This window comes from Guyanagaster necrorhizus (assembly GCF_019112545.1).
Source record: "Guyanagaster necrorhizus MCA 3950 unplaced genomic scaffold BT62scaffold_13, whole genome shotgun sequence".
Lineage (NCBI taxonomy): Eukaryota > Fungi > Basidiomycota > Agaricomycetes > Agaricales > Physalacriaceae > Guyanagaster > Guyanagaster necrorhizus.
The window spans coordinates 578,374-645,419 of record NW_025064892.1 but is presented as its reverse complement, the minus strand read 5'-3'; the positions used below and the strand labels follow the sequence as shown (position 1 = coordinate 645,419).

The 67,046-nt window shown below is 44.2% G+C and overlaps 18 protein-coding genes across 18 annotated transcripts; 12 read left to right on the top strand and 6 right to left on the bottom strand.

Annotated features, from left to right (window-relative positions):
• Positions 1-13,217: 13,217 nt before the first annotated feature.
• BT62DRAFT_1006252 (uncharacterized protein) lies at positions 13,218-21,185 on the top strand (the record flags this gene model as incomplete). Its single annotated transcript, XM_043177234.1, has 2 exons — positions 13,218-13,401; positions 20,944-21,185. The coding sequence occupies 2 exons, from the start codon at positions 13,218-13,220 to the stop codon at positions 21,183-21,185; spliced, it is 426 nt and encodes a 141-aa protein (XP_043039571.1).
• Positions 21,186-21,270: 85 nt separating this feature from the next.
• On the bottom strand, positions 21,271-22,362 carry BT62DRAFT_1023723 (uncharacterized protein; the record flags this gene model as incomplete). The annotated part of the gene is made up of 3 exons (XM_043178281.1): positions 21,568-22,362; positions 21,346-21,521; positions 21,271-21,297 (listed from the first exon to the last, which is right to left on the bottom strand). The coding sequence occupies exons 1-3, from the start codon at positions 22,355-22,357 to the stop codon at positions 21,271-21,273; spliced, it is 993 nt and encodes a 330-aa protein (XP_043039570.1). The 5' UTR covers positions 22,358-22,362.
• Positions 22,363-22,626: 264 nt separating this feature from the next.
• BT62DRAFT_1006250 (uncharacterized protein) lies at positions 22,627-23,239 on the top strand (the record flags this gene model as incomplete). The annotated part of the gene is made up of 5 exons (XM_043177233.1): positions 22,627-22,665; positions 22,706-22,769; positions 22,839-22,876; positions 22,927-23,030; positions 23,098-23,239. 5 exons carry the CDS (start codon positions 22,627-22,629, stop codon positions 23,237-23,239), a joined length of 387 nt encoding a protein of 128 aa, XP_043039569.1.
• Positions 23,240-23,741: 502 nt separating this feature from the next.
• On the bottom strand, positions 23,742-28,973 carry BT62DRAFT_1006249 (beta and beta-prime subunits of DNA dependent RNA-polymerase; the record flags this gene model as incomplete). The annotated part of the gene is made up of 21 exons (XM_043177232.1): positions 23,742-23,811; positions 23,859-24,046; positions 24,100-24,272; positions 24,327-24,450; positions 24,501-24,611; positions 24,667-24,735; positions 24,787-24,873; positions 24,931-25,178; positions 25,239-25,346; positions 25,398-25,644; positions 25,697-26,124; positions 26,174-26,458; positions 26,511-27,086; positions 27,137-27,227; positions 27,276-27,296; positions 27,347-27,826; positions 27,878-28,093; positions 28,140-28,505; positions 28,553-28,702; positions 28,752-28,884; positions 28,936-28,973. 21 exons carry the CDS (start codon positions 28,971-28,973, stop codon positions 23,742-23,744), a joined length of 4,209 nt encoding a protein of 1,402 aa, XP_043039568.1.
• A 205-nt stretch (positions 28,974-29,178) lies between these two features.
• BT62DRAFT_932415 (N-terminal nucleophile aminohydrolase) lies at positions 29,179-30,395 on the top strand. Its single transcript, XM_043186351.1, has 7 exons — positions 29,179-29,256; positions 29,305-29,348; positions 29,400-29,494; positions 29,544-29,625; positions 29,677-29,832; positions 29,885-30,102; positions 30,152-30,395. Exons 1-7 carry the CDS (start codon positions 29,234-29,236, stop codon positions 30,323-30,325), a joined length of 792 nt encoding a protein of 263 aa, XP_043039567.1. The 5' UTR covers positions 29,179-29,233; the 3' UTR covers positions 30,326-30,395.
• On the bottom strand, positions 30,150-30,766 carry BT62DRAFT_950059 (uncharacterized protein; the record flags this gene model as incomplete). The annotated part of the gene is made up of 3 exons (XM_043188134.1): positions 30,150-30,393; positions 30,441-30,637; positions 30,688-30,766. The coding sequence occupies 3 exons, from the start codon at positions 30,764-30,766 to the stop codon at positions 30,370-30,372; spliced, it is 300 nt and encodes a 99-aa protein (XP_043039566.1). The 3' UTR covers positions 30,150-30,369.
• Positions 30,767-30,839: 73 nt separating this feature from the next.
• BT62DRAFT_968959 (eukaryotic translation initiation factor 3 subunit 6) lies at positions 30,840-32,597 on the top strand. Its single transcript, XM_043188926.1, has 5 exons — positions 30,840-31,079; positions 31,129-31,283; positions 31,336-32,102; positions 32,156-32,264; positions 32,318-32,597. The coding sequence occupies exons 1-5, from the start codon at positions 30,872-30,874 to the stop codon at positions 32,453-32,455; spliced, it is 1,377 nt and encodes a 458-aa protein (XP_043039565.1). The 5' UTR covers positions 30,840-30,871; the 3' UTR covers positions 32,456-32,597.
• A 769-nt stretch (positions 32,598-33,366) lies between these two features.
• On the bottom strand, positions 33,367-35,044 carry BT62DRAFT_1076461 (uncharacterized protein). The gene is made up of 4 exons (XM_043179222.1): positions 34,843-35,044; positions 34,371-34,780; positions 34,194-34,314; positions 33,367-34,142 (listed from the first exon to the last, which is right to left on the bottom strand). Exons 2-4 carry the CDS (start codon positions 34,557-34,559, stop codon positions 33,712-33,714), a joined length of 741 nt encoding a protein of 246 aa, XP_043039564.1. The 5' UTR covers positions 34,560-34,780; positions 34,843-35,044; the 3' UTR covers positions 33,367-33,711.
• A 159-nt stretch (positions 35,045-35,203) lies between these two features.
• On the top strand, positions 35,204-36,699 carry BT62DRAFT_968957 (mitochondrial carrier). Its single transcript, XM_043188925.1, has 7 exons — positions 35,204-35,327; positions 35,378-35,613; positions 35,661-35,749; positions 35,798-35,896; positions 35,956-36,149; positions 36,202-36,294; positions 36,351-36,699. Exons 1-7 carry the CDS (start codon positions 35,286-35,288, stop codon positions 36,567-36,569), a joined length of 972 nt encoding a protein of 323 aa, XP_043039563.1. The 5' UTR covers positions 35,204-35,285; the 3' UTR covers positions 36,570-36,699.
• Positions 36,687-37,613, top strand: BT62DRAFT_994418 (uncharacterized protein). The gene is made up of 3 exons (XM_043190465.1): positions 36,687-36,715; positions 36,782-36,827; positions 36,877-37,613. The coding sequence occupies exon 3, from the start codon at positions 36,881-36,883 to the stop codon at positions 37,505-37,507; it is 627 nt and encodes a 208-aa protein (XP_043039562.1). The 5' UTR covers positions 36,687-36,715; positions 36,782-36,827; positions 36,877-36,880; the 3' UTR covers positions 37,508-37,613.
• On the bottom strand, positions 37,504-40,412 carry BT62DRAFT_950049 (uncharacterized protein). Its single transcript, XM_043188133.1, has 2 exons — positions 40,350-40,412; positions 37,504-40,299 (listed from the first exon to the last, which is right to left on the bottom strand). Exon 2 carries the CDS (start codon positions 40,284-40,286, stop codon positions 37,575-37,577), a length of 2,712 nt encoding a protein of 903 aa, XP_043039561.1. The 5' UTR covers positions 40,287-40,299; positions 40,350-40,412; the 3' UTR covers positions 37,504-37,574.
• A 191-nt stretch (positions 40,413-40,603) lies between these two features.
• BT62DRAFT_830865 (uncharacterized protein) lies at positions 40,604-40,909 on the top strand (the record flags this gene model as incomplete). The annotated part of the gene is made up of 1 exon (XM_043182405.1): positions 40,604-40,909. A coding segment is annotated over one exon (306 nt), but the record flags the coding sequence as incomplete, so codon positions are not given.
• A 1,644-nt stretch (positions 40,910-42,553) lies between these two features.
• BT62DRAFT_1006241 (uncharacterized protein) lies at positions 42,554-45,140 on the top strand (the record flags this gene model as incomplete). The annotated part of the gene is made up of 12 exons (XM_043177231.1): positions 42,554-42,667; positions 42,716-42,790; positions 42,851-43,177; positions 43,231-43,572; positions 43,629-43,783; positions 43,835-43,903; positions 43,954-44,104; positions 44,152-44,269; positions 44,316-44,551; positions 44,604-44,731; positions 44,786-44,809; positions 44,864-45,140. The coding sequence occupies 12 exons, from the start codon at positions 42,554-42,556 to the stop codon at positions 45,138-45,140; spliced, it is 2,016 nt and encodes a 671-aa protein (XP_043039559.1).
• Positions 45,141-45,551: 411 nt separating this feature from the next.
• BT62DRAFT_1006240 (uncharacterized protein) lies at positions 45,552-47,269 on the top strand (the record flags this gene model as incomplete). Its single annotated transcript, XM_043177230.1, has 4 exons — positions 45,552-45,640; positions 45,701-45,765; positions 45,817-46,437; positions 46,488-47,269. 4 exons carry the CDS (start codon positions 45,552-45,554, stop codon positions 47,267-47,269), a joined length of 1,557 nt encoding a protein of 518 aa, XP_043039558.1.
• Positions 47,270-47,453: 184 nt separating this feature from the next.
• Positions 47,454-48,008, top strand: BT62DRAFT_1006239 (uncharacterized protein; the record flags this gene model as incomplete). The annotated part of the gene is made up of 3 exons (XM_043177229.1): positions 47,454-47,711; positions 47,757-47,839; positions 47,888-48,008. The coding sequence occupies 3 exons, from the start codon at positions 47,454-47,456 to the stop codon at positions 48,006-48,008; spliced, it is 462 nt and encodes a 153-aa protein (XP_043039557.1).
• A 10,499-nt stretch (positions 48,009-58,507) lies between these two features.
• On the bottom strand, positions 58,508-60,483 carry BT62DRAFT_895872 (putative efflux transporter; the record flags this gene model as incomplete). Its single annotated transcript, XM_043183236.1, has 11 exons — positions 58,508-58,711; positions 58,767-58,975; positions 59,024-59,159; positions 59,211-59,437; positions 59,488-59,665; positions 59,716-59,749; positions 59,801-59,931; positions 59,983-60,050; positions 60,103-60,217; positions 60,264-60,371; positions 60,424-60,483. 11 exons carry the CDS (start codon positions 60,481-60,483, stop codon positions 58,508-58,510), a joined length of 1,470 nt encoding a protein of 489 aa, XP_043039556.1.
• A 2,334-nt stretch (positions 60,484-62,817) lies between these two features.
• BT62DRAFT_1006232 (uncharacterized protein) lies at positions 62,818-63,697 on the top strand (the record flags this gene model as incomplete). The annotated part of the gene is made up of 5 exons (XM_043177228.1): positions 62,818-62,938; positions 62,978-63,078; positions 63,127-63,164; positions 63,192-63,403; positions 63,462-63,697. 5 exons carry the CDS (start codon positions 62,818-62,820, stop codon positions 63,695-63,697), a joined length of 708 nt encoding a protein of 235 aa, XP_043039555.1.
• A 59-nt stretch (positions 63,698-63,756) lies between these two features.
• On the top strand, positions 63,757-65,661 carry BT62DRAFT_920105 (MFS general substrate transporter; the record flags this gene model as incomplete). Its single annotated transcript, XM_043184195.1, has 12 exons — positions 63,757-63,942; positions 63,999-64,021; positions 64,080-64,104; positions 64,155-64,210; positions 64,262-64,283; positions 64,328-64,495; positions 64,545-64,699; positions 64,750-64,940; positions 65,000-65,131; positions 65,185-65,293; positions 65,341-65,528; positions 65,582-65,661. The coding sequence occupies 12 exons, from the start codon at positions 63,757-63,759 to the stop codon at positions 65,659-65,661; spliced, it is 1,335 nt and encodes a 444-aa protein (XP_043039554.1).
• Positions 65,662-67,046: the final 1,385 nt, after the last annotated feature.

Here is a 67,046-nt window from a genome sequence, read left to right as displayed (position 1 = left end):
CTCCTAATGTGACCATGTCTGCTAAGCCTGATGGTTTAACCCTAACTTCTTCATACAGTGAGAAGAAAACTGGTATAAGCATGATATTTACTGGAATGGATAAGCTGATAGACATGGATTGCCTCAAGAAAGAGAGTAAATGCTTCAATTGTGGCTAAAAAGGCCACATAGCATGGGACTGTCTGCAGAAGAAGAGCAAGTGCATCTGAGAAGACATTTGGACACAGATCATCAAGTTGCAGAAGGAAGAAGCTCTCAGATCAGATATAAAGATTGAGAAGATAAAAGGTGAGGCCAAGCAGTGAGTAATTCTGCTGACTCAGCCAGAATAATGAGTGGTGTATCACAAATAGATGCTGGATGGACTAATATTATCTCTGTAATACTACCTATGTCTAAATTATGCATGCATTTAAATATACCTGACATCACCACTTCACTGCATGAATCACCTAAAGAAAAGACTCAATTGCCTACAGGCCAAACAAGGGCAGAGAGCTCCACTGGCTGGCTTAAACCATTCAACACCAAATGGACTTAGTAGGCCATCAAGAATGTGAAGGACAAGATGGCTATCAAGGCTGTACTCAAGAACTGGATTCATAAGACTCAAGCCAAAGAGGTGATCAATGAAATGGTAGAAGGGATGAGGGCAGCTGAATGCTGCCAAGCCCTGGAATGGCTTGATGAACCTTGGGGACTATGAAGGTTCATTCAATGATCCAAGATCTATTAGCCAAGGCCCAAATCGAGATACTTATATCTCAAACTATTCACACTGTCACTGTCTTAATTGACAGTGGCTGCACTGGCAGCTTGATTAATCATGCTTTCATCACCAAGCACAATCTTCCTACATGGGCTACTATGGCTCCAATCCCAGTTTACAATGCAGACAGCACCAAGAACCAAGCTAGTTCAATTACTGAGTTCATCAAGCTTAGACTCACAATCAGTGATTATTCTGAAAGGGTCAACTTGGCTGTCATCAACCTAAGAATCAAGGAAATCTTTCTTAGCTATGACTGGTTGATTTTCCATAATCTACTTATCAACTAGAAGACCAGCTACATCATATTTGCAAGATGCCACTGCTGAAAGATCCCATTCAAATTATTTGATGAGGACTCTAAAGATTAGTGGAATGAGGAGATAGAGGATGGCAAAATGATTCTCACTATAGACCTGCAAAACACTATGAATATTCATGCCATACACTATGCCAATGATTTGACAGCAAAGGCCAATGCAGAGAAGGAGAAAAAGACATTCAAAGAAATGGTGCCTAAATGAGCATAGGATTACTGAGACCTATTTGACAAGAACAGTTTCAATAATCTACTGGCTCCAAAACTATGAGATCATGCCATCAAACTGATTCTTAATGCCAATGCCAATCTGGACTGCAAGACATATTCACTTAACAATAATGAGCAACAAGAGCTTGATAAGTTTCTGGATGAGAACCTCTCCAGTGGACAAATTCAGCCATTGAAGTTCCCAATAGCCTCACCCTTCTTCTTCATCAAAAAGAAGGATGGCAAACTCTGACCAGTACAAGACTATTGAAAGCTTAACAAGATGATGATCAAGAATTGTTATCCACTTTCTCTGATTTTGAAACTTATGGATAAACTCTATAGAGTCTGATATTACACTAAACTGAACATCTAATGGGATTACAACAATGTGTGAATCAAAGAAGGCAATGAATGAAAGGCTGCCTTCTGCACCAATCAGAGATTATTTGAGCTGACTATCATGTTCTTCGAGCTCACCAACTTGCCAGCAACTTTTCAATGGATGATAAATGATATATTCAAAGATCTTATCACCACTAGAAAGGTCATGATCTATCTAGATGACATTCTTATCATGTCCAAGACCAAAGAGGAATATCGACAGCTGGTTTGATAAGTACTTGCTCTGATAAGAAAGCACCACCTCTTTCTCAAGGCCAAAAAATATGAATTCAAGGTGCTCGAGATAGAGTATCTCAGAGGCATTATTAGCAAAGAAAGTATCCAGATAAACTCTGTCAAAATAGCCAGGGTAACAGAATGGCTGGAACCAACCAAAAAGAAGAAGTTACAGTTGTTCTTTGGCTTCATCAACTTCTACCAGTGGTTCATTTATGACTACAGCAAAGTAGTCTGACCCATGACATAATTAACCAGCAATGCTCTGTAGACCTAAGATCCTTCTCAACAAACAGCTTTCAATGATCTCAGACAGCAACTGACAGAAGATATAGTGCTCACTATTCCAATCCAAGATGGAAGGTTTCATATTGAGGCTGACTTGAGCAAAAACACCATTGAAGCTGTCCTCTCTCAGAAACAGGAGGGTTGATAGAGGCCTGTCACATTTCTGTTAAAGATACTCATAGTGATAGAATACAATTATGAGATATATGACAAAAAACTATTCACTATAATGCTCATCTTATCCAAGTGGCAGCATTATCTCATTGGTGTGGTTCAGACCTTCAAAGTCTGAACTGACCATAAAAATCTCCAGTACTTCTGTCTTCTCCAAAAACTGAACTGCTGGTAAGCATGATGAATGATAGAGTTATTCAAATATGAATATATATTGCACTACAAGGCTGGAGCAGCTACAAAGAAGGCAGACCTGCTTAGCAGGAGAGCAGATCATAATCAAGGAGGAGACAACAATGAGGAGGTCATTTTACTAAAGCCCAAACACTTTCAGATGATGATCATGCTTATGCAAGAGGAGATTCATGAGCATATCAAGAGTGCCACATGAGACACCCACAAATAGAATCAGTGGGTAGCCCCATCACTAAATCACAAGTGTGGAATGATAAAGAAAGAAGGATTAATTTGCTATGACAGGCAAATCTATATTTCCAGAGACTAAAATCTTCATAATGAAATTATCACCACCTGTCATGATCATACAACTGCCAGACATTCAGGCATTGCTAAGACAAAGGAGCTTGTTCTATGAGAATACTGGTGGCCTAAGATAGACAATGACATTATACAATATGTTAAGATATGTGAGGTTTGTTAGCAGGGCAAATCCTTGACACAACTACATGTGGTATCACTCCATCCAAATAAGATTCCTTTATCACCATGGACCCATATCTCAATGGATATGATTACTGGATTACTGAAATGCAATGGCTATGACACCATTCTTATTATAGTTGATCAATTCTCTAAAGTGATCATTCCAATCATATGCTCAACAGAGTTAACATCAGAAGGGTGGGTGAAGATCCTATATGATAAAGTCTATGCTAAATATAGAATGTCTCAAGTAGTTATTTCTGACAGAGGACTGCAATTTGTCTTCAAATTCCTAAATGACTTGTACCGGCTCCTCAACATCAAATAGAATGTATTGACCATCTATCATCCCCAAATAGACAGTCAAATAGAGAGAGCAAATTAAGAAGTGGAGAAATATCTCTATCTCTTTATCAATTATCAACAGAATGACTGGGTAGAATAATTAGCACTTGCTGCCTTTCAGCACAACATCCAAGTCCACTTGGCCACTGGCAAATCACTGTTCTTTATTAATTATAGATAACATCCTAATATAGCTCAAACCAAATGATGACAAATAACCATACCTGCCTCCAGCAACTTCACAACAATAATGACAAAAATCTATTTCAAAACTCAAGCAGCCCTCTAAAAGGCTGCAGCAACTATAAAGAAGCAATATGATAAACACCACAGACCAGCATATGAGTATTCAGTCAATGATAAAATTTGGCTGGATACTATGAACCTACACCTCTCACACCTGAAATGAAAACTCACTGACAAACAGACAGAACTCTTTTCCATCTTTGCCAAAGTTAGTAACTCCATCTACAAACTTCAACTTTCAAACACTTAGAAGATATATGACATCTTTAATGAGACACTATTGATGCCATACATCACACCAGCATTTTCAAACCAAGAACAGCCACCTTCTTCACTATCCAACCTAATTGATGATGAAGAACACTACAAAGTCAACAAGATACTACACTACAAACTCTGCAAAGTTAAGGCTTGCAGTGGAAGAACTTGAACCATAGTTGATTACTTGGTTAGTTGAAAGGGCTATAGTCTTGAATCTAACCAGTGGATTAATGAATAGCATATGAATACAGCAGATGCCATACATGAGTATGAATTATCTCTTGAATAAGCTATTGGGACAATGATCTTAATGAGGGAGTAATATTATGATTTTTTCCTATTTTTATCTATTTTCTACCTTTTATTTAAGAGATTGATTCCTATCTTCACTTAGTCAGAGCATCTAACCAGTGCTTAGAACCATGCAATCAGGGCTTAGTCAGCACAACACACCCAGTTAATCATTATCCTTCAATGCAATGGTAACTGCTCAACAACAGACAATACTCTTTTGTAGATAGCTTCATGACACTGGACAAAACACTCTATAGTGCCAAGATGCACAATAAGGTAGTTATATCTTTAGCATGGACAACAACTGGTATATAAGTAGTATAGCTCTCACTGTAGTAACCTCAGCTTCAAGCTAAAGTTTATTCTTCACTATTTTATCTCAAGCCAGTCAAAAGACCTTAAGACACAAAGCCAAATATATACATATAGTGGACTCTGACATGACTGCTCAAACATAAAGCAGCATCAGCTTATCATGTGTATCAGTCACATATCATTTAGACTTAATAATCTGAGCCTAACAGAGACAGATCTTGAAATACCCTCTCTCACTGATGTCAATGACTCTAATGATAAAGACATTGCTGAAGACAATGAGATACCTCCTATCAAGAGTATAGACTCTAGTGAGGCTAACATCAAAAATGTAGAACACTTTATATGCAAGACTGACCCTGCTACAACAGCCTTCATCACAACTACATTTAAGAGTCATACTTCAGCTATCACTTTAACCTTCATAGATTCTGGCATGAGTGACTACTTCTTCAGGAATTGTAATGACTTCACAGAGTACATGCTAGTAGCCTTCTATACTGGCTCATCCATAGTTAAGAAAGAAGAAATATTTGAGATTCTGGGCTAAAGTATAGCAACAAAGGTCTTCAGACTGAATAGAAGAGATATTAAGCCCACCTTCAAAAATATCTTGCATTCACCTTCACTCACTATGAATCTCATCTCTATAAGCATCTTAGACAAGGCTGGATTGTCAACTGTATTCTCTAATAGCTGTGCAGTTGTTCAGAATAAGACTGATAAAGAGATCTTTGCTGAGTGAGGCTCAGATAGTATGTATGTGTTGGATGCTGCATTTAGCCTCTAAGCTATAGCATTCTGCTTATCTTCCACTTCACTGAATACCTGGCATTATTGTTTTGTCTATATGAGCTCTGCAAAAATCAAGAAGATAGCATCAAAAAAGCTGGTGGATAGCTTAGAAATTACTTCAGAGCTTATCTAGGAATACTACAAAGACTGTATTCTAGCAAGACATGCTCACCATCTCTTTGATAAGCCCACCAATCCTAACATCAATTTACTGGAGCTTGTTGCAACAGATTTGTAGGGACTATCTCAAATAGTATCACTGAGTGAAAAGACTTATATAATGATATTCATCAATAGTGGTATATCATTTAAGGCAAGGAAATTTCTGGCAGATAAAGCAGACAACACTATCATGGCTGCTTTTGACAGATACAGATACATAGCTGAGACTCAGACTGGCTAAAAGCTTAAACATATACATGCTAATTATGTTTTCACAGAAGTAAAGTGGAAACAATACTGCAAGAAGCATAAAATTATCCTGAAATTAACTGCACTCCACTTATCAGCCCAGAGTGAATTAACTGAACATGTTTTATACACCACTATGGAGGATATAAGAGCTCTACTAAGTGACTCTGGCCTTGCTGACTGCTACTAAGCTGAGGCTGTCTCTATATCAATCTTTATGCAAAATCTTGTTTCTTTGAGTCACCATCCTGGAGTGGTACCAATAGAGGGTTTTTAGAAGCAACAACAGAATGTAGGATTTTTATAAGTGTTTGGATCCACTTGCTAGATGAAGAAACCTATAGCTGGTGGGGTTTTAGTAGATGATAGAAGCGAATTTGATAATCAATCAAAGAAATACATCTTTCTAGAGTACTCAGGGTTTAATTACCATATACTCAATCAATCAGAATATGTGTTTATGTTTTGTGATATTATCTTTGATGAAAGACCAGCACACCAAAGCATGAGTGTGTGGGAGATAGAAAACAAATCTGCACTCACTATTTCTACTCATACTAAGATATTTACACTAACTAAGCCAACCAAGCTAATGCCAGATACTTCTATAGAACTAACTTTTCACCAATCAATATGCTTAATGTGTTCTAGTGCTGATGCTGTCAAATCTCTAATGTCAAAGCAATGAGAGGCTGAAGCCTATATAAGTGAAAATGACTGAGCAACTAACAGCAAATAGCCACATGCTTTAATAGCTTTTGGTAACTCATCTGATCTATATATCTCATAAAATCATCAAGATGCACTGCATGTTGATGAAGAGCAATAGAAGACAGCTATAAATGTGGAATACTAAATGCATATGACAAAGCATATATAGAATCTAGTCAACAGACCAATGAGTGTAAATGTGATAGATTGTAAATGGGTCTATAGTATGAAATGAAAGGGCAATGATAACTGAATCAGAAACAAGGCAAGGCTCATTGGAAAGAGCTACACTCAACAGTATAGACTCAACTATAACAATATTTGAGCTACAGTGATCCATCTCAAATCTGTACAGATGTTGGCTGCTGTTGCAGCAAAGCTCAATCTTATTCTATAGCAAGCAGACTTCATTTCAGCATACTTGAATAGCAAGACAAAAGAAGACATCTATATGCATCAGCCTCCAGAGTACATAGTTGAAGGACAAGGGGATAAGATGTGCAAACTCATCTATACTATTTATAGGACTATGCAGAGTGGCTATAATTAGTTCAAGACATTTGGAAAAATCTATGAAGACTTTGAATACTGTGCATCAAAGGCAGACTCATGTGTATGCACTATTGGCAAGTCTAGAGATGAGTATACCATCACAGATACTTACACTGATGATATATGAGGAGCATTGTCAACTACAAAGAAGGTAAGCTAATAGAAAAAGAAATTAAAGGAGAAATGAAAGCTCACCAATATGAAGGAGAACTATTACTTTCTGGAGATGAAGATTAAACAAAACTTTGAAGCTGACACTATCACCTTCTGTTATGATTTTCTAACTCTTTTCCTTTTTCAATCATGTGATAACCCCTATTTATGCTTAGTCAGAGCATTTAGACCAGTGTTTAAGACCATGGAACAAGGCTTAGTCATCACAACTGGCCAAGTCTATCATTGTCTTTCAATGCAATAATAGTGTCTGACTATGCACAGTCACTCTTTTATATATGATAATGATGCCCAAAGACAAAGAGTACAATGAATGAAGCAATGCACAATAGGTAGCAGTATTTTTAGTTACAAACTTGTACAGTATTTAAGGATGCTAGCTCTCACTGGATAACCCTAGCTTCAAGCTAAAGTTTATTCACACCATTCTACTCTCAAGCCAATCTTAAAGGCCTTATGACACACTATTCTGATTATGCATTAGTGGATTCAGTCAATCACCTGAAGTGCGAGGTGATATCTGTCTATCATATGTAATTAGTCCACATGATGCTTAGATCTAACACTTTCTCACAGTATCCATATTGAGAGAATGTATTCTTGGACTTTAATCTTAGATACATACAGTCATGGATCACCCTTCTATCTGTCAGAATCATACTTGACAAGTCACAGTCTCTAAATACTCAAGCAGAGAAGGACACTATGAAAAAATTCTCATACTGATGACTGCTAGGCTACATTATGTGAGGACAGCTTATAACTCATTCCAACTTGTGCTTCTCTGTGAGCCTGCTTGCTCACTTCCAGTCTAATCTAGAGATAGAGCACTGAAAAGCATGAATATATATCCTTAGGTATATAAAGAGGACAATAAATCTTAGTATCTCCTTCTCACATAAACAGCCATTAACACCTGTTAGATTTGTAGATGTAGACTATGGAGATTGTAGAGATACAATTTATTTGATGTCTGACTATATCTTCACTATGGTGAGTGATCTGATTTGCTGGAGCTCAAAGCATTAGGCTACCATCACCCTATCCACTGTCAAAGCTGAATACATTTCTCTTACTCATATAGTGCAACAGATAATGTGGATATTGTCTTAGATAAATGAGGTCTAACTACCTCAACCTTGCTCCAGTGTATTATATGGTGACAACCAGAGTGCTGTGGCATTGACAATAAATATATAGACCTATCAGAAAGTCAAGCATATCCACATTTGAGAACATTTCATTAGGGAGCTTATGAAGGATGGTGAATTGTATGTCACGTTTGTTTAAAGGAATGCAAAATCTGCAGATATGTTTATCAAGCTCTTGTCTCTTACCTTGAGATGCTCAACATCATCCCAGTAGATTGAATGGATATGAGAGAGTGTTGGAGAATATCCATATATTTCATCTTATCTTACTTTTCAATTACTTATTCTATTTACCTTATATATACTTACATCTCCTATTATTTTCCAATCACCTATATAGTCTAACTGTTTCTATCTGTATGCCTCAGTTGCTTCACTCACATTTTGCCCAACTGAGGTGTATATATCTCTACTGTGCTTATGACTATAATACTTACATTCATTCATAGATACTCATATATATTCTTCTGTCAATAGATACAATAGACTTAATACAGTCACTTCACTCATGTTGTGCCTGACTGAGATACTCACATATATTCTTCTGTCAATATTTGGAACCAGAATACTGAGAACAATGATCTCAGTCTTACACTTTTTTCCTTGCCAGATGAAGAATTCATGCTGGCAATACTTTATTTAGATAATCATTGTTAACTTCATCTCTTGGCATGAGATCTGACTGACTGAGGCAGTATACCTAATTTATCTCAAAGCCCATCTATCATGTTGTATCAGACTATCATATCATCAGAGATGTTTTTTTATCCAGAAGACAATATTTCACAGCTAATTCCAGTTTCAACTCCTAAAGGCACTTATATAAATAACAGCATTCTCATTGTTGGTGGAAGAAAGATTATCTTCTATGTGTTGAATAATATACAAGCTCAGAAGAAAATTGAACAAAAGAGGCAAAAATCAACTGCTATGAGGCAGAGTGAGAGTGAAGACTAAATAAAGAACATCATTGCTAAGGATAAAAAAAGAAACAATAGGATCAGATAAGTGAAAAGGATAGTTTTATAGCTGTTTGGCACTATCACTGCATAGGGGTTCTTTCACTTGGACTTGGGATATTCATATAATAACATGTGCTTTAGAATCTCATCAATTAGAGATGATGCATTCAAATTCTTAATCAGTGACTCTTTTGGATATTTATATTTACTATTCTTGGTAATATTTGATAAGCACAGCTTTGTTCTCATTCTCTTTAGAGAGATTAGTCCTGATGATGTTACCTAGTAATCCCTCCACCCTAAGCTGCTTTTTAGACATCATCTCTAAGGACACTTATATATATCACCAACTAGATTGTCTACTTGAGATCTTTCAAAGGTGACTCTCAGCTTAAAATTCATAATTCACTAGTGTCTTCATCTTCTATAAATATCACATGCAACATCCTAATGATATCTACATTTGTGCTTGTCACCTCCAGTAAAGAGAAATAAAAGGCCACTGGTGATGAGCTACCTAAAGAGAAAAGAAAGATGATCAAGAGTGAAGAGTCTTACTTTGAATTGCTTTTATTCTTCAAAAACATTGCACCTATCATAGATGTAGTCCTAGTGGATCTGTAGGATAGTAGTCATGTTAGTGCTTGCTTATAGCTCACTCCTGTTCTCTCACCCTCTTTGTAGTGTCAAGTTATGATATATTCTGATGGCCAAAATACAGATTCAGTCAATATTATCAGAGCAGATGTAGATTTTCAGGAACTTGCTTCAATCATTGGTCTCATGAATGTGGTCAAGATATGGCCTGTCAGAGATGAATACAAAGAAATCTTACACACTGGAATAGTTGTTTCAATCTTAGAAGAGACTCATTTCTTGAGGTTCAATTCTTTTCTGATGCTTGTTGATAGGCTTGGTAACAGCTAAGTGACTAAGAGAAGTGAATGAGGAATGAACTCTCAAACACCAACACCTAACCACTCAATACACAATCACCAAATACAGTTGAGGTTGGTTGTTTCGAGTATGATAGAAGCACTCTTGCAGTCTTAAGTAAAATCAAAGAAACAGTCAATAAAGACAGTTATTTAACTCTATCTTGCTTTCAAAGATGCAATACTCATGAGAGTAGTTTATAGCAATGTTTAAGTATAATTAGGACTTAAAATAAATGCACGATTGCACTCCAAATCAACTTAGAATATTCTGAAACCCAAATACTAAGTCTATCAAGCACTTAGGCTTGACTAGCTGCACTCTTGACTGGCTAGCAGTTCTCAAAACCAAAGAACTTATATTCTGATGCTGAAACCCTTATAGTTTGAAACCCAAATTAATCCAAAATCCAAAATACAGTTATTATTCCAATCCAATCCTCTCTAAGTGATAAAGCACCTTAAATAAATCACTAAGTCAAAGCAGAACTCAAAATCTGTTGTTTCAGAGACTAGCTACAATGGGCTAGAAGGCCTGAACACAGGGATGGGTCGCTTGCTTGCTATTTCCCCCCCATTCCCTTCTTTTATACATCAACAACAGATACAGAATCTATAAATAAAGCATTTAAAATAGTATTTCTTCTGTTTAAAGCAGAATCACACCATTATTCCAGAATGGCGGCACTCCTGAACTCCCCTAGGCTTTCCCAGACCCACCTGGCCACCACACAGCTTTATTTTAAGCCTACAGTGCCTGTGGGTACCTAACTCCTTTCTGTCTACTCAGAGTTTTAATCCTCTGAGTTATTCTTAGTAGCTCAATCAATCAGGCCTGGTCAACTGGTCCTATCCACTCTATTCTTCTCAATTCTAAGTCTCTTAGATCATCTGATACCTAGAAAATTTAGACTTAGGCATTTGAGTTAAAACTCAGAGTATTAGCTACAGATCATTGGGTCTCTCTTCTTACTACTCTTAGATGATACTGTCTTTACTCAATACTCCACAACTGGCTATGGTATTATCTCTAGCTGTCTTGGAATATACTTGTCCTAGTAGCATGTAGAATTGGCCCTAGTTGAGATATCATTTTTAAGTCCAACTTGGACTTACAGTTGACTATCTCACAATGCATGATGTCGAAATGCATAATTCTGACTTTGCATATGGATTGGGCTGGAATGTAGTTGGAGAGCAGGGAAATGGGCTAGAAATGCATAATGCATAATGCATATGGTTCTAGTTAGGAATATGCATTGTCAGATCAAAAATTATAGTAAGCTGATATGATATTATATATATATTAGAACAATAAAGAATATAATTTGTTTGTATAGACTATGACAAATACAAAAAAAATTATTGTAAAGCGATGCAGCCTATATCTCTATAAACATGCCTCCTAAACCAACACAAAAACCATATGCTAAATCTGGAAATCCATATGAGCATACAAAACAGAAGGAGAAAGTCCCAATATACACATCATCAGCTCAGCCTCCAAAGCAGATCTCCCACTCACACCTCACAACAGGAGACTGGCTCATAGTATTCAAACACATTGATAACCATCCTTCCCATTGATATGCTGATATTGTGGCACATTTCACAAACCAAAAAGAAGGTGCACTGCTCTTTATCCAATCAACTCTTTCACAGAAACTGGCATCTCATACAAAAATCGAACAGTATGCAAATAAGAACCCTAATACACTATCATCCAAAAAGTCTTGTATTGTCACCTGACCTGATGTGGAGCATGCTGTTGCATCCTGGTATCAGAACATGCAGCTCCAAGATGAGACTGTGACTGATGCAATGCTGATAGAGAAGTGAAATCAGATTGAAAATCTGATGAATATTCCAGAGGATCAGTGTTTGAAAGGAGAGGGATGATTGAGGTTATTCTGCAAGGCATGGAAGATTCAGGAGATTTGGCAGCATGGAGAAGCAGGCTCAGTGGATATGATAGCAGTGAAAAAAAAATGTGTGCATCTTCACAGCATTATGGTAAAATATGCAATGCAGGACAGATGGAATATTGATGAATCTGGTCTTGTCATCTTTGCCATCCCAGATTATACCTTGGCATCTGGTCCTATGAGTGGATGAAAACAGGACAAGTTCCATATCACTATGTGTTTTGCTGTGAATGCAGATGGAAGTGAGTGAATACCAGTTGTTTTCATTGGCAAGTCAAAGCAACTATGGTGTTTTAAGAAAAAGAGTCCAACAGCAATGGGATTCTATTATTGGAATAACAAGAAGGCCTGGATGACAAGCAAAATATTTATGGAGTGGATGAAGATGTTTGATTTAAAGATGAAGAGGGAGATGCAGCAGGTTCTGCTGACCTTGGACAACTTTTGAGGGCATTCCATTGCTTATACACTCTATAACACAAAGCTAGAGTTCTTCGAGCCTAATATAACTCTATATGTTCAGCCACTAGATACTGATATTATCTGCTGCTTTAAAGCACATTATTGGAATGCCATGTATATCTGTGCACTTGATCTTGATGATCTTGAAGAGTCTGAGATCTTCAAGCTTGATCTCCTTGAAGCTATGACTATTGCTCATGATGCTTGGACAAATGTCAGCAGTGAAATGATAGCAAACTGCTGGAAACACACTGGTATAATGCCTGACAATGCACCCAAGTCATGGTCTACCACACTATCCAATGATTTCCAAGATGCCTCACTCCTTAAGTCTGTATGGAACCTTGTTTGTGACTTTGCCTCAATAGACAAATACACACTTCCAGAGATCGAACAAGTATTGCAGGATCTGCTTGGAAACCAATATGCTGATGCTGACTGGCATCCTACTCTTATGGCTGTTATGAATGCAGAGAATGATGTTGGTAAAGCACTGGAGACAGTCAATCAGTTGGCTTCTTCATCACAGTCAAAAATGAATACACCTCTCACCCAAATTGCCCCCATTCAACAGCTTCAGACAGCAGAGATAATGTTGAAGGACCATCTTGTCAAATTGAAACAATGAAATTGCATGTTTGGTCCTATTCCAACCATTGAAGAGATGGTTAACTCTATTGCAGAAGAGTATACTGAAGATCTTGAGGTGATGCCAACAGATGAGGAGATTGTTGCTGCTGTCAAGCATGATATTGCAGTAGAAAATGGGGAAATAACTGTCATTGATGATGATGAGGAGGAAGAAGAGGAAGAGGAGGGTGAGGAAGAACAGACTTTGATAACTACAAGGGAAGGATTTGAGCTTATTCAAAAGCTGGAGGCATTTTGTGTTTCACAAGGTGACCAGGATGGATTAGTACCACAGCTGAGGAAGTTGAGAGGGGCATTATTCAAGGAGATGCATGGAAAGCTGACCCAAAAGCCACTGACAGCATTTTGGGGAAATGACAACATTGTCATATAAAGTCACATGTCACATTATATGCTATTTTGATTCTGCATAAATCTATAAATGCATATGGTTTTGGTGTCTCCCAACCATATGCATTGTGAGATAGTCAACTGTAGTATTTTCCAAGGTGTAGTGCAGAACTTTTCTAAGTTCAAACCTGACTTAGGATTTTTATTCTTAGGCCATGTTATTTTACAAAGTCTCTTTTAGACTTAGTATTGGTGACTAGCATGACTATCAGCTCGGAGCCTCAGCCATAGTCCTCTACTGGCTAATGATCCTCAGTTACTAGCATATTCTAGTGTGTTATGCAGAATTTGCAAATTATAGAGCTGGACATATACTCTGCATATTATTGTCCTGAAGAATTCAGCTCTAAATAGTTTTATCACTAATACACCCACACTTTGTATCTATAATATAACAGCAAGAGAGTTTGGCACTTCATCTTATAATAGTTTCTTGATGATTGTGCAAGTTATACTGTGCAGTGTTTTTCTACTAAATAAATTTATACAAATAAACCACTGAAAGCTGATAGATGGTGTTGAGATCATTGCTGCTAGTGTAAACACCAGCCATATTCTCTTGGCACTTGCAGGAGACTAGTTGCTTATGCTCAAGATTGATAACAAAAAGCTGATACAGATTATGTAAGTGTCCACATTGAGTTTATTGCTCTTGGTTGACTACTGTTTTGACACATAAGACAGAGCAAGCTGTATTTTGCTCAGAATATTATATTTCCACAACTGAAGTCAGTCTCAATAGTTAATTATAGTCACTTACAAACTGACAATGCAAAATTAGGTATGGCCCTGACACCTATCCACTCTGATTACCAATAGAGACATCTTGTGTTTTTTGTATTCCTATAAATGAGTCCAAGTACTTCTCTATTCAGATGGCCACCATGTTTTGACACACTAACCAGATCAAAATATACAACATTGCATCATCAGGATTCACTTTCCAGTATGAAACTTTCCAGCTTTCTGCCACTATCTGATCCATTCTCTTTTACAACTTTGGTACTACAAAGAAAAACAGAGATGATTAGGTCATACCTCCTAGCTAGCTAGCCTGGCTAATGGGACTGTGATATCATTCATGTGGTCAGGGAACCAATTTAGTAAGATAAAGCTTATCATATTGAAAAGCAGCCTAGTGGAGCTATCTCCTAATAAAATCAGAGACAGGACATGTAGACTACTGGTGGTTGCAGACAAAATGATAGTCATTTCATATTCAAGAGGATGACTACAATATTTGCATATCATCCTCTGAGTCTATTTCTCTCAGCTCACTGAGATTATAGGAGAAGACTGATACTGTTCTATAGGATGTGTTCATGGCTACTTTGCTAAATTCAAATGATTATTCATCAATGCTCATTCTTGCCAATGCCAATAGATTGGCTATAGGAGGAGTCAAAGACCTTGATAAACTACATATGCAATCAGTCAGTGCTTGTTTTTGTGTCTTCTCTGAATTAATATTGATCCAGGCTGTGACAGATACCTCTCAGCCTTAACAACCCTATAAAAATTGTGTATGTCCAGTTGGTGTTATCTGTACTCATACAGAATCTTTTTGAATTGGCAATACAGAATTGATGTGAAGTCTCTTCAAATTGCTGGATGAGATGACTTCTAAAGGTGAGTGTTAAGCTCCTTGACCTATTTCACTGCTTAAATCTATGTTGGTTTTGTGTGAATTCTCTGCCAAAGTTAATGAGACAGTGGTCTCAATAACTACACAAAGCATGAACATAAATAATGAGTTGAGAACATTTTTCTGTTTCAGGGCATATAACTATGAATCTGAGGAAAGGGAGCTGACTTGAGAAAGATTGATTGTCCTCATGGCAGATAAATCTGGTCTAGAAGCAACACTTTCTTTTGTTACATCTGTTGAGATAAGCAGATGCCTGTATTCACTAGTGAGAGGCTTACAACAAAGCTCACAATGCAATAGAAATCTTATAGCTTGTCATAACAATGTATAGTAATACATAAGTTCTTGTCAAATAATTAAACTACTCTAGGGAAAACACAAGCATGTATATTCTGCATCATAGGCAGATACTCTAGATCCATGCTATTGACTGCATCAAAAATATGCTCTGTTGGTGCTTCATGAGCAGCTGCATTGCCAGCCTGTCTAATTGGAACACTCTTCAACAACAACTCCAATGACTGGGGCATGAGCTCTGTACCAAAAGTTTGTTTTGCCAAATTCAAGATTTAGTCTTTTGAAAGAGTGCTTGTCAATGTACCCCAGTCTTTAAAGCTGCTCATAGTGATGATCTTCATCCATGCTTTGTCAAGCAAGATATGTTGACAGATCTTGTAGTATGCATCTTTGTACTGGATACAACTACTACCAAGCTAGTAGGCAGAGCAATAATTGAATGAATGTACATATTCCAGCTGTTGCTTTTTCAATATCTTAAAGTTGTGACTTTACAATATCATACTCCCTTCTAAGAGCAGTAAGCTCTGTGACTCTCCTCTGTAATTGATGTGATCTGTTGTTGAAACACTCTATTCTCCTCTGTAATCATTGTGATCTGTTGTTAAAACACCCTGTTCCTCTGTTCAGTCTTGTGATATTTTTCAAGAAGCATTTCTAGCTGGCATTGTATTTTGTGCATGCTCAGAGACACTGTAACATCAATTTCATGTTTCATCAGCTGGTTAGCAATGCTCAAGTCATTTGGGTGAGCAATATTTGATGGAGTGAAAGAAGCAGAAACAGATAAGCTAGGTTCATCAACACTAGCAACTTGGTGGAGGTTATTTGCAGAGTCCATTGGCAATATGTGAATTAAATCATTCATCAGCCATATAATAATAATATGCAGCCAGATAGATATTCTGCACTGACCTGAACTCATATAGGTATAGGCAATCTTGAAATTTAGGCAATAATTCAGAAGGACTTGAGAGGAACACTATACAGAATAGGGACAGTGTTCAAATCAAGATAAGCAGTAAATAGGAGCCACCAAATCTCAACAGGCAAATTTTCTCTGATCTACAGAAGTTGGGTACAATATTGATATTTTTGTATATTCTCTTGCTACATATGTATAACAAACACAAATAACACTCAACTGTAGAGCCTGGGCAATTAAGCATCTCCTTCTTTCTTCATTACCCTCATCTTCTTTCCTGAATACCACTCTTCTCTCATAATAATGCCAAGGCTCTTTCCTTCTCCACTGTCTCCACCCTAAGTGTAGACATGCCAAGGACATTCTTGCTTGTGACAGGGCTCACATGCAGAAGCTCATATCTGGCATACACTCTTACAGACCTCTTGTTATCCAGGAGATATGCAAGAGAGACTGTCTGAGTTGCACACTGGCTATTCTCAGTCTGGCCAGACCAACAATAGTAATTCCATTGACATGACAGATGCAGGTGCATGCTAGTATTCAGTCATTACTTATACTGCTGTAGTAAAGATCAGAGAGCCTGATCAATCTTTCACACTTCTCATTGATACATGTGTGTATTCTATTAATATTATTGAATCCTGCCTCTTTAGCTTCCATATTTCACAGAAAGCTCTAACATCTGAGTGGGCACTGACAAGAAATACAAACCATTGCTTTTGTCCAAAAAGTGTCTCATATTACTTGTTCTTTCTTTATAAGGTACCAACTAATTTTGTTTCCTTTAGCACTTGGAAAACTGTTGTATGTGTTCTACATACAATGACAGAGTAACTGCTTTATGCACATCTTCATCTATAAAATGTTAGCTATAGCTCTGGCTTCTTCACTGGAATAGAAGGTAAATTTTTTTCAGGAGTTTCATCTGATTCCATCAGTGCCAGCATCTTGTTGACTCAGTCATTCAGTGATCAATCAATGCAAGCTCTCCTCTGACCTTGTTATTGACCAACAGTCCATCAGTTGAGTTCATTGATTCATAATGGTTTGTATATTTCAATATGGGTGCTAATTGTAGTTTTAAATATACAGATTGCTTCTGCTTTCCTCCAGAGGTTCTGTAGTGTTTGTAACATGATGAACAGTTATGTTAGACTGGCTAATACCTCTCACACTCAGAATAATATTAATAACTTATCTCTTATTCTACTATTCATTTCACCCAGTACAATTGTTATTCATATATAATGAGTAATGAATGATGATTGCTTGTTCAATGACTCTATTTCAAGTATATACTAGCTATAGATGGTGTTTAAACTTGCTGAGAATATGAGTGACTATATGAAACTAGGGGTTAAGACTGAATTCAGAGAGGAGCACATCAACTATCAACTCTGAACCTCCAGTAGAGAGAAGGCACAGCAGGTGATACATTATTGCTCAGGATATTCTATCATTTGAAAGGGCCAAAACTATCTCCTATGAAATCAAAGCAAAATGCATCTGGCAACTAGAATTGTAGCAAATGATGGAACTTCTTGTTCCTCAACTATAAGCCACTGAAGGCCAATTTCCAAGTGTTGGGCATGCTGCATTGTCAGTATTTGCCACTAAGTAATACTGCTATAGAGATGACACAAATATCAAAACCTCTTCCAATATCAGTGGATTTATTGCTGTAGGAATGCTATTGAGCATAGTCAGCAGTCAACATAAGTGAAGGGAGAGCTCATACAGAGGATATTTTATCATAAATGCTACAGTGAAAATATAAAGCAACAGTGAATGAAGTCACTGGTACCAAGTGTGAGGTATTTCAACTTACCTACTTACCTCTACCAAGTTGAAATAATGCCATCTACCCTTCTGAGAAGCATGGGCAACATGCACACTTACTCTGAATGGAAAGTAGTGCTGTTATGTTCTTGAGGATAGAGACCCAGCAAATTATAAGTACCATTGATATCTTTTCTAATTGATTGATCCAGATAAGAATCTGGAGTAGACAGTATATTACCCTGGCATACATACAAGAATAGAACATCTTGTATTCTTGGTCTCCAGAGACAACAAAGCTGATATGCTATTTTGATAGATGCTGAAAATGATACTAAGAACTCAAGGGAATACTAGGCTCTCTCATCAAGAAAGGCTGTTTGTAGCATAATATACATCTCCATGTAATGAGCAAAAGAGCTCTGCAGCTAAAAAAACAACAATAGAGTAAGAGAACAAATAGAATAGACCATGAGGTGATAAGCTGATAGTAGTTACCCAATCTGATTGATACTTGTCAGATTCTTAGATACATGATCACAGTTTTGCAGAATCATTACTCTCTTGCTTGAGGTTGACCTCTGTGGAGAGGCTCAACAATATTTGATTAGCAACAGCCAAGCAAATTTGATTGTTCCACTAACTGTCAACCTTGAAACCTTCTCTAATGTCTGACAGTGCACTCTATAACTCCACATATGTTTCATGTCTTCCTTGAGGGTCATTCACAAAATTTTGGCACTAAAACATCTCAATTGTCTGAGAAGCATGATCTTTGGATGAAGGAGAGATCAGAAACTTAAACTCAAGCATTATGACTATTGTGGAGAACCAGCTACAAGTGTCATATGTAAAATCACTGCAATGTAAGAATGACACAAAGATGCTTACCCCCATCTGAGCACTTGTGATTCACTCTTTGATATTAACATGAGAATATTCAAGAACACATCAGTAAATAGAGTAAGTGGAGGTGTCATTATCTGTTCATTTCTGTCCATCAGACAGAACCACATTCCACTCTTCATGCTACCACCACTGATGGTTGTTTCATTGGTATGCATAAGGGCTATCCAAGGCAGCCTTGGCTCAGATCTCAGGCTCCTGTGTATATTGAAAGTATTGTCTAAATTTATATACATCTTGAATCTTCTCTAGTTCTAATGAGATGGTAGATGGATGTCAATATAAAGGAACACATCATGCATAAGGTGAAAGAGGAGGCAAGAGACTTGTTTAGAGAATCTGGTGGTGGGGAGAGGATTCCAAAGATGAGGTGTGATATGATAGCAGTTTTGCTCTGAAATGCAAGTGAGAGGCTTTCTCAGAAAATAAGGAAGTACAAACATTCTGTATGAGCTCTGCCACAAGGTTTGTGAATCCTTCCCCTTGTTTCTGAAATTGCATATGTACATAAAAGGCAGCAGCTGCTGTGCTATATAGGAAGTGGGTAGTGACATGTATGGAATCTGGATGGGACTTTGCTGATGCTTGGAACTGTATGCATGCATCAATGGTGTTCACTAGGAGATAGCCTGGACAGCAGCAATTAACAATGACTATCAATCACTCCACAAAAAGCACTCACTACCATTGGATACCCTACAAAGCATCTATTAGTACTCTTGCCAACACTATTGACATTACTGTAAATATATACAGCTACTGTCCATTCTGGGTCAGTGACTGCATGGTAGATGGCATATGACCCTAGCACATCCTCTTGAAATTGGATATTGATAGCTTGATATAATAGTACCATTCAAGCCACAATGAGCCCAGGACCTAAGGTTTGACTGTAAACTAAGCTGCTAGGAGAATTTGGCCTGATGTGATGGTGAGTCATAAGAGATGTATTGATGCTATGATGGATGATGGCAATTGAAGAGTGGTCCAAGTCAGATTTAGACTTCATTTTTACTCTGTGAAGATGCTATGGTCTCAGCTGTTACTCACCCTGGCTAGGCTGGCCTGCTCTCTTATTGTTAACATCCTGCCTTCATTGTACTTGGTTCATGACCTGTGACTACAGTCTAAATATCCTGACAACTCAATAAAATTGCCTCATTCCAAAACTGGCTATTGAGACAGGTGGCAATACATTTTTTGTGGGCTATCAGCATATGAGCATTGTTATATCTGTCATTGGTTTTCTTTGCCTGAATTTTATCTAGTTTTTCTACAGAAAATTGTAACTGATACTATAGTCTTCAACCAAAGGTGCACTGTTAAATAATTGCTGTTTTCACCAGATGCTCTACTGGATTTATATCCACGCCGCTGTGAGCGCATTAATCCTTAATATCCATTTCTGGGTAGTGTCACCACAGACCGTAAGATGTAGCTCCTACTGGTATTTTATACTATTACTAGGGGAACAAACTGAGTTAAAACAAACCTTCAGGTTTTGCCGGAGTCCGGACCGGTATCCGCTAGTGCGCCTTTTCATGCAGAACAACCGGTGTCGTTTTGAGCAGTACTACCTTCATGGAAAACGACCTAGCAAAGTATTTTGTTTAGTGTGGATGTTTTTATTATAACTGGGTTTCACAAAAATATTCAAGTACATACTCCTTTTGTTTCGGTCTTTCAAGTTCGGCCAGTTTCAAGCCAGTTCTTCTTTCGCAAAACTTAACCAGCTTTTGATCCTCCTTTCACGAATCCTAGATCTTGTCGGTCAGGAATCAGAAATCAGATATGTCCGAAGAGGGCGTTTTGAAATGCCCGAACGACTGAACAAGAAATTCGAATGGTGGCAGTTTAGTTGTGCGACACGTCAAACCACTATTTCGGTCTCCGTCGTCGATCTCGCTTATCTGATGTGTATACCAGAATTTCAAGGCAAGAAATGGAGGGATTGTCCGCCGTCTCGACAATTGATAATGATCAAGCGTCCAGATATCTCATAAACCCCACAAACAAGGATAAGGTTTACATACGACAGTGCATTACATTGTCGAAAGGGAACGCTAAATATTGTTGCACTTATACCTACTACTCGGAGCCGCCATTATTCTGTGCCTAGGAGAAAATGTAGATGTAAACCATGAGTTGAATGAATGCACGTACGATTTTCTTTTCCGGGAGCGGATGTGCCAAGACCAGGGTTTGTTGATTGGTGGTAAGGGTTCGCTGTTGGTAATAGATGTTATCTTCAAGTTGCAACACACTTCTCCACATATGACTCTCAATCGTGACGGCACCTTTGAGAACCCAATACAGGTCTGAAAAGAAATTCTTGAGGTCTAAGAGAGATTAAGCAAGTGAAAACACTGGAGAAAGGTCTCTTACTTATAGGCGTTCTGGCTGCTTTCCGGAAGCGATAATTCAGGTCCCATAAGTCACCCTCTCGTTCTATGCAGCGACTGCGATTGTTAAAATAACGCACGCCTTCAGAGTACGTTGAGCCTTTCGCTGCGGGGGTGATGGATGAAGAGCTCCATATGCTCATGAACTGCGAGCAGCATTGGACCATATCACAAGTGAACTCAACGAGGAAGACACTCCAGGTCGCGAGAAGGCAGAATGGATCGTATTCCAGTGAATCGGGTGGATCATCCACAGCAACGTGCCAGTCCACAGGAAGTACACTGAGTTGCGTCGTGGATTCATTGAGCACTATGGAAACGCGTGTGTGGACGAGCTGGTGACGAGGCAAGAAGGGGCGACCCGTTCTGATGCGAAACCTGATTTGTAGGTGGATGTACTGGATATTTGGGAAACATTTTCGAAATCCGGTGTAATTGGGCAAGCTGCAAAGGACCGAGTATGGGTGCATGGCCGCGTCGTTGTTGGATTCGATGAGGTCGACATGGCAGGTGATAGTACGGGCAGATTCTGGCAGAGAAGAGCGATATATGACAGACTTTGTGGATTTAACGATAGAACAAAGATGGAAGAGATAGGCGAGGGTTGGCACGTAGATATCCCGCGAAGTAATATGTTCATACGTATTCCGCCAGACGGTGCTGATGAGGGGGCATGCAGTCATAAAAACGATACGGTCGTCCGATGCATGCTCGTCGTACCAAAACTCAGAGATGATGGCCTCGACGAGCTCAGGACGTAGCTGGTCGGCCATGGTGGTTGCATTCAAGCCTATCACGGTTCCGATTCCCAGTTCGTACGGTCGTCACGGGTACCAGACGGGTGACGTCCATCCCTGACGCGCCCTTGTCTATCGGCGGAGGGGGTACTAGTAAGACTAAGTACTATTCCACTATGTCGTTTAATATCTAAAATTCTATCTTTTCGCTCGGGTTCGGTTTGTCATTTGGCGCGAGTTCGTTAGGTATTCAAACAAAGGTATACCTCGCCAATGCTCAATTCTCCGATACAGGGTTTTCCGTCATGAACAAAATGCTTTCTTCGATCCTGAGTCTCTTCGCGGTAAGTCTTAGTTCAGGTAGTAAATTTACAGCACCAACAGACCACAGTCAACTGGGCTGTCATGGTCGTCATTTCGGCGTCCTCTATCGTGTCCGAGTCTAGATGTTGACGTGATCTAGACGACGTAGTTGGGGATCTGATTCTCGACGCCTTTGTCACATTTTTCACCATAGTGGGCCTTCACAAGGCATTGAAGGAAATGCTTGTAGCGGTATGTTTCTCATTTTTCCCCTTCCGAATATTATGCTTCAACGTCCAAAGATGCTCAAGTTTGACGTCTGGATGATGAGAATCAGCGAGATAACATCAGGGCCAGATGTACGCGCTTCAGGCTATGGAATTTGTAGTTCCGCGATCCTTAAGGTGTACGGAAGGCTATCAATCGCAAGTCTTTCGCGTTCAAATTATTAGAAAAGCCTAACAATTTTGCAGGTCCCAAGCGGATATGCTCAACTCGCTTGTGATCCTGGAATCGTTCATCATCACGCCGTCGACCCGTGTGAGGGATCTGATAGAGGTCATTGAGGTGCTGCAGGCGTACAAAGAAAGATTGTCACATCTACAAAGCAGCTAAAAGGCGATGGGTCAGGGTCTCAGTTTCACTGAAGAGGAGCATACGCGAAAGCAGATGGCAGAGAAGTGGGCGAGGAGCTATACGAAGTTAGCACCCACCTGTATTACCAGCCGCACTCGTGGAGAAGGGGGGAGAAAAATACTGTCTAGCAGCTACATTCAGCTGCTAGAAGTGATGCCATTTTTTAGACAGATGTGGCGAAGATAGTACAGGGACCTCGCATTTCCAAAGAAATGTGTACTTTATTGAACATCTTTAGCGAGCGGGAATAAAAACCTATTCAAGACCTACCAACATTCACAGCGATGGCGCGTTCGTGGTTGCTACAAGTTAAGAGCGAGTTGAAGCCGCACGATCATCAGAAATAAGAGTTTGCTCACGGCCACACTGATAACTCTGGACTATTTAAGTGAATCAAGATCGTGATAACCGGAAAGATACATCTAAGATTAAGCATGCAATCGGAATACAAATAACAATACTTCTAATACCTAACTTCACCTTACAACGCCCCTTCAAACAACAATTTCCTCGGTTTACTGATGGTCGGAGCGCTAGAGAACAATGCTGGCCTGAAAAAAAATGAGCCCCGTCGTAAAGAAAGAAGAGAAACACTGACATTGAAGTTCCACAGTGAGCAGCGGGATTACCCATGATGATGCTCTCTGAAACACCAGAAATGCTATCGTTTTTTCCAAGCGCAGCCGCGTCAAACAGATGGTCCGTTGTCTTCTCAAAGGACGCCAACATCAGGACACTATCCTTCATCTTAGCGACTCCGAACCGGGTGATGCCCAGGACCTCGCCCTAGACAAGTGATCAGTCGGAACTTCAGCAGGGGAGGACGGAGAGAGACATACCTTGTAAGTCATAACATCACCTAGCAGCATGACATGCCGAGGGTCGATGATCATGTCGTGTGCTTTCATAGTTGTCTGGATTTCGTTGATGATCGTTCGTCGGGCTGCCTCGATACCCAATACCTGAGCAACTTCAATAACCGAGTTGGAGGTCGTGAACTCTCCGACGATTCCTGGAAGAAAAAGGTTCCAGTAAGTATGACGCTGTAAAAGCCAGCTGGAGTTACCTTCGGTAACCATACACTTCTTCAGACCATAACCTTCCACAAGGAGCTCCTTGTTCCCCTTCTTTCCTCGAGCGTCGTCCTTTTCCTTGATGTTTATGATGGCTCGTTGAATTTCAGGTACACCCTAGAGACAATAATCAGGGGGGTGTAGATGCACAAAGCGAATGGCCTTACTTTTACAACGACGTCAGCTAGCCCTCGCTTCAATTCCCGCAATCGGTAATATTTATCCTCCGTGTCAACATATATCCTAAGCCGGTTTTTGCGAGGTAGGACAATCACAGACTTGAGAGTAAAAACGGTTTAGTGCTGTTCCCGTCTTTTGGTCTGGCAGACATACCTCTTGTTTAATCTTCAGCTTCTTTGCGCGAACTATAGCCCACTTGATATCATCCAAAGTAAGCTCCAGCTGAACCGCGTAGTTAGCGACATATATACTATGTGACAACAAGAAACACACCTGAAGCTTCTGAATGGCATCCATATCGACAATCACACCAAGGTACGTATACTCAGGAGCCCATGCTTCCTCTAAGACGCTAGCGATCTGGTGGAATACGTATGATAAGCCCACTTCAATCTACCAGAATACAAGATGACGAACTTCTCCAAGCAGGGTCTTCTCCAGGCGTCCTTTCACGATACGAGCCGACGCCTCACTGTCGCACGTAACCAACTTGCAACTAATAATGGGCGTACTGATATTCTTAGCAGCGTTGATGATTTCCTTGATACGAGGAACTCCAAGGGTAACGTTCATAGAAGCGACACCGGCAAAATGGAAAGTTTTCAAAGTCATCTGCGTTCCGGGTTCACCAATAGATTGAGCTCCGACAGCACCCACAGTAGAGCCTAAAGAAAAATAAAATGGTGTATTAGGTTAGCAAGTATGACAACAACACATAAACTCACCGGGTTCTATGCGAGCTTTTGCGTACTTGGACCAACAGAGTTGCAAAAATGTCCGTAGTTGTAGTTCAGTGACCTTGGACTTGTTTTGCACGATCGCCTTGTCAGCATCTACTCGGATCGATTGGTATCCCGCGATGGCTGTAAGATATAGTCACTCACCAGAAGCTCCGAAAGACAGATCGGTGTGTTCGTCCCACTCTTCATGACGTTCCAAAGCCTCGAACATACCACGGCTTTTCCTGACTTCGGCTTGTCTAAGAACAACGTGGTCAAGAATAAATGCGCGGATAGTTGCAAGATACGCCATCGTGCACTCGCTCGTAAATTTTGTCGAGTTGAGTTCAGTGTTGACGATTTCCGTGACTTCGTATGGCAGGAGAGCTCTGCCGCCAGACAACCCAATTGCCTAGATGGCCGCTTCAGTGCTAGATTTCACGAGTCAACTGAGTACGACGTACACATGCGTGGCTCCAGGCGCGTTCAAAGTCAATAGGCTGAGCGTCACTCTCCAAGCAGGCTGGGTCAAGTCCGTCGTCACCATATTTGAATTGAACAACGCCTCCCGTTGAATTCCTCACTGACAGATCATACTGCGTGGTGAGATCCTCCAACGCCTTCATAAGCCGCCGTTGCATGTACCCAGTTTCTGCAGTCTTGACAGCAGTATCGACGAGACCTTCACGACCGGAAATGGCATGGAATAGGAACTCAGTCGCAACCAAACCTGAGTAGAAACTATTCCGCACGAATCCTTTGGATGGCGGCTCCTTAGATTTCTTGGGAAAGTGAGGTAAAGAACGATCTTGAAAGCCATCGGGAACACGATGGCCCGCTATGATTTGTTGTCCGACACAGGCAACCATTTGAGAGACATTGATGACGGAACCTGGGGGGAATGTTAGTGTGTTTACGATGCCTTCTCTCCGTTTGCTCACCCTTTGACCCACAAGTAGCCATGATGAGCGGGGCATTGTGGCGACTGAGCTCCTTCATGCAAATTTGTCCCACCTCCTCTCGAACCTTTGACAACACTGATGATATGAGCGCTTCAAGAGTCTGCTCTTGGTTACACCCAGGCTTGTTTTCTAGTTGCCCTTTCTTTGCTCGAGCGATATGCTCCAGGCATTGCGCATAAGCAAGCTCTACTAGTCTGTCTTTCTCCCTCGTTAGCTCTGGGCCGGGGATAACATCATTGATTCCCAAAGAGAAACCAAAATTCGCTGTCCAGAAAGTCAGCGATCATTGACAATAAGATGGACAAATATTGAATACCTAGCCATCGAGCGCATAGCTTCGCCAATCGGTTCATTGCAGCGGCGGCTTCATGAGGGCCATAATCTCGCATAATGACGCCAAAGATGGATTTCTTCTTTCCACTACCAACAATAGCCTTGTCCATGACTCCGCACATGATCTCGCTGTTGACGATAACTAGCCAACCATCGTTCGGCGAAAGATCGTTAACGACGTGCATCCGCTTTGGATAATTGGCGGCTTTGGCTTCCTCCCATTTATTGCACTTCGATTCTACATTTACGAAGACCTTCGACTGCTTATTCGGACGCATCAAGACATTGAATATCTGCTTCCCAGTCCATAGCCTGACCGGCTTCCAGATGGTTGGAGGGGGAATATCAATTTGTATGTTGGCATCGGCAAAGTAGCAACATATCTGAGTGAATTGACGTCGGTCGAAGAATCGGTCTTTCTGAGAGATCAGATAAGATGCTGTGATAAAATCCTGGATGGCGGCGATGACGGGATCACCATTACGAGGTGTAACAAGATTGTTTTTGACGCTCATAAGTTCCAAAGCCTCAGTTCTCGCCTCTTCCGTTTGGGGCACGTCTGTAGAACATGTCAAAACTCGTGGAGCTTCAGATGAATATGTCACCGACGTAGGTTCATTTCATCTCCATCAAAATCAGCGTTGTATGGTCCACACACACATTCGTTCAGACGGAAGGACCGCCATGGACGTACTTTGACCTATGCAGATATGAGAGGTACTTTGGAGGGTATATCACGCGAACATACCCTATGACACATGATGGATAGCTAGAAAGACGTTGGCATAAGGAGCACGAACATAAATAGTACTGGCACACCTTGTGCAAGCTTGGCTGCCGATTGAATAGAACAATATCTCCGTCAATGATATGCCGTTCTACAACATCACCAATTGCCAACCCATCCGCCACGGCATCTCTATTCCCAAACTTCAAAAACTTCTTTACCGTGTCTCTCGCGACGAAATTGGCACCAGGATGGACGTCTGGGCCATTTCTCACCGCTCGCCGGAGCATTGCGACATTATGAGAAGTAACGCGCTCCGGATATGTGAGAATCTTGGCCACTCTCTCAGGCACAGCAACTTCATCGATTCTCAAATTCGGATCAGGAGAGATGACAGTACGACCAGAGAAATCGACACGCTTTCCCGATAGATTTCCACGAAAGCGGCCTTGCTTTCCCTTGAGACGCTGTACGAAACCGCGGATAGGCTTCTGCCCAGGTTGAGTATTGACACCTGGAGTTTCAGAGTTGACATAAACAGCGACGGAGAGCTGAAGAAATTCCCATTGTTCCTAAAAATGCGGTGAGATAACAACAGTTGCACGGTTGGGGACGAATCAAACCATAAATTGAAACGTAGGTGTTCCTTTCGCCAGGCCTTGCTTTATTAGAGCATTTGTGAAAACGATTTCGGTTAGTTTGACGGTAAGATCATCCTCGTTTGACGCGCCATCTTGGGCAACGGATGGGCGAATACAGACAGGTGGTACCGAGATATACTGCCAGATGAACTCTTCCGGTCTCCCGAACGACGGCCGTAGTCCCATGATCTCGCAGTCCTGAAATAGTGTTAGATGAATGGATATTCTAGTGTGATATAATCACCTCATCCGATATTCTTTTGAACAAATCCAAAACCTTCAATGGGTTCAAATCCTCGTGCACGGCCTTTTTTAGAAATATTCCGAGCTCCTTTTGTGCTTCGACAGCTGAAGTAAATGTTTTCTTCCAACGTTCCATTTCATCCGCCGTTTTCTTGGCGCGAAATTTATCATGAATGATCTTCAGTACACCGGTTTTCTTCACGATGCCGTTTGTCGCAGAACAGTGGGGACAGTAGATTGCTTTTCTTGTCTTGGCTTTCAGTGTCTTCAGGAGCTTCGTCCGTTGATAATTCTCCATGTCTAGTCGTCGGAAGCTTTTGAGGAAAGGACGCCTTTCCTCTTCCTCCAGAAGAACACGAGCACAAGTCTTGACAACCGTCAGATAGTACAAAGCAATAATGCAGAGATTCATACTTTACAGATGCATTGCAGAATATCGATGGTATGTTTGAAGAAACCAACATGGAACACAGGCACGACAAGTTTGACATATGCGTAATGACCGACGCAATTCACAGATGATTCGCCACAAGTTTCACAGAACGCGCTTTTATCCGACGTGCCCTATCCTTTGATGAGAAGAAAAGAAGTCAGGAGAGAGCCACACACGCACAAGACGTCGGTCAAGGACACCATCCTTTACTGGCAGCCGTTCCGTGGCCGTATACAGGTCCCGATGAGTAACTTCGAATTCAGATACTTTGACAGTATCCTGGGCATTGAGTAAACTGAATTGGAGTTTCTTTCTGTGTGCTGTGAGCATGACCATCGGGCACATCTTGATGGAATATACATACATGACTTTAGGAGCCTGAGAGGGCACGACTTCCTTCATTTTATCGCGGCGGCGTTATGATTGGGTATATCTAAAGAATATTTTCACTTGGCGTCTCACTATGACATTCGATTGTGCGACGAGTGAGAAGTGAGTTTGACGATGGAAAGGGTGGAAAGGCCCAAAGTGAAAGTGAAATCGAGAGTGACGTGACCGTAACGCGACTTGGCTACTTCGAAGTTTCCGGGACTGCCGTGACCGTCACGTCACAGATCCACGACGCGCGTACTCAAGCTTTGTGGGCTTTCTCATCTACCACCATGTCTCGAACGTCCTACGACAGGTATGCATATCTACTCAATACCTTTGCAGAGTTGCTGACATGTGTTAGATATCTCACCATATTCTCTCCGGAAGGGCGCCTATATCAAGTTGGTTCGTGTCAATCTCATTGACCCGTCGACAAGCTCATCCACCGATGCATAGAATATGCTTTCAAGGCCATTTCTGGATCTGCTCACACGGCAATTGCTGTTCGCGGAAAGGACACCTCTGTCGTGATCACTCAGCGAAAAGTTCCCGTATGCTTCTGCAAGGTGGTATGTACGCCAATAATGACGTTTGCTCTAGGACAAGCTCTTGGACGCGTCAAGCGTCACACATCTCTTCAGTATAACACCAACAATCGGATGCGTGATGACGGGACTCATTGGTACTTGCCAAGGATCGTTTTGTAGCATCAGACTACTCACCCATTGGACAGCCGATGCTAGAGCCCAAGTCACTCGAGCACGCTCGGAAGCTGCTGACTTTCGATACAAGTACGGGTACGAAATTACGCCGGACGCTCTCGCAAGACGATTGGCCAATATCAATCAGGTTTACACCCAGAGAGCAGCCATGCGACCGTTGGGCATATGTTTGTCGTTGATCTTAATACACGGCCAAATTCACTGATCGTTATATTATAGCCATGATACTCATTGGTATAGATCCTGAATATGGGGCTCAATGTTTCAAGCTGGACCCCGCTGGATATTTTGTCGGCTTCCACGCGACAGCCGCTGGGCAAAAGCAGCAAGAAGCCATGAATCACCTAGAGAAGAAATGGAAAAAGCTAGACTCTGGGCGAGGCGCCGATGATGCTGCGAAAGCCGGCAAGAGCTTGAGCCGAGCAGCAGTAATTGAGGTGTGTCTGCAATATCATCCATCCTGCTTTGATTGCTGAGAGACTTTAGATGGCCATTGAGGTTATGTCTACCGTTCACGCGACAGATTACAAGCCAGGGGAAATTGAGATTGGTATTGTGTCGGATGCACCGGAGGAGGATGTGAAGACAAGAGGCCAATGGCGCGTAATGGGGGAGACAGAGATAGAACAACATCTACTTGCGTATGCAGAGAAGGATTAAATGTCTACGGAAGACTTGACGACGATGATTGTAATTATTTTGCATCACCACAACGATGCACCTCCACTCTGTCCTGATATCAGCCAGCAAACTAAATATACGGCGTAATGCATACCTCAATGGCAGCCATTTCAGCGTCGTTCAAGTCATGCTTCCAAAATCTTTCGGGTGCCTCCCAAAAGTTGGTAAAAGCGCCGCCAGTCGTCAGGGTCTTTGTCGAAGATGTCTGTGCTACTGCTGACTGGGACGGTTTCCGGAAACTCGCCGGGAGCTCGGGTGGACCGTAAGGGTGCGCATGAGGGGCTTCAGGTCCTGTACCTTCATTCAGTTATCAGCTGGAGCAATACGGTGAGCATACGTACTAGAAGGCCATACACGCTTTCCGAGGAACCTGATTAGCGGAGTACGTGCGGTCGAGAGTAGACGAACAGATGGATGCATGGAGGAAACAGGAACAACGCTCTCTTCCCGAAACGGAAGCATCATGCCGGTGGCTGTGCTCCAAAAATTTGGACGTCCTCCGAGTCGACGACCACGACGACTCCGATGGCAGAATACGACCTGTCCAAGAAAATCATTTCCTACCTTGACCGCCATCTGGCCTTTCCTCTGCTAGCCCACCTCGCCGAAACCAATATCTTCGCAGTACACGATGTTCAGGTCGCTGAGTATGAGCTAGCTAAGGGCACCAACATGTTCGACTACGCACAGTCACTTTTCGTGCAGTTACACCCTGACGCTGAGGTTCCTGCAGGTGGGCATGTCCCTCTATATTTTATCCAATTGCTAAGCTATGATGGCAGAGTTTGACGAGAAACGGCAGAACGCTGTATCGATGCATGAAAGACTGCAACAAGAAGCCCAGGCCGTGTTCGATGTCATTGAAAATCCTGATGTCGTACAGGCTTTGCGGCAAGACAAAAATCAGAATTTGCAGTATCTGAAGGAGCATTACAACGTGCGCAATTCAAGCCCTTTTTTCTTGGATACAGCTCACTTTTTTTTGACAGGTAACGCTGGAGCAAATAACTGCCCTGTACAACTTTGGAAAATTCCAGTATTCGTACGGAAACTACAGCGGTGCCGCTGACTACCTATACCATTTCCGTGTTCTGTCGACCGACAACGACTTGAACATGTCTGCTCACTGGGGTAAACTCGCCTCAGATATCCTCGTTGCTCGATGGGAAATTGCTCTTGAGGAGCTCAATGGTCTCCGGGAACTTATCGACTCACGATCACCTGCACCTCTTCTGCCCACCGCAACAGCCACAAATGCCTCTGCACCCGAACCAGCCCTTGCCCAGTTGCACTCTCGGACGTGGCTAGTTCATTGGTCTCTCTTTGTCTACTTCAGACATCCACAAGGTCGCACCCTGCTTCTTGAAACCTTCCTGTCACCGACATACCTCAACACTATCCAAACTGCTTGTCCGTGGGTTCTTCGGTACCTCACAGCAGCCGCGATACTCTCCCGGAAATCTTCCGCCGGAGGAGGAAATACAAATGCTAGCTCATCACGGGTGAGAAACGCCATTCGCGAAGTCGTCAAGGTCATCCAGATGGAGGAGTACCAGTATTCGGACCCTGTCACCAATTTCTTGAAAGAACTCTACGTCGAGTTTGACTTTGAGAGTGCCCAAAAAGAGCTCGGAAAAGCTGAGAAAGTGGTCGAGAATGACTACTTCCTACTGGAGTTTAGGGAGGAGTTTTTGGATAATGCGAGGTATCTGATCAGCGAGGCTTACTGCCGAATTCACCAGAAGATTGATATTGGGTGAGTCCGGGTCCGAGTCGCGTTGAAGGCAGTTCTAAACGTGATGAATACAGAGATCTTTCTGATCGGCTGAACCTTACACGCGCTGAGGGCGAAAAATGGATCGTCAACCTTATCCGTGAGACTCGAATGGGCGCGGATGCCAAGATTGATTTGGAGAAGGTTTGTTGTGCTTGGTCTAGATTAGATGTGGTGGACTAATCCGTCTGTCACAGAACGTCATCCAAATAAGTCGTCCGCCTCTCCCGATATACCAGAGCGTGATTGAGAAGACGAGAGGACTTGCAATTCGGACGCAGGCGCTTGGCGCGGCGGTCGCAAGGACAGGTCAGCAACCAGTTGCAGCTCAGTGAATGTTGGCTAGACCGTAGGATACGAGTTGTTGCTTTGGATCTTCAAGGTGCATACGCTACTATCTTTCTTATTCAAGTCAGATGCAATGTACCATATGTCATCCTCTATTCTATTGAACAAGGGCCCATACCGCCTCCAGACAAGTGCCAGGTAACAAATTGAGGTTCATTATCGTGTTTATGAATGCGATTGCGAGAGAACAGCCCGGAAAACAAGAAGAAGAAATGGTCTCTTGCATTCTCAGTCTCTCTTAAAAGAGCGAAATATACATCTATCACATCCATTGCATCATGATTGCTTAAATTTGCTGTACAACTGCTTAGAAATTGTGCATATTTTACAAGCCAAAATTTAGAACTGGCAGAACATGAGACAGGCTGTAAAAGGGAATGCATGTCTCGCAGCGGACATAATTAACCCGAAGCATGGCTCCTCGAAGGGTCTCGGGCGGCTTCTATTCTTCTAAAGTCGTTGTATTAGAGGCATAAAGTGCCAGCATTCAAAAGACGCAGACCTGGTATTATCTACGTCAGTTGTTGAATGAGTACTAAGTAGAACGTCGTTCCAAGTTGCAGTACGAGTTAAAAAGCCAGCTAGATGACTTACCGGTGGATATCACAAGGACTTTCCTGTGTTTTTCATCAAAATATAAATATCCTAACAGGGAAAACCTCAGTATTGCCTAGATGCGGTAGGATAAATGTTTGAAGCGACTCGAAGGAAAACTAACTTAGTTTTTAAAAAGGGCTTCGACGATACCGCCGCAGTGATATTTAAGCGGTGTCAAGTCCCCGTGTTTGTCAGAAAGCTAGCCGGGTGTTCGAGACATGGGATTGCTCTGAAGATAAAGTGACAGACTCAGAGACAAGATGTGTTTCCGGCGCTGCCAACTAACTTGAAGCAAATATAAGTTTGTACAAACGAGCCGCATCAATGTCTGCTTCACATCTACAGTCTGTTCGGTAAGCTTTCGCGTGTGGGTGCTCAATTTATGGTAGACTTTGCAGAGAAATGATTGCACGACGGAGTCAACGGGAATTACGGTAGGAAGTAGCTCGACGACTCGGCATCCCCGCCCGCAGCTGATACCAGTGGTTTCATTCTGCGTGGTAACCATGGTTGAACTTGGAAGCCATGCTAATACCTAAGAGCGTGCATAGGAAGAATAGCACATTAGATGATAATCATTGTCTTCGGCGATAATCAACACGTAGGCCTGCCCCATTCCACGCCAGATTCTCTGATCAGCAAAGCTTTACGTCAAGGAATATAGAAAGGAAACCAAGGCAGGCATCATCCACAACATCTCGCTCTCCATTGCCACGGCCGAGTTAGCAGTTCCTGAAGCCATAGAAGTAGTTCCTGAAGCCGCGGAAGCAGTTCCTGAAGCTGCAGATGCGGCGCTTGTCGATGCAGGTGCAGTCGAACGCTCGGTAACAGACGCCGACGATGCTCCCACACTGGAGGTTATTGTGCTTCGTGAAATGCTGGATGTAGCTGTGATAACCGACGTCTCTGATATCGTTGAATGTGAAATTGGCGTGCTGCCGCCGCTGCTGGTACCGGATACTGTGTTTGAAGTGGATGAGGCTATGGCCGAAGTAGACAATGGCCTGTTCGCATTTTGACCGGGAAAAGTAACTTCGGGTATTACTATACCCTGAATGGAGCATTCGACTACCAACTCTGTGGAGCAGTCAGATTTGAATGCACAAAGCAAGAATACAATGAACGTACGATCCACAACCGTTTGATACTGGGAATAGTCCGTAATGTTCGCCGCAGTTCCAACACATTCAATGCAAGCCACATAGTTGTTTTCAAAGGAGGACGTGCAGCATTCGGATGGAGAACAATTCTTTGTATATAATAAATGATTACAGAAAGCAGACTGAGAGCAAAGAACCTGCTTACCGCACTGACCAAGGCCATAGCAGCAGAGCACGGCGTCTGGCATTGCGGTGGGATGTCAGAATCTTGTCGACTGACGAAATGGAGCGCTCTACTCCACGACAGAGCGCGGGGATCCAGAGCTATTACGCAGGTTTGCAACTGTACGCCGAGAAGAAGGAAGAGAAACGTTGACAAGGTCATGACTGACATTCACCAAGTCGTGAGCGAAGACTCGTGCTGAGGTGCTGGGGGAAGGGATTCCCAGCAGCATGTCAATTAATATATGATCAGAACCGCCCGGGGTGCTTCGGGAAAGGGAACAGAGATCTAAAACGGGGAATTGCCCATGCGATTTCCTCAACATCTTGGTTCTGTTGGCCCTGAGACATGAGAAATGGTCGACCGAGAGTGTCTTCTATTCTAAGTGCCTTCTGGTGCCGTTAAATGAAAGATTGATCAAATGGCTGTTTGAATGATGTTGACTCGGAACTACCTGGAGCTGACGTACTATTACTAGCTGATGTGTATTCGGATGAACTTCAGTCCATTGCGGCCCGATAAAAAGAGACCTTTCGGGGATGCAATCACTGCGAAATGCGAGCCGAATGTTGGCCAATTTTTCGAACTTCAGGAACTTGTTGGGTCGGTTAGGGCCTAGAAGTGATGGAGAATAAGAGGGGAAATTTTGCGTCGATAGCTAGTAGTCTAAGTCCACATAGGCTCACTTTGTTGTATGGAGAATACCATTTTGTAGAATATTCGAACTTCGAAGTAAAGCCGTTGAAGAAAAGCAGGATGATCCGGCTTTCCGGCCCGACGTCAGAGTCATTCCTCGATTACCTAACCCCTGTTTCCTACTTTTCGCTTTCACGTCGTTCTACGTAGCGTTCGGAGGATTTGCTGCAGACGCGTTGAAATTGCCCAGCGGCCGCTGGAATGGTGAAGCAACCACCCAGCTTCTTTCCTACGACTGCCTTGGTGCGACATTCTGATGTTTTCTCACCGCTGAGTTTACCTCTTCCACTTAGGATCATGCAGCTGCAGGAATCGGTGCTGGTGTCGTCGCCACGCTTTGTATGAACCCTCTCGACCGTCTCAAGGTCAAATTTCAAGTATCCGAGACGAACCCAAAGGGAGCCTTCGGGAAACACATATGGTACGCTCTGAAGGATATCAAGCAGCAAGAGGGATGGAGGGGGCTGTATCGCGGTGTAGGTCCTAATATTGCTGGCAATGCTACAAGCTGGGGGTTTTACTTTCTATTGTAAGAACAATTTCATAGCTCTCTTAGTGGTTCTCATCGGATGTCAGCTATAACATGCTCAAAAAACGCGCGTCTGGAGATGACATTACTCGACCGCTCTCCTCTGCAGAGTATCTGATTTGTTCCGCCGAAGCAAGTAGGTGCTAGTTGATAATCAAAGAATGTTTGCACTCACATCGTACAGGTGCTGTGACGGCCGTAATGACCAACCCTCTGTGGGTAGTCCGAGTGCGTATGTTCACCACTGATGCAGGCTCTCCCCATGCCTATCGTGGCCTATGGCGTACGCTCATTTGATTCGTCACTCATTGACATCGTGATTCCAATTCATTTTCCGTTCAGACGGTCTCCGAACTATTGTTCAGTCTGAAGGCTGGCAAGGACTTTTTCGCGGCACATGGCTGGGGCTTTTTGGCGTCAGCAATGGGGCGATTCAGTTCATGGCATACGAACAAATGAAGCGCTGGGGATTTGAGAGGAAGAAGAGACAATTTGAGAAGTCGGGTCAGCCTTGGACACCTGACGTAGACAAATTGGTACGTGAAGCAATTTCGGTCGGGTTTTGCGATTGACGCATAAATGGGACAGTCGAACACCGCTTACACAATTATGTCTGGTGCCAGCAAAATGGAAGCTTTGGCCATAACATATCCGTACCAGGTCGTACGATCCCGCATGCAGGTATCATATCTACTAGCTTGTTTCTTATGATCCAGCTTCGCTAATTCCGCTGTCAGAATACCAATGCAACGGCTAATCTCTATCCCAATATTCGGACTACCATATTGAAAACTTTGCAGCAGGAGGGTATACGCGGATTTTATCGCGGCCTTGGAACCAATTTTGTGAGAGTCTTGCCAGGTACCTGCGTCACATTCGTTGTATACGAGAATCTGGCATGGTTACTCAGATCAACGGCCGCAAACAGAGCAAAGAGGTTGGGGATCCTAGAGTAGAATATATCTTTGTACTATTTAATACCTATTATCCAATACTTATATGGATACCTGTGGTAGAAGGTCTTGTGGCGGTGTTCATTGTTGCTCACCGGGTTTTGATAGCAATATGACTGTCCTGCTTTTGACCACCACGATCTCAAAAGGTGAGGATCTAAAAATGAGTGAAGACGGCTGGTATCTAACCAACACCTGTATCCGTGTTCATCCAGCACGATAATTATTTCTGAAGCCTTGTAAGAAAGACAAGCAAGCAAGGTCAGTACATGTCACGATTGGCGCGAACTTGTCAGTAATTCAGAGCTAGGCCAATGGCTTCATTTGTGGCATTTCGCAGCGCCGTCGTGAGGTTACCTGGCCGCCAAGTCCGCCACTTGCACTCTACGCCCGTTTCTTTTTCAAAATACCGGCTGGAAAATAAACGAATTCCCTACGAAACCCTCCACCTCATTGACCCCGAGACTGGTCAACTGCGAGAGATCGTCCTCAAGGACTACCTCGATACCATCGATACAAAAAAATACAAACTCGAACTGGTGTCTACAAGCCCTAAACCGGTTGCCAGGCTCCTAGAACGGTGGAAAGAGCACGAGAAGTTGAAGGCAGCCAAGACGAAGCGGTTGGAAAGTCTTCGCAAGGCGGAGCATAAGGAGTTCCAGTTCACATGGAATATGGCTCCCTCGGATTTGACACACAAGTTCAATAGCGTCAGAAAGGAGCTGGAAAAGGGCGGGAAAGCCGATTTGGTTTTTGTTACGAAGAAAGGACATAGGGCTCCCAAGGATATACCTGAGAGGCTACAGGCAGTGGTGGATGAGCTGGCCGATGTTGCGAAGGAGTACAAGGGTAGAGAAATTGTCGGTCCAATGGGCGCCATTTTCCTTCGGGGTACAGGGGAAAAACCTGCAGATCAGCCCTCAAAAGAACCACCATCATGACACCAGATAATAATACAACATAAATATTAATCCAAATTAGTGGGCTATTCACTGAGAAAAACTCCTGCTACATGTCTACATATCTGCTCAAACGAAGCTTCCGTTGCAATTCGCTCTCAGTGCAGATTTCTGGCTCCGTAAATGATGAGAACGTCTCCCTCACGATCTGGAACCCTCCCTGATGTCTATCGAACTTCTGCCGCAAGAAATACTGGACACCAGGAGCCACTTGGTGTCCAGCAGTATGCATGTCAGTCACGACTCGATGAAGACTGTCCTTGTGTACAGAGTCGTAGGCTTCGTAGCGAGGACGAAGACCAAGTTCAAGTTCTTTATCTAGCAAGCGAAGCCATGGGCGCCTCACCCCGCTCGTAGGGAGCAACGGGAAAGGAACCAGTGCCTCCAGCACAGCATAAAAGAACCTCGCATCAGCCTTTGGCTCCCTGATCCGCTTCGGATCCACCTCCATCCCCAGAGCTATTGCTTTCTGCGTGAGCTCCATGAAATCACGGTTCACCGACTCATCGCAAAACCAGAGGTAAAACGCAAACGCGGAGCGTCTCCCCACGTCACGCCGAGAGCCAAAGCGTCTTAGACGTATGTTTTTCCACTCCCAGGATTCGTTGTCATAACCCCATCCGTTCACTTGGGGACGGGATCCGACATAGTTGGCCTCCCGGGAGTAGCACGACACCATCACGGTGTACGCGTGGATGTGCAACCTCCAGGGTCGATTCGTAGAGTTCATTTCTGGGATGAAGCTCGCTCGCTCACACCATCTTGCAAGATTCCACACACGCTCGGCAAGACCAGTGTGCCCACCGTGCCGGAGCCCTTCGATCATCGCTGCAAAGAACACCGGCCCATACTCTACCCCGCGCCGGACGTATGACAGTGTTAGTTCCTTGGCTACCTTGCTGAGCAAGACGGGGCGGAACTCCCAGGGGGAGCAGAGGTCGATCACAGACAGCTTGGGAAAGATTACGGAAAGCAGTTGGATGATGCCATCGTAATTTTGGGTCTTGGAGAGATGTACTAAGTGTGATGTAAGAGTGACAATGTCGGGCACTTGAGGAGTGGAGGATGCGGGAGCACGGAGTGTCATGCTTTCCGTCTTGGCACGATAACGCGCCTTCATGACGCGACTGAAACCTGGTGCTACCGGATGCGACCGTGTGGGTCCAAGAAAGACACTAACAGCGTCTGATGATAGACCAAGACTGACCAAATGCTCCACATTCTGCAGCATGTTCATGGCAGCCTCTGTAATATCAGAGCGCTTCAAGCGGGTTCCCGACCGTATAAGAGTATTATACGTCACAAGATCCGGCCATAATGGCTTTTCACGCTCGGTCATGTAGTTGAGAATATGATCCGCTTTCTTAGGAGAAGAACGGTGATGGAGGGTGTAGTGAAGGAGGGAATTACAACTGTGAAGGTCCAGCATGGGTAACTGCTGACGGGTCACTATACGGCATGGGAGGGGGGGATTATTTCGAAGCGCCCTTCGGATGGATCGATTTTTACGAGTAGGCCGCCGTTGTCGTGGAAGATCATCAAGGAGCCGTCTGAGAACTCCGTGAAAGTAATCATAGGCCTTAACCTGCGTCGGTCTGTTGTCCTTGTCCAGTACCCATACTTTACTCTCGCTGTAAGGACAACGATAGAGAGCACGGATGAGAGCTGCGACATCGGGGAAAGGATATTCACGAAAATCGAGAAGGACTGCGAGGTTGGCTAAAGCCTGCAGCGACGCATCAAACTCTGCCTTCGAAGCATCGTCAACGGGTTTTTGAGATAACTTTTCATTAATGGAGGATATGATGGTCTGCAAGGAGAGAGAACGTGGCATGCTACAGACTTGCCGAAGATGCTGATAGCTGGTTAGCAATTGTCGTGACTTCTCCGTTTCCTCGTTTGGTGCCGAAAACCCCAGCTCTTCTGCAAGGGCATCCTTGACTTCCCAGTCATGAACAAGACCAACAAATATCAAGGACGCGAGAATGATCTCCCCGTGCAGGATACAGCTGCCAATCAATGCCCGGAACATACGGTCTGTGCGTTTCTGTTTGTATTTCCGAGCGGATTGCAAGATCTGAAGAGTAGAAATGATGAATTCATCCTTGGTCGCGGCAGGTTCCGGATTGAATACAGCAGGCGTTCTGAGGGCGGATTGTAGCATGATGTACTGCTCTTGCACCCATGTTTTGGGTGTTGAGGACGCCGCGTAGCCCTTGATGACAGCTTCCAGGGTTTTGACATGGATAGGTATTCCATTCACTATCATCCAATCGCATACATTGTACGCTTTCCTGAAGAACCCCTGCCGAATGAGTGCGTGAAGAAGAGTATGCGCGGATAATCGCGGTGAGATGGGACGAGGGAGTTGAATAGTGATGTTTCTGAATGGTTCATATTTTTCAACCATCTCCGGATCCTTGAGGACGGAGGGATTCGCCATCAAGGAGGAGAACCGGACAGAATTAAAGATATGATATGCACTGCTGACGTCGGCGCGTTGCACGGAGATCCTGATGGCATGAGAGGCTGCGCGAGACAGCTGGGCTGAAGAAAGAGATGGATCCAGGGATGGCGGAAAATATGTAGAAGGCAAGGATGGTTGGAGTTCAACATTTGATAGAATGGTCGCAGACCGAAAAAAATTTCTTGAGGAAAGCGAACGTGACAGACTTATAGCATATATTGAGAGCGACCTCTGCTCAGCGGCGCGGTACACAGCGTTGAGCACATTAGCACCTGTAAGCCAATTGCATCGCATATAGCTCGCATAACTGTAGGAAAAAGTTGGTAAATAGAGAAGGAAATACAGTGCGCGACTCACCCAATCTCTGTCTCTAGCTAGCCGTCAGTGGGCCACGATGAGGACGATATTGTCGGAGAGCTGTTGGCTTATGTAACGCAAGGACCAGAGCTTCGGGCCGCCAGCCGATCTCTGACTCGAACCACATGGATTTTGACGAAAACTCCTCCATTCTCTGTGATGGCTGCACTAAAGAGTTGCACAAGCCGTACTTTGACGTTCTCTCCTCAGTCCTGCGCTCTCTACGCTCTGCGAAGCAGGTCGTTCCTTCTGCAGAAATGGTCAAAACAAAGACCAAACTTCAATCTGAAATATTTCGCCTTGAAAAACTCATAAAGGCTCTTCAGTACAGTCTCGGGAGGCTCAAATGTGTGGTTCCTACATATGAATCTCTATTTGCACCCGTTCGGCGTCTACCATTCGAGGTTCTTCAGGAAATATTCGAACAGACTCTCTATTCCAGTCTTAATGACATGTTCCCGTCGTCAGACATAAACAAGACTGTAACACTTACTCCCATCCGACTAGCATCTGTGTGCTTGTACTGGCGGGGGATATGCCTCGCATCCCCCAGTTTATGGAGGTACACGTACATCTCCATAGGTGTCCGGGACATACACAGTCGCGAGATCAACCTCATCAGGACTTTCCAGCAGCGTGCACAGTCCCAGGATATCCTAACGCTGCGAATCCGTTCTCTTGTGAGGAACGGGAGCGACAGTGCTCCAGAGGATGGAGAGCATCCGCATATGCTTGCGTCCCTTCTGCTTCCGCCTCTCGAGTCTCAGGGTCGATCAGAAATGGTGCCGTATCTGAGCGTAGATGCATGTCAGGAAGTCATTTTTGAACCATCCTATCGAGAAAGTCCCGACCTTTCCATCTTTCGTCGTGATAATGGAAACGTAGTTCAATTCTGCTGGCCCTCCCTCAAATGTCTCGGTGTGTTCCCCATTGGGCCCGGGGTACATTTAGACACTTCCAATCCATGTACTCTCTTCCAAGATGCTCCTCTCCTACATGAACTCAACATCTCCAACCCATGCTTCAATGCTCGTCATTTCATTCTTCCTTGGACTCAAATAACCACTGTACGGTTTCGCGATAATCATGATACCGAGGTTGTTTCCTCATTTTTGCGTGAATTACCCAGTATCGAACACGTAGAATTTTCTAGGTGCAACTTACAATGTTCCCGGGGCGATTACGTTGTGCCCATCACTTCCCTGACGACAATACATTGTGATAGGGCTGTGGGGGTGGCCAAGTTCCCCAGGTTGGAGCGCCTTGAGCTTCGTAACACGGACAAAAGGAAACCGAGTATCCTTCTTGAGTCCAGTGCCCTGCGAAGGCTCGCCTCAGACTTGCTCTACGTTTCAGCTAGTTTGACAGAGCTGACTTTGCTGTACGTTTCCATCCCCTACCAGTATCTCCTCATGGCACTCGAAAATGCAATACACCTCAAACGCCTCGTGATTGTTGAATCCAGATGGGGGAATGTTGTCACACCCGAGTTCATTGAAGGCTTGGAGGGGCTAGTCCCAGATCTGGAGCACCTGAAGCTGGTATGGTCGGAGTATGGATTCATTAAGGAGGAGCTGGTTGTTAGCATGCTTGAGACGAGATATACTACTGCTGCGTTGATGTCAGCAGTCATTGGGCCTAGGCGCGGTGGCCTGCTGCAGCGAGAGGTTTTGGACAGGATGCAAGCCTTGCGGGAGCGAGGGTTGATGGTCACATTAAATTGAGCAAGTTCCTCGTTTCCTTCCAATACTTTTTTGTTGTAAAGCTGCAGTATTTATCGTGTTGTTTACTTTTAGAACAATCACCCAATGCATTTTGATTCCATTCTTGACCAAAAAATATCGCAGTTATTGTCTGGTCCTTCCAGTATTTATCTTTCCATTATAAGGAAGTTCATGGACTCGGGGATCGACGGATTAGTTTGCCGGAATTTAGTTAAAAGTTCGTAGGACCCGGGAATCGGACCGGGAAAACGGAAACGCGCTGGCAACCCACCATCATCACTGTTCTTTGGCTAGAGCGGTTCTTTGGATTAAGCACTGATCGACCCTGTAACTCTTCTTTGTCGAGGGAGAAATATGAAGGTGGCAAAAGCATGCGATAACTGTAAAAAAAAGAAAGGTGCGTCTCTTGTTCATTTCTGAACCCCACTTATGATAATAAAACAGTGAAGTGTGAGCGTTAGAGCCTTTTGGGTGACTCTTATGGTTAATATATTCTCGACAGGTGAAGGTGACAGAAATTCGAACCGGAAATGCCAAAACTGCTTCTCCAATGATGTCGACTGCACGTATATTGCCGCTGCAAAGATGATACCGGTAGATCTCAAGCTCATTCTGCGTGTATAGTTGTTGATCTTTTCTTAGTATACTTATTCATCCAAGGAATACATCGAAGACCTAGAGAGAAGACTAGAAAAGACGCGAAGGCATTTGCGCAAGGTATAATCGGCTTGCATCGTGCGTGACGTTTGCTTACCACAGTAACCGCATTCCTTCAAGTTTGTTCCGGATACTGTGATTGAAGAGGAACTGATCGGGAAAAGTCAAAATCAGAAACGGCAGAAACATAAACCCACCATGACTGAGCATGTTTCGAACGTTGGGAACGTTGATATTCTAGCAAATGAGGAAACAGCCTTCGAAGATGACTCGGAGTTGGACAGGCTAAAGCAAGTGGCGATAGATGATCCCGACCTCAGAAACTTTGGAAAGTCGAGTGTGATGTCGTTTACGAGCACGGCCCTGAAGATCAGGCAAGAAATGGGGATTCCTTCAGCAAGAACTTCCCAAGTGCCACTTGCTCGTCTATGGGTCAATCGTTGGGATGTACGTAGGTCACGACTCCTTCCCACGTACCTCTCCCTATTGACAGTCTGTAGATGAAGTATAAGGACATCCACCTTCACGATTATACCTTCCCGGAGCCCGACCTTCTAGATAACCTTGTGGAGCTGTATTTCATTCATCTAAATCGATTCTGGCCTCTTCTTCACCAACCCACATTCGAACGTTCACTGGCTGCTGCTCTTCACCGAACCGACAGCGCGTTTGCAGGTATTGTTCTCGTGGTTTGTGCGATTGGCTCACGCTTCTCCAATGACCCACGTGTACGGGTCGATCACTATGAGTCGCCATATCGGCATGGTTGGAAATGGTTTGTTCAAGTACACAGGGTCTCTGTATTGCAACCTCCGAGCCTTTTCGACCTCCAAAAATGTGTGGTAATTAGCTATTACCTCACCCAGAAAGTTCAACCTCGCTGATAAGAGGCATACAGTTGTCGGTTTTCTACGTAGAAGGCTTTTCTGCGCATAGGACATGGACGATGTTGGGGACCGCTGTGCGTATGGCACAAGATCTCGGTGCACACCGGAAACGCAAGGCAGGATGGTTGTCAGTCCCTGAGGAAGAACTACTGAAGAGAGCGTTCTGGTATAGTTATTCCTTAGATGCCTTCTTGTTTTATGTCTTACAACTTGAAAGGGTCTTGGCATGCATGGACAGAATCTTAGGGATGGCGTTAGGTCGACCATATGCTATTCAGGAAGAGGAGTGAGTTTTTTTATAACTTTTGGTGTTATCCTTATTCATAATTCTAGTAGCATTGATGCAGACCTTCCGGTCGAATGTGACGACGAATATTGGGATGGCGACGAGGCATTTATACAGCCTTCCAATGTACCCTCGACGATGTCTTTCTTCATTTCCTACTTGAAGTTAAACCGCATCTTTGGTCGGTGCCTTCGAACAATAGTCAGTATATGCGCCGGTCCGCGTTGATTTCACTGACTTGTTTCAAGTATTCTCTGGGTAGGCCGACGGCTCTCCGTCCTTCTGTTGGGAAAAGAAGCATGGAGGATATCGTCGCCGAGCTTGATTCTTCCTTAAATGAATGGGTAGATTCCGTACCGCAGCACAGTATGTCTTTTTTTACGTTGTGGTAACCGATCTCACAGTAAGCTAGTCCGCTGGGAACCTCAAAGAGAGAAAGAGATTTTCTACAGTCAATCTGTCTTTCTGTACTGCTCTTATTATCATCTACGGATTCTGATTCATAGACCATTCATACCACCACCTGGGAAATCATCATCTCTTTCTTTTCCGTCTCTGGTAATTAGCACCAACGCAGCTCGGTCCATCGGCTATATTTTGGACTGTCAGTCACGACAACAGCCAGACAGTCCAAAGCGTTATTGTCCGGTGAGTCTATATCAGTTCATCAACGTGATTAACACTAATCCGAGCTACTGAGATGTCTATCTTCTCAGCCGCAATCATTCTTCTCTTCAACTGTTGGAGTAACCCGGCGGCGAGATCGGAAAGTGAAGACGTGAAGCACATCGTACAATGTGTGAATACTCTCCAGACATTTGAGCGACAGTGCGCAACTTTTATCTGTTACCGCAAATACTTATTAATTATGTCTTTCCGCAGATGGTTGTGTGCTAGCCAATTCTGGTAAGTGATGACTGCGCTTGTAAATATTTGAAACCTAATGTTTGGTACTGGCAGTGACTTTATCAGTCATCTCGTTAGCGGTGTATACCCCAATCAACAGCGACCTGTACCTGTGCACGAAACCATTGGTGTATCGCCTCGGCCACTTTTCCATGTATCTCAATGGGCGGAACTGATGGGTATGCCCTTCCCTTCGTCAAGTTGGGCTTCTTCATCCGACGACGCATATACTCAGAATTTTTGGACCGTTGCTGAAGATGCATTTTATCAGGCTCACGACGAAGGATCTATTAGTCTTGTAGCCGGTACTGTTGACACTTGGCAAGCCTGATCTGGGCAAAGGCTAATGTTCTTTATGTGTCGGCCAACGCTCTTGGAAGTGTTGGGATTTTGCTGGAAAGTTCTAGAAAGGGCAATCCGGCATCATGCCGAGAGCTGATGAGTAAGCTCAAGAGAAAGAGAAAGTTGTAGTAAATTCTAGATACAAGCCCGGAGAGTATAAATACAAGCTCTGTAGGAGCTGTAGAATAACAAGTTCATTCTTTCTGGCCTCACCGGCCTGGAGTCTACCCTGTGCATCACCAAGGATTTCCAACAGGAAGGACCCACCGACGCGACCTTCTATTTTGGTGACAAATGACGCGATCGGAAACATAAGTAGATGACGATTTTTGTTTACCATGAACCTCGACAACAAATATACTTCACCGTTACTTTCTCTCTTTCATGTTTCTTACTCGTAATGTCCTTCAATGACAGGCAGGTTGCCTTGACTAGCGCCTTTCGCTCGTTCAATACCAAAGTTCCTATATTTCTGCAAAAACTGTACAAGTATGCTGGCTTTATACATCCCCTCTTCGTGCATCAAATTTGACGCCGTGCTGCCACTAGAATCGTCGACAGTCCAGAGACAAACGAAGCTATTTCCTGGTCGGAGGATGGAGAGTCATTTATTGGTGATTAGCTCAGGTGCCGTTACTCTACCTTTGGCTGAATCTGAGTGTCAGTGTATGACCAGGAGCGGTTAGCAAGGGACCATCTTCCACAATGGTTCAAACATAACAAATACCCTTCGTTCGTTCGCCAGCTCAACAACTACGGCTTCCATAAAGTGATTAACCTTCAACAAGGTGTAATGAAAGCTAGCATGGACATAGAGCAGTCGCAGTACACGCATCCCTGTTTCCAGCGTGGCAAGGAGGCCCAACTTATCCTCGTCCGACCCACCAAGCAAGCGAAGGACCGTCCTACCATTGATCTTGAGCAGGGTAGCTCTTCTGCTTCCTCGGGTACTAAACAACAGTTGGACATCCATGCCGTGTTAAATGGCGTAGCTGCAATCAGAAAACAGCAAATGGCAATAACACAGGATTTAGCCGAATTGAAGCGCTCGGATCGACTGCTGTGGGAAGAGGCACTGCAGTCACGGAATCGACATACAAAACTGCAGGACACGGTAAATCGCATTGTCAAGTTCCTGGCCACCCTGGTATCGCAACCTAGCGGCAGCGGCGTCGCACATCCCCAGCCTTCACGTTTGATGATTGAGGACTCCACTACGAGCGAGGTGGAGGTTGAGGAACACGACGACGACGACGGCAAAGACGCTGGGATAGCTTCTGCTTTGCGTAATTATCCCTTTCAGTTTAGTACCAATTTGCTCTTACCAGATTTACAGCAAAGTCAAATATCGAAATATCAAGTTCAACATCTCCCGAAACATCCTCCTTCATCGCCCCAGCAACAGATTTTGAATATCCCTCATTTAGTCCGACTGTACCGATAGATCCATCAGCAGTTCTACAAACGGTGACAAACCAGCCAATCTCCTCCCCTCTCCCTTCCCCCGACAAACTTAGCTCTATTTTTGACGGAATGTCTAACTCCGACTGGGATATGTTCTCCTCCTTACTAGGCTCTCTCTCCTCCCAGATAGACTTCGGTCAGCTCTCTCTTTCCGATCTGGGCCAGTCATCTCCACGTCTTCCTTTGACATCTGGCGACAATACTTGCGCACAGTCCCTATCTAGTGAAAGTCTCGTCCCAGTCGATGGCCAGAGCCTTGACACATTTAACAAGACCATCGGAGACATTGATAATGCCGTCAATGCACTTGACTGTGATATAGATTTGCTGAGCAGCGCCTTGGGAATACCATCTGATGGCCTGCCAATCGGTGATGATGGGATTGATTACAGCGCTTTCTTCAATTACGCGACCCCTCCACCCGATATCCCCGATTCCTCTGTCGGCACCGGATTTTTGACCGATGTCCCTGTTGGCGTAGCCTCCCCGGCTAACAGCAGCCGGCATGGGTCTCTACAACCTGACGGTCAAGATGTGGATGCTGGACCAGTAACCGTAGGTATAAAGCGGAAACTAGACAATACAGACCTGGAGCCTCCCCCTGTAGTTCCCAAACCTCCTCCGGCCCTTGTGTCGTCTTCGAGCCTGGAGTGAGGGAGGATTGTCGGATAAATGAAGGCGTTTGTATATGTATTTCTAGGTTTGAGGCGAGACGGATGGATAGCAATAGTTGACGCATTAGCAAACGCAGCAGGCTACAAGTATTAGAATCTTGCCTACGCGGCCTTGCTGCTGCTTCAAGTTCACACTCCAGAAAAACTTTGAAGTTTATAAGTTAATGTCACCACGAATTGATGGCACGGGGCCTGTATTCTCTTCGAACTCTAGGCGATTCAATCTTCTATCGAGGAGCATGTCCAAACTTTCGCAAACTACCCCATTACTAGTAGAATTACTTGTCCACAAGCATCATATCTCGATGTTTGAACAGATCATTCCACTGGGCTCTGTAGGATATATCGACGGCTTGACCAGGATATTCGTCGTGCTGTTCAGTGCTATTTGTCCGGCTTCTTCCACAGACCACGAATTCATTGTATCCCTTCTCTTCTCAAAAAAGGTGGAATAAACTTGATCGAAGATCCAAATATTCCCCGTCCCGGATTACGAGTATAAAAAGTCGGTTATCTTGCGCAGGCTCGGAGCTTGGACCAAAGAGAGATCGTCCGTGTTTATTTCTTATGATTACTTATCTGTTGCTGACAAAAGCAGAGTGTATACTATACCTCTGGGATTCGACATGGCAAAGATGCTCTTTCTTGCGCTCGGCCGTGCTTATTCCCCGGAACTTGTAGGAGATTGTTTCGACTTCCCTGACCAAGTCGTGCTTTAACGCTTCTCGAACAACACCGCCGTTGCCACCAGCACCTTCTCAGGGTTGGGGTGACTGTTCAATGGCAGATGAGCACATTTCCCGATACCTTATCGGCCGACGGACGATAGAGAAGGAAAAAGATATGATTCACTGGCACGAGAACTCATGCACTGTGCATTGGATAACACCATCTATCCAGCACCAGGAACATTTCCGAATTCAAAAACCAGGATGACCTGGTAGAGGAAACTTTCTCGGACATGTAAGATATTGCTTTTCCAATCTGAATATGTTTGTCCACATTCCGCTTCCTTTGCGGTTCAAAGTTGACTTTCGCTTCAGATTATATACCGCTATATCACGGATAACACCAAATGGGAGTAACGTTGCGAAAGCGCTTACTCGTTCCCAAGTTGATGGAAGGGCGTAACTAACTTTTACTTGACCCTGCTCACAGACCTCGCCTCAATAAACACGTTCAGCGAATTGTATGACATGTTTTGCATCCTTAAAGACCGGCTCAAGGGTTATGCCTACGCTTCAATCAGCCGTCTTTCGACCACGCTGCCTACCTTGTCTGTGTTTGGTTTTCTTGTGTTGAAATCATTCCCAGAATGAAAAAGGTGAGGCGAAAGAATCGTAGACATGTTGTCTCCCGTAAATCTGTGTCTGCAGGTCCATCGAACGTGCGTACGCTTTTAGAGCTGTGTGCTGAACTCGTACAGGATGAGATGATTGTCATCTGTTGTAACATTCATGTCCGAGGTACTGATCTCCGACGATTCCCCAGATACTGATACTGGAAAGTTATTGTCGCCTGGTTCCTTCCTCATCATGTAGTTCAAACTCCTCGCTGTGATCCTTACCCGTATGCTTCTTGTTCGCTGTACCAGGCACAGATGGGTCCTGGCATTTCTCAGGTTATAATTTACCATTTGGGCGTCACTGTCACTGGCCTTAGCTCTGCAGGTCGACTCCTTCGCCTCCTCGACGAATCGTAATGGTCTCAGCTCGCTAAAAGGATTGGAGGTACGGGCATCTGTTCTTCCGCATTGACGTTCAATCCCTGAATTCATATCTGCTTGATGCGTACCAAAGACCGCAAGTTCCTCTCTAAAATTGTGCTCGACTAACTCACACTGGTAGTGATCTTGTCGGTACTCTCCATCTTCTCCGGCAAGAAGTCTTAACAGGAATCTTTCCCATGCCACTTGTGTATCAAACGACAAGTCAACCACCGCTCTCGACGGGCGATATTAATACCAATTCTCCCATTCTCCAGGTACTTAACAGCCTGGTTCGGAGTCCTACATACCCATCAAGTCAACGCAACAACATGCAGTTCAAGCTCCTCCTCTCTGTGATCCTCACTCGTGAGTTTCCTCTTCCACAGCTCCCGTGCCAGAATTGACTTTTTGAAACTTAGTGGCCATCACCGTGCTTGCTGTACCAGAAGAAGATGGCACTCGTCCGGGTCATTCGCAGCGTACAGTCAATGAGGTTGGTACTGCATATTTTGAGCCTGAGGAAGGAGCTAATTTTTGGATTTTACTTAGGCTCGACCATCAGCCATGATGTGATCTCCTTAGATGGTTGCAATTTTTTTCCAGTGCAGATCTTATTTTCGGTGCCGATAATGAAAAAAAAAGGTGTTTTGATCAAGCTATTTATGGATTTAGCAAGCACTGAGTTTCCCACTTTTGATCTGCGGAGAGCTACCGCCATGCTAGGAGAAGGGCTTTCTGAACCTTGGCAGGCTGAAAAGAACAACGTCGGAATACCCGTTCCTTTGAATGGCTGACCTGGTCATCTGATGAAATTGATTGAGCTCAATAGTACTAGTGATGTGCTAATCACCAATGCACTAAAATTCAAGCAATAGTTTCCAGCATGGCAACAGAAGCAGTAAAACAGTTATATTCTTCCAAATCCGTCACCCATGTATGAGCTCGAATCGAACAAGCTCTTTGCGCGCAGTCCTGATGCGCCATCATGTTGTGTGATAAACCAGAGTTTGGGGAGATCCTAACAAATCCTGCCGTCACGCAGCCAGTAGAGAGAAACAGCCGAGCAGGGTACTAATTGTCAGTACATACATAGAGATAATAACATAAAGAGTCGAGGGACAGCATGTGTAATGTGCCGAAGTAAACGAAGCCTTAGTCAAAAGCGGCGCCGAGGAAATGGGGGGCGATAACAGAGGTCTATTGAGGAAGAGGAAGATTAGAGAGACAACTAGCAAGTGCTACAAGTCAGAATGATCCTCACAACTTGAAACGAGAGCGAGGGTTAGTAGCACAAGCGGCTTCAAAATCCGATGCCAAAGACACTAAGCATTGAATGCATTTAAGCAGCACCTATAATCTCTAGGCACTCGACAGGTACTCCATACCAGTGCTAATAAGAGGCTCTTCGCTGTCCACTTTCCTGGGTACGAATGGTAGACCAAAGAAAACATGTGCTTGCAGCAAAGATTCCCTCTAATAGCCGGCCAGCACCTGCAAATTGCACGCAAGAAGGGGGACCTGGGATCAGTTGGAAGCACACATAGATAAAATTCTATGCACGTCTCTTGATGGGCAAGGAAGTTGACCTGAAGTTAGTCCAATCCTTCATGGCGCCCAGACCCAAAAGGTACTATTGCAATAGTGAAGCAAACCTTCAGATTCCTCTAGGGGACTTGAATCCCATGATATGCTCTACCAACTGAGCTGAGAGGAATTGCTTAAATACAAGAGCCCGGGTCATAAAAATACCTTACTCTCATTGCCCGCTCATGGCATGGGCTCGAATCGAACAAGCTCTTGCTCGGACCCGATATGCACGGTTACAACATCCAGATCCCTCTTGGCTCAGTCGTAGAGTGCAAGCTGGTCTTAGTCGATCAATCCGGCTAGGGATCTCTAAGTAGTCGTCACAAATTTGTGTTTTAGCCTCATCATCAATGTTGATATCCCCAAAGTCCTATTTTTCTCTCTCACAGCCTTGTATTGATCCATTTCGTTCAAGTCGGCTGATCAATTGCCAGTCTGTACACCACATGTTTGTTTCTCCATATTTTTCATCGCCTGGCTCCTGTATTTACAAACCTAATTGTGAGTCAAGATCTATTTCTCACTCCAGGTTCCATTCCGATTTTGCAGTGCTGCACTTTGGGTGCTTCCCCACATTATCTGTACCACAGAAACGTCTGATGCCTACTCTCTTATAGCATTAGGGCATCGGGACTGCGCCAGGGTTGAGCTTATTTGATTCGAGCCAACGTAATTTATAATTGAGATTGCATCTTTTTTAGTCCCTCTTACTCCATTGGTAGAGTACGCTACTATTATTGAAGACATATCCGAACAAAGAGATGACAAGGTCAGTGAGACTTTTTTTTTGTCCCATGAATGAATTATACACATTTTTTCCTGATAAAATACGTGTCTCTCGCTTGAAGGGGTGCAATGAACCAGACCATGAGCCTTGGCATTTTGTTGCCATTTTTTCCCCCTGCAAATCACTTTGTCCCAAGCCAATTATAACATGGTTCATTCTGGCTTTTGAGCTCATTGGTTTATGCAATATGTTAGGATCTCTCCGCACTCTGGTTTTATCTCTGTGTATGTGAAAGATTTTCCAGCAGAAGTGAAAAACCAAAAAAAAAGTACATCTCAACAAACTCACTAACATTGGCTCAAGCTTGAATTGAACAAGCTCTTGGTGTGCAGTCTCGCCCAATACACCATCATGCTGTATGCTGTGTGAGATAAACCAGAGTGTGGGAGAGATCCTAACATATCGCATAAACCAATGAGCTCAAAAGCTGGAATGAACCATGTTATAATTGGCTTAGGACGAAGTGATTTGCCAAGGCTCATGGTTCCTCGAAAACGAATTGCTTGATACGAGCAAAATTGTCAGAGGAATGCTGGCATGAGAAAAAGTCGGCCGCTGTCCTGCCTTGGACTCGGAGTGAGCTTGGCTTTTACTGACAGTGCTCACTATTTCTTTGTGGAAGAGAGAACTGTGGTGGTAACAGGCAGGCCGGCTCTACATCAATGGAAGCATATGCTTATATATGAAAAAGGATACATGCACTGTGCAAAGACCAGTCGACATTGGTTAACTGAGCACTGACAGACAATAATAGACATGTTTGGAGATGAGCATCCCTCCATCTGAAAGCATCCAGACCTTAGGGAAGGGATCTTCATACTACAAATTATGAGTTTTGCTGATTCAGATGCAACTATCTTTCAGTGACAAGCACAATACATTCCTCGCAATACATTTGGTTTGACAACTTGGACATAGGCAAACAAAGTGTTGAGATTTAGACTGTATCCAGAGTACATTCTTGTAAGAATTTTAGTCTTTGGGTTCCAAACTCCTGGGGAGTTTCCCCATTGACTTCTCATATTTATACTAGACTACATCTTTTCTAGTAATTTCTACTTAATTCCTTCAATTTTTCTCAGATTCTTTCCTTACTCAGCATGCCAGAATGTCAGATTACTCGAATTCTCTCGCAGATTCCAACACACCGATTGGGATGCCATAGTGAAGAATCCTAAGATTGTCTGCAAGACTATCGGGATGTGGCTAGTGAAACACGATTCGGAAAAGTATGCACACAATAACAATTTCCTTCATCGATCCTGCATCACACTCACATCTCGCTGTTGGATTAGCAAGCAGGAGCTCTGTCGTATCCCGCCAGCCAAGCTCGATACCCCTTTATATTGGGATGGACTATATATATTGAATACAGTCTGTCGAGCACCCTCACCACATTTCTGCTTATCGCTATGCTGTGTGAGAGTGAGTATCTACTTATATTACTTCGTTTATATCACTGATTGGTATTCTGTAGTCTATGTTATAACTAACAGCATAATCTATTAGGTGCTACAAATGCGCATCACTTTCTTAGAGGTTATACGGCTCTGAGAATTACTCTATCCCATCCTTCATACTCAAATGACTTCCGCCATTGCTGCCTTGACTACAGGCCTACCATAGAACATCCCCACACTGAATACGTCTGGTGACAACTGGTCCATCTTCTACCTCCACTTTTCCACTGGTGTTCAAGCCAAAGGGAAATGAGATCACTTTGATGGATCCAAGCCCAAACCCTCTCTCACTGCACCCACAACAGCTCTCATGGCTGAGCTAGATGAATGGGAGAAAGATGAGGCTGTAGCTAAGAACCTCCTGCTCTCGAAGATCTCTGACTCAGTCGCTATAAAGATTCAGCGTCTTTCCACAGTTGCTGTAGCTTGGTCAAAGATTGAAAAAGAGTTTACCGATAAGAGCGGCTATGCATAAACCAATCTTCAGCAGCAGTTTATAGAGTCACATTGCCCGGCCAAAGGCAATGTTCACGAGTTTCTTGACAGTCTGTCAATGAAACGGGAGTCATTAGCTTCCATCGGTGTCATCATCGAGGAGAAGGATTACCACTCAACGATTCTCATCTCTATCCCTCCCTAGCTTGCCAAGCATGCATCGACTCTCTTTATGGCAACAAAGCTCTTTAGTTCCAACAAGGAAGTCAATCCTGAGAACCTGATCTATACCATTTCTGAGAAATATGACTGACTGGAGCGTAAGCGAGCCAAGCATAGTTGGCAGTCTGGAAAGGGAAAGGACTCGGAACAAGATGAAGCCATATCTGTTTCATCAAGCTCAGGTGGCAATAAGAAGGGCAAGAAACCCAGCAAGAAATTATGCTGGAGATGTGGGAAAGAAGGACACTTCAAAAACAAATGCTCTGAGAAGAAGTCATCAGACAATGACAGCAAGGCCTCTGGATCGAAGAGTGAAATAGCCAATGTGGCTGAGAAATCATCGGATTCAGACTGGGAAGTCAGCAGTGCATTCAGAGTTGATGATGCTAGCGACATGCCGTCGCTGGCTGCAGTTTCTGAGTCAGACGAGTCTGAAGTTGAGGGCTTATCAGAAGACTCGGAGGATGAAGACGATGGTACTGACTTTTTTTCGGAGGTTGGTGATGAGTCGTGGGATGAGCTGAGCAGCGCATTGTCCTCAGATGTTGACTGGAGTGATGTGAACTCCTTTGTTGATAAGCAATCGGATGCCACATCTGGTATACCGACTTTGGAGAATGTATCTGCTTCTGAAGAGTCAGTCGCAGCTGTTACCAACACTGTAAACTCACCCGATGTTCAAATTCATACTGAACTCTACGACTCCAGCTGTACACACCATATTTCCCCTTACTGCGATGATTTCAACTCGTTCCAGTCTGTCCCACCCAAGGTATTCTATGCTGTAAACACTCAAAAATTTTCTGCAGCTGGAAAGGGCATGATGAGTATTGATATGCCAAATGGTGCAAATGCAAGCAATCTGCAACTCACCAAGGTCATGTACTCTCCTGAAGTTGGCTATACACTCATTTCAGTTGGCCGACTTGACGATCTTGGTTTCAAGTTGACTTTCGGTGGTGGAAAATGCACCATCCATGCACTAGATGGAAAGGTTGTTGGGGTTGTCCCAAAAGATGATGGTGGCCTATATCGGATTCGTCATGAGGGAGATTTGGCTGGGACAGCTGAGGAGATGCTTACTCTAGACCAATTGCACTGCCATATAGGCCACATTTCACCTGAAGTTGCTTGCCGTCTAGTTGAAAAAGGCTTCATGACCAGAATAAAGCTCGACAAGTCATCTGAAGAACCACAGTTCTGCGAGTCATGTGTCTATGCTAAAGCTACACGAAAGCCAGTGTCTAAGGCTCGAGGGGGAGAACGTGCAACTGATATTGGAGATGAAATTCACTCTGATTTATGGGGACCTGCACCTGTAGAATCCCTGCATAAATGCCGTTACTTCATCTCTTTCATTGATGACAGCACTCATTGGGCTTACCTTGAATTCTTATGCCAGAAGAGTGAAGCTTTCACAGCATACAAAGCCTATGAAGCTCGCATCTGCACTCAGCATGATCACCCTGTAAAAATCCTCCATTCAGACCATGGAGGTGAATACTTCAACAAAGCGTTTGTCTTGCATCTGAAAAATGCCGGCACAGCAACGAAGATGACTGTGCATGATACGCCACAGCACAATGGGGTGGCTGAAAAGTATAATCGCACAGTTATCGAAAAAGTCAGGGCTATGCTACATTCAAGCAGCTTACCTCACTTCCTATGGGCTGAGGCTGTTCGCCATGCTGTCTGGGTCCTCAACAGAACATCGACAAAGGCTCTAGATGGAATGACTCCTTATGAAGCTGTCACAGGGAAGAAGCCAGATCTAAAAAGGTTGCGGGAATGGGGAGAGAAATGCTGAGTACGTCTTGAGACTAAGGCTATGAAGCTGGGTGGCCATGTATGTAAAGGTCAGTGGATTGGATTCGACAAAATAAGTAATGGATCTCGTGTCTACTGGACAGAGAGCAAGATGGTGTCCATCGAGTGAAATGTCTATTTCGACACAACTTGTATTGCCACTGACGATCTTGAAGAGGAGGAAGACATTGAACTACATAAGATTCTGTCAATGCCAAAAACTCAGCCCAATCCACCTACTGCAAAGCCATCACAGGTGTCATCTACCCTCGAAGCCCAGCCTACAGTCCAACCCATAGTTGAAGAAACCCGTTCTGGATGCACTCGAAAGCCTAGCCAGCGGGTGCTGGACCTCATCTCTGGCAAAGGCAGTATATCGGCACGCCCAAGTGATCCTATGGTACCTGTTGGTGTTCAGTTACCAGTTGCCAATGAAAACAATGAACCTCTCGAGTTTGAGGGAGAAGGAGAGGCAGATTGGTTGATGATACTCGAGGATGCTGACTTCCTTGAGGAGTATGCCATGGCCATTTCAACAGCCGATGCAGAAGCCTTAGAGCCATGCAGTCTAGCTGAAGCAAAGCATCAGCCTGATTGGCCTTTGTGGGAAGGTGCAATATAAGAAGAGCTTGCGACATTGAAGACTGCAGAGACTTGGAAAATTGTCGAAAAACCAGTTGAAGCAAATGTCATGGGCTCGAAGTGGGTCTTTCAAATCAAGAAGAATGCTGAGGGAGGCATAGTCAAGTTCAAGACTCGCTTGGTAGCACAAGAGTTCTCACAAGTACCTGGTGTCGACTACTTCGACATTTATGCCCCTGTTGCAAGGCTTGCATCTATCCGTTCAATCCTTGCTATGGCTGCGGCACTCGACCTAGAGCTCTATCAAGTTGATATCAAGGGCACATACTTGAATGGAAAGCTCACCAACGAAGAAATCATTTATATGCATCAACCTTCTGGCTATCCTGAGCCTGGCTCCTATCCTGGTCAAGTCTGCCATCTCATAAAGACTCTGTATAGTTTGAAGCAGAGTGGTTGTCGCTGGTATCAATGTCTTGTTGAGATTTTGGTGGTGCAGCTGGGATTCAAGCAGTGCGATGTTGATCAAGCCATGTTTTACAAGCAGGAGGGCTGAAACTTGACTATCATTGCTGTCCATATTGACGACTGCACCATCGCAGCATCATCATTGCATCTAGTGCGAGAGATAAAGGAAGGTATGGCAAAATATGTGGAAGTCACAGATTTGGGGGAGCTGCACTGGATTCTCGGCATCAAGATCATGTGTGACTGTGAGTCACACTCCATTTTTCTTTCCCAATGCTCGTACATCGATGCCATTGTTCATCACTATGGCTTTGAAGACCTCAAACCAGTCTCTACACTAATGAATATTAATCTCCATTTGTCTTCCTTTCCTGCACTAGCCTCCACCCGAGAAATTGCAGCCATGAGAGATATCCCTTACAGGGAGTCTGTTGGCTCCTTGATCTGGGTTATGCTCGGGACATGCCCTGATATCACATTTGCCACGACAACAGTCTCGAAATATTCAACGGCTGCTGCAGAGGCTCATTGGAAGGCTGTAAAGCACATCTTTCACTACCTGAAGGGCACGAGGGATTACTGGCTGACGTTTGGAGGAAACAGAAAGGTTTTGCATAGTTATGTGGATGCTGATGAGAGCATGGCAGAGGATAGGTATGCCATTACTGGGTACACTTTCATGCTGAATGGTGGAGCTGTTTCATGGTCATCTAAAAAGCAGGAGATTGTCTTGCTTTCAACCACCGAGTCTGAATACATGGCTGCAACTCATGCATCAAAGGAGGCACTCTGGCTTCACAGTCTGCTCTCTCAGGTTTTCTCACCGACTACTAAGGCTACAACTTTATTCTCAGACAATCAGTCTGCTATTGTGCTCTCAAAAGATCATCAGTATCATGTCCGAACCAAGCATATCGACATTCGCTTCCACTTCATTTGCTGGGTCATCAGTGAAGGCTCCCTTCATCTTGTTTACTGTCCCACTGAGGACATGGTTGCTGATGCTCTCACCAAGCCTTTACCTTCAGCCAAGGTGAAGCACTTTGCTACTGAGCTTGGACTTCGCTCTGCTTGAGAGAGAGTGTTGGATTAGCAAGCAGGAGCTCCGTCGTATCCTGCCGGCCAAGCTCGATACCCCTTTATGTTGGGATGGACTATATATATTGAATATGGTCTGTCAAGCACCCTCACCATGTTTCTGCTTATCGCTACACTGTGTGAGGGTGAGTATCTACTTATATTACTTCGTTTATGTCACTGATTGGTATTCTGTAGTCTACGTTATAGCTAACAGCATAATCTATTAGGTACAGTGAATACAACACTGTGTTTCTGCTTATCGCTACACTGTGTGAGGTCTATGTTATAGCTAACAGCATAATCTATTAGGTGCTACAAACACGCGTCACTTTCTTAGACTCGCCCTTGGAAGAAGCCCAGCCCTCCCCAATCATTCTGCGTACGTCGGTTTTCTCCGATCCGCGTGCTGACCTAAAATATTTTTAGAATGTCGGATCATCATGACCCGAATCAGCGTAAATTGCCACCCGAGATCCTAGATGCAATTGTTGATGAGGAATCTCTGGGGTCAAGATATAATTCTTGGAGCATTTTCAGAGATGCCAGTAGCACGCCCCGAATTTCATGAATCGGGAAAACCTGAGCGTGCCTACGCCGGGCAATGAATACTCGACCGTGCCAGTGTCTTGAATCTTTATTTCCACATTGGAGATCATGGTTTTGATGTGTTGAAGAGAAGGAAAAGCATTGACGTATTGTCGTAGCCTGTCCCACGAAGGGAACGGAATGTCCTCGAGTTCCAGAGATGGGACAGAGCTGGCGAAAGGAATGAAAGTGATCCTATCATCGTTGAGAAGAAATAATACATCAGTTGACTGCTACCTATTGACGTTCTATATTGGGGCCTCTATCTGTCTATCCATCTATATTTAATTAGTCAAGACCTATATTATACTATATTTCCACTCGCTCCTACAAGCGTTTCTGGATTACGCAGGCAGCACTTTAGCTGGTTTCTCGGTTTTCTCGGCTGGAACGTCATCCTCGGCAGCAAGAGTTTCAGCGTCATCATCTCCTTCCTTTATCACACCAGCGCCTTGGAAGAATATGAATGCTAACAACGCCGCTAGAAAGGAATGCAAGTCAAAATCCATACAAGGCAGGAGATATATGCAAGCATTTACCAAATATCCCGAATGCAAAATCTGACCATGCCGCGGACTGATAAGCATCCAGTTGTGCAGGTTTGGGCGCATTTAAAGAATCGGTTCCGTAGTCTGACGCCCGTGCACTTAGAACTCTATCATAAACGACGGTGGATATTGTCACTCCAAAGGAAGTGCCAAGCTGAGAAGCGATGTCAACAATTTTGTCGCGACGCTCACGCCGAAGCACAACTTACCTGAGTCATAGTCTGAAAAACTGCGCCTGCGACACTCTGCTCGTGGTGCAGAGACGCTTTTGCAATGAAAAGCGTACCAGCAGCGAATACAAAATCAGCTCCGATGACGGAGAGTACAGACGCGGGGAAGCCGAAAGCCCAGTACGTGGCAGAGGGGTTGATCAGCGCGAAGAGAAGACTAGCGGTGCTCGTGAGTGCTGTCCCAGATACTAAGGTATATGAGTACCATAGCCAAAGCACAGAAGAAGACTACGCACCCATGAAATATATGAAAGGCACGCGACCTGCCACAAAGGCCACTATGGTGTTGCAGATTACACCAGAGATGAACATCGGCACCAGACGAACAACAGTGAGGATTGGGGTAAGCCCTTGATAGTTCTGGTAATAAAGCTAGACGAATTAAATAAGGATTGGTTCATTCGATGAAAGCACGAGCCATACCTGAGACCAATAACACCATCCCTGGAAGCAGCACCAGTTGAGAAAAGCGATAGTCATCACTACAGCGACTCGTCCGTTTGCTCTTGTCCAAAGAGATAGCCGCATGAGTGGTGGAGGTTTCCATTTCGACTGAGGGCGAGCAGAATCCATCTGGCGTTCTAGGTAGTGCTGCCAGAAAAGAAAGAGCACTATGAAAATAACACCAGTGATGAGTAGCGCTATTATATCTTGAGGCGGTGTTAGTTCTAGTGGACGGATGGTGGTGTAAAGAACGTACATGGTGTCTTCCACTGCTGCGGTGCAAGTTCTCCTTGGGTTAGAACAAAGACGATGAGGACGAGCCCTGCGGTCGCCAGGAAGGTGCCGGCTAGGTCAATACGTTGATCTGTCTCCACCGAAGGCAGATCTTTGTCGATAGCATACAGACCCATAGCCAAGGAAGCAACTGTAAGACCCTGGAAAAGGTGAGGCAATGATACGCTCCAAATAAAAATGCCTTCCTTACCGTATTGAGATAAAATAGAGATCGCCAGGTTTTCCTAGAAGCAGATGTCAGCAAGATACCACGAGTAACATCATACTGTGCTCACTTGGTCAATTGTACCATTACACCGCCGACGACTGTACCAAGGGCTCCACCGATGGGCGCGCCAGCGGCAAATGTAGCAAATGCGATTGTGCGAGCACGAGATGGAGGAAAGGAATGAGCCAAAATTCCGAGCTGTAAACGAATAAACGACAACTTCAATATGAGGTTCAAAGAGACGCGTACAGAAGCTGGTATTGTCGCTGCTGCTCCAACGCCTTGTATGCCTCTCAAGATATCTAAAGTCATTGCATCTAAAGATGTTGGGTCAACAAAGCGCTCGCTGGTGCCACGAGTCTCACATACTGTTGGCAAAAGAAGCTCCCAAGGTAAATACAGCTAACCACAAAGCACCGAAGGAGTAAACTCTTTTGCGCCCATAGAGATCTGCAACTCGACCGAACATAAGAAGAAGACAACCCTAAATGCTCAGCAGTGTATAAATGGCCGCTAAAAGTGCGACTTACCGCGCTCAGTGGATATGCTGACACGACCCATGTTAAGTCTGATTCAGTAACACCGAACTCAACTGCCATGGTTGGAAGAGCAATAGAGACGGAAGTCTGATTGACATTCTAGGGCCATGAGTAAGCACCGATACAGTTGAGTAATTAGGAAGGAACGTACGTTGACCATCATGGCGAGAGTACAAGAAGCTACAATCAAGACAGCGCGTAGGACAGACATTTCTTCTCTGGGAACATACAACCGTCTCTGTTCTGGAGAAGACATGGTTGTTCGAGAGAAGTGAATATTTGCACATGATGGGTACGTTTAAGTAGTTTCAGCGGTAAGCCCCGCCCGGTCCACCATGCCGCATAAAAGGGGCGCTTACGTGATTACTAATGGTGATCGATCGACCCACATTGACCCTGTGGGAGGAACAACAAGGACCCACTCTTGACCCACAGTAATGCCGAAAAAATTCAGACAATTTCTTGAATCGGTGGCTGCAGCCAAATTCTACAGATACAAAATGTCTGCATCTGCTCGTGCTTCTCTCCAAGTAGAAAAAAATTACCACGTGTATGTCTTCTGTACTTCGGGAATGAAAGTTTTTTGACAGGAGGAAACCAAGCCGCAGTCAACGCAATTGGAATTTGGATGTACCCGAGGGCTCAAAAATCTCAAGATGGGGCAACTCTTACCACCCATGAACTGAAGACGGACATTACCCCGAGAATAGAAGATGGTTCAAGGGTAATAGTGGGTCGATGGAGTAGTTTAACCCGATGACACCGCAAAGAATCATTTTATACAATCTCAACAGCGGCGCCCTGCACTTCATATGGGGAAATTTTCGCCGAACAGTCATGCAGGGTTATTCACTGGATAAGGTATATTCGAATATGCAATGTCTGGTAGAATACCAAGTTCGTGAACACAAGATACGTATTATTCAGCCAAAGGCTCAGAGTAGCAAACCTGTTACTAAAGTTGGCAGGCCCAATTCCGGAACTGACCTCACTACATGTTCGCAAAGCAGTAGTCATAGTGGTATCCACCAGGAATGCCAAGACACCAACATGAGATAGTTCTTCCATGCCAACTGCGCCAACGGTAACTCCACCCTCCTCATCCTATTTGTCTCATACTCGCCAATCTTTGGATCAGGCAACAACCCACATAGCCCAACAAAATCAGAAGCTCGTTCCTCTGTCCCAGCCCAAACTCCTCGACCGTCTCATCGGCCAGCGGCAAACAAAACACTGCGAGCCCAGTGAAACGCAACGGCTAAACTTGACGCAGGCATCAAAATCGGGGGGGGGAAGTCATCAGGAGGTGCAAAGCCGCTCTCCATGAGGAATACCCCATAAAGGTACTTGGAAAAAGAGGTGCATCGCGTGCTGCATGTGAGGAGGCAACTCTGGAAGGCCTACCAGGCGCAGTGCAAGGAGTCTTCGAAATGATTCCAGCCACTCGGGAGCTGTTTGGCGAGACGCATGTGAGGAGCGTTGAGACGATGTTGGATGCGCTGGTAGGTCTAAATTCGAAGAGGGGGAGGAAGAAGTCGCCTCTGTGGACGGTGGTGCCGAGGCCAACAAGATTCATGTTGACGACGACCAAGGTAGCAGAGTACATGATGTTGGTGATGAATTCTTTCGAGTTGCAGCTTATGAAACTTTTCACCATCTCTTCCCAGTCTTCCTCTGGGTTGAGAGAGGCGAGGTACTTTGAATAACCATCTGATATTTGGCCTTTGTAGAGTAAACTCGACCTGCGTGATCGATCCATTTATACCCAGGCTTGTCCGGACAGTATTTTTCAGGGAGGTTATCCGCGTTTAAATTTCTCGTTGCTGGTAAAATTGCCAGGAATTATGTTGGACACCAAAAGTTCAAGGTAAACAGGAACCTGCATCTATGATATAAGATTCACCCGCGGTTCACATACTTTACATATTCCTCGGAATTCCCATCGGTGGATGAATACCGGAGAAGAAGCACGCTAGAAGATGTCGAGCAGAAAATGAAATCCGACTGCAAAAGACACTATTACGACTAGTTGTCCCAGTGGAGGAATCTTCGTCGTATACCTAGTGTCAGTGTGATTGACTCAGCCGGTGTATAACTACTCCATTTCCACAAGATTCTAGCGTGTAGATGGTATCGCCTTTCGGTAATGTGCAACCAGGTAGCACGCGACAACTCAGTCCAAATGCCCTAGAGATCATGGAATCGCTTGAATAGAAATATTATAATGAATCGTAAAGAAATAAAATGACCAACACACTCATGTTGTAATATCTTTTTCAAGTATCGTGCATCCAACACAGTCGATGTCGGGATCTTCGGTTGTCAGGCAGGGGAGCATTGTCCTCCCTTCTCGGCTTCAAGTTTCTTGTATTGCTTCTATTATGTACACGGAACAATGATGACCCTCGCTTCCCTGCTGAAATCCGGGTGAGCGCTGGAGAATTACCGCTCATTTTAACAACTCAACTGGAGGATACAAGTTGAAGCAGTGGATCACCCCTGAGAGCATGAAGAAAAACAAACCGGGCCGTTTCTTTACTCGTCGATGACGTTGACGTTATCGTTACGGTATGCAGCTCCGGACTGCTTGCTCTCTTCCCACCAACACCGACCATTGCAAACCGCGGCTTCTTCGGATAACAACAGCGGCCAGCGCACATCCTATTGTCTATCAGTCTAGATTCATTCCCAGAATTCGCATCTAGGCGTGTTGCGCGTCATTGACGTACTGGCTCGTCAAGAACGTATGGAAGCCTTGCAGCGGGTCGAGAAGACGTTGGACCTCGTCTTGGACAACCTGGCATCGGTCTGAGGTGAATACCTCCACCTGTTGGGTTTGAGTACTGTGTACTAGGTGGTACGGTACATTGGAGAGGTTGCTGAGACGGAGCGGTGAGTTGCCGCGTTCCATTTACCTAGCTATTCACTTCGGATTCGATGTGACGCGGCGTCTATGCCACACGCAATCGAAGCACGACTCGTTGCCCCCATTATCGACGTGGCCATTATTGATGAAGGCTCAGCTATTCTTTGTCTGCTCCTCGTACTTGTTCTCCGCTGTTCTAGCCCGAGTTTCTTAGTGGCTTCTATATTTCTCTTCATGACGAGTGTAGCGTCAAATTTTTCGAGCTGTCAGCTAAACAGAATACACAGGTTCTCACCACTCTCGGGGCTTCCGCGCTCCGATAGGTGAAAGCCTAACGAAACGAAGGCGTTTCGACTACTTTATCGCCGTCTCCATCAATCTTTGCGTTCAGAATGCGGCGGGCAACCGCGGCAGATACCTATTACTTGTATGTATGCGTGCTTCTGCCGGATCCGACTCTAATGGGCCCCGCCTTCCCCACCAATCGACTGCTGCCTTCAATGAAAGGCCCCTGATCGATGGATCTGCGCTGTTATTAGGCGGACTAGTGCAACTATGAACTCATCGCGACAGGATGGCACCGTATAAAACTTAGACGGTACCGCTTCTCCAATAACCATGCCTCACTATTTGCCTCACGTTCCAACGCGGTCAGCTGATGAAATTTCCGATGAAAAGACTTTAGATGAAGCTCTGAATGGTCAGAACAAGCCAGAAAATGACAGTGGATCCATCAAATCGTTGACAGGCTCGGAGGAAGATTATCCTGATGGTGGATTAAGGGCTTGGTTGGTTCTTGGAGGGGTGAGTGAAGCTCGGCCTCGACTTAATTAATCCTTATAATAATTCATCGTCTTCAGATAATGTGCATTTCATTTTCCACGTCAGTGTCAGCAGTGATTGAAGTCATAGCTGCAATAGGACATTTATATTAATATTAGGTTTGGGTTTGTGAACGCTTGGGGAGTGAGTTCGCTTCGTAGCATCTTGTCGAATTCTCATACGATTGCAAACAGGTATTCCAAGCCTACTATGAAGAAAACTTACTGGAGGACTCTGATTCTTCCAATATGTGAATCTTTCATTTTCCGTATTCATACACATTTGTCATTCATCGTGTTAGCGCATGGATTGGCTCTGTTCAGGTAATTTCACCTCGATCTTCTGGGTCTATTACTGATACACTTAGTACGCCCTCGTCTTCATGCCGAGTGTAGTTACCGGCCGCATGTTCGATATTGGATATTTCAAAACACCACTACTATCAGCAAGTATTTTGCTTGTTCTGGCAACGTTTCTCATCTCTGAGTGCTCTCAATACTGGCATTTTCTTTTCTGCCAGGGCTTTGTCATTGGGGTTCGTCCTGTCCCCACCGTCCCTTCCTTCGTCTGAAATTGGTCCCCAGCTTTCTTGCGGGATGGTATTTGGTCCGAGCATGGGGATTGTAGGACATTGGTTTCGACGCCGCAGAGGTATTGCCGTAGGGCTTATGTCTACTGGCGCATCGGTTGGTGGTACGGTGTTCCCGGTAATCGCCCATGAGCTTATTGACGTTGTCGGGTATGTATCTGTTCTGTATAGCCATCCCAGTATGATATGATATCCAGCAGATTTCCATGGACAATGAGAATCATAGGATGCATCCTCATACTTGGCCTGGGCATCGCCAACTTGACAATGAAGCGTCGACTTCCACCCGTGAATGCATCCGGAGGAATGCTCAATCTAAAAGCTTTCAGGAGCATGCCATATACTATTTGGTGTGTGTCTGGTTTCATTGCAATGCTGGGGCTGTATACAGGTGCGAGCACTTAATTTCGAGGATACCGCCTTTCTCAATGTCTTGCTTATGCCAAATAGTTCTGATCTATATCAGCGTTAGCGCCACCGCCTACGGTGTTTCGACAGATGTGGCCTTTTACCTTGTGTCTATTGCCAATGCCAGCTCGGGAGTCGGGCGACTTGTTTCGGGAATATGTGTGGATCGATACGGTATCTTGGCCCTTCCAGCGTTCAATTTTTACTAGTATCTAACCTGGTTATAGGCGCGTTGAACTACTTTGGCCCCATGACGATTATAGCCGGTGCCGTCACCTATGCTTGGCCATTCGCGCGGAGTCTGGCTTCAATGATTGTCGTTGCGGTAATTTACGGGTACGTCTCCTCCCTCCCAGTGGTTTGTGATACTAACGGAAGGGTAGGTTCACAAGCGGGGCCCATGTCACCTCGGCGGTCGATCCGATCTATGGCTTTGGAGATATCAGTGACGTAGGGAGGAGGACAGGGACGGCGTTCTCGATAGCGGCTCTTGGTGCAGTTGCGGGTCCGCCCATTTCTGGGGCCATCAATGCGTCAACGAAGGGTTTTGAGGCTGTGGGGTATTATGCAGGTATGGTAATGATCAGAACGAGTAAAATTTGGTACTAACGATGATTGTGATAGGGAGCGTGATCATGCTTGCTGTTATACTGTTGTATGTGGCCCGGTACCTTGCTCTTGGGACGTTACGAGGAAGATTTTGAGCATGATGACTAGGATTAGAAAGTTTCTGGATGTGTACAATAGATGCACGTCTCAGCTTTGACTCTAGTCGTTCAGGCTGGGTTACATCGGTCCGTGCTCATTTCATCAGTTGAACTTCTTGAGCATCCGAACTGTATGTTATATACCTTCCGAGGCTACCCACTGCTCTGTGAATGATTTGGTTGATGCGTTATATCACCGTCAATCTGGAGAGCATGCTAAAAGTCGAATGTTTGATCTGTTGTCCGCTCTAATCAGGCAACTCTCTTGTTTTGTTCGCGAAATGCAGATGGAAAAATCGTCCATCACGCGGCATAACTTGTTGGGAAAGCTCGCTATGGAATCTGGACGGACATGCGGAATGGTCGTCCCCTCAAGATTTCCCGTCCCCAATTGTCAGATCAAACAAACAGTTGATTCGGCTAGCCTATCGAAAGCTTAATAGGATTCAGCACACCTTCTGTCAGGTTCAATATCTTCACCATGGATGACGTTGATCCTGTCCCCGTTGCCCCCCCTCTCAGCTCCTGGCTCAGTGACTGGTATGTTTCTTCATCTCTAGGATTTCTTGTGCTCACCTGTGCATAGTGTGGACATGCGAGTCCTCATGGCCGGTCAGCTGCATCACAAGAACAGATTGATACGGCCTCAGAAATGCAATTCATAGGTGTGTCCTTCAGCAACGGCCAGATGTCCTTCATAGTTATCCAAATCGTCCTCATTCATAACATGGCTTTGTTGATGATCGCTGTTGGTGGAAGGGTCGAAGATGATAATTATATAATTCAATATTTTGTTGCGCCTTGTTCAAATTGGGATAGGTCTCGACATCAACTTTGGTCTCGGTTTTGTTTGGCTGTCTTAGGGGGTTCAGACATTATCAGAGCCGTCAATTTCTCATTTTCGAGCCAACGGCATATAATAATTCGAGCAAGAATCTCTGTGCAACTTGTAGCCGAGCAAAATCGGACTGTCTTGGCTGTCCAGATGCCGGTGGTTTTCGCCAACTTCTTTCCGGCATGAGCGTATGGAACGGTCGGAGGTTCCTAGGAAACCTTTTCATGCGCAGAGGTGGCAGCCCAGTCACAGAATATTTCTATATACTCTGATATTAACCTCTATAAAATACAGTCCCAACGCATGCAAGAATCTCACCCATCGCAGTGGAACAAAACTGTCGTGGAAATTCACTAGCGAGATCACAACCCGGAGCATACCCTTTTATGTTTTGCAACCTTCGCGCTAAAATGCTCGGCATCCTCAGAACCACACTAGGTGAATTTTAAGCAATAATGAATCCAATATTTATTGAAACTGCCTGTAGAGCTACATAGAGCCTCAGCTTCTACGTCTCTGTACATCTGCATACATGGACGAGAACAAA

Bases quoted from the DNA above. Each gene is read 5' to 3' on its own strand.
- BT62DRAFT_932415 (XM_043186351.1), top strand. From the start codon at position 29,234: ATGTCTCGAACGTCCTACGACAG. The intron at 29,349-29,399 runs GTTCGTGTCAAT...ACCGATGCATAG, and splicing joins AGGGCGCCTATATCAAGTTG to AATATGCTTTCAAGGCCATT. The intron at 29,626-29,676 runs GTACTTGCCAAG...CCCATTGGACAG, and splicing joins CGTGATGACGGGACTCATTG to CCGATGCTAGAGCCCAAGTC.
- BT62DRAFT_968959 (XM_043188926.1), top strand. From the start codon at position 30,872: ATGGCAGAATACGACCTGTCCAAGAAAATCATTTCCTACCTTGACCGC. The intron at 31,080-31,128 runs GTGGGCATGTCC...CTATGATGGCAG, and splicing joins TGACGCTGAGGTTCCTGCAG to AGTTTGACGAGAAACGGCAG. The intron at 32,103-32,155 runs GTGAGTCCGGGT...TGATGAATACAG, and splicing joins CACCAGAAGATTGATATTGG to AGATCTTTCTGATCGGCTGA.
- BT62DRAFT_1076461 (XM_043179222.1), bottom strand. From the start codon at position 34,559: ATGTCAGTCATGACCTTGTCAACGTTTCTCTTCCTTCTTCTCGGCGTA. The intron at 34,315-34,370 runs GTAAGCAGGTTC...TTATATACAAAG, and splicing joins CTATGGCCTTGGTCAGTGCG to AATTGTTCTCCATCCGAATG. The intron at 34,143-34,193 runs GTACGTTCATTG...ACTGCTCCACAG, and splicing joins GTATCAAACGGTTGTGGATC to AGTTGGTAGTCGAATGCTCC.
- BT62DRAFT_968957 (XM_043188925.1), top strand. From the start codon at position 35,286: ATGGTGAAGCAACCACCCAGCTTCTTTCCTACGACTGCCTTG. The intron at 35,897-35,955 runs GTACGCTCATTT...TTTTCCGTTCAG, and splicing joins TGCCTATCGTGGCCTATGGC to ACGGTCTCCGAACTATTGTT. The intron at 36,295-36,350 runs GTATCATATCTA...TTCCGCTGTCAG, and splicing joins TCGTACGATCCCGCATGCAG to AATACCAATGCAACGGCTAA.
- BT62DRAFT_994418 (XM_043190465.1), top strand. From the start codon at position 36,881: ATGGCTTCATTTGTGGCATTTCGCAGCGCCGTCGTGAGGTTACCTGGC.
- BT62DRAFT_950049 (XM_043188133.1), bottom strand. From the start codon at position 40,286: ATGCGATGCAATTGGCTTACAGGTGCTAATGTGCTCAACGCTGTGTAC.